The following is a 71,162-nucleotide window of genomic DNA, read 5'->3' as shown; positions in this document are numbered from 1 at the left end:
GATATATGATGCTGTTTCCCCATGGCAACCCCATATGGTGTATCCACGCAGCATTCCGTTGCACAGTAAGTGATCATACACTGTATCCTTCTTTTGTAGCATCCTGTTAACACAATTGAGACATGGACATCGAATCTTCGCATCGGGCTTCTTCTCCCTATATGCAAACTTGAGAAAACCTTCTACCCCAGCTATATAGTCATCACTTGGTCTTTCAGAAAGCAACAACTTCTTAATTTCTCTTAAGTCCATAAGCTCTGCTTCTGAAATTTCACAGCCTGAAATTATTATGAAGCACTGAATTTCCATTTGTAATAGTGATTTCCGATTTGAGGCACTAATTAATTTAGAGATCCAAGAGTTAACATTTACATGCTTCACGTTTCTCGTATGCAGGGAAAAACCGAAGAATGGAAAATTACTACTAGAATCATCAACTACAAAACATTACTATTGAGTCAGTGGAGTATGAATTCCTGATCTAGACTACGTCTCAAGTAGTATGAATATGATTAGGATACTTTCCCCTAACTTACATGGTAGTAAATAATCAGCAGATGTGCTTATCAACATTTTAAAACTAGTAAAAATTTTATTCTCACTTGTATTTAATTGTGCATGTGTGTCAGATGGTGAACAATCCACAAGTAACATGAAACAAGTACTTGAATTATGCCGCAGTAAAAAGTAGCTGAGTCTGAACCAGATAACAAGATCAACTTGAGTCTTCTATTATATCCAGTCTAATGTAGTACTTCTACTATGCACATTTTGCAAAAGAAATCAAGAAAAGAAAAAATGCATCTAGTGTTACCTTACTTTTTGTGGAGAGACATGCAAATAGCGATGAGCAGTAAATATTAGGTAAGACTAAAGCGATAACAAGACCGATGACAGGACATTCAAGGAATTTTGAACAGGCATTACATGAAAGGTTCACTCTCGCATTTCAAAGAGAATGGTGTATTATCTTCGTCGATGAATTGAGTAGATCTACTATTTGGTTAAGATATTGTGCTTACAGTGAACGATCCGTCGGCCTGTGACTGGGAGCCTGGGATACGGGGACGCCGGTGCTGGGGCTCGGCGCGGCAGCTACTCGGGGCAGGGGCGAGCGGCGCGAGTGGGGACCCGGGATGGCGGCGGGCGGCGGGCGGCGCGCGGCGCGAGCAGCTCCTCGGGGCAGGGGCGAGCGGCGGCACTGCTTCAACCTGCGGTCGCGTGATATCGGACGTCCAACAGGGATCCTACGATGCTCCCAGATTGGCTCGCCATGTGCTCCCAAGTCTATCTAGCTCGGCTCTCCTGCCTAAGGCTCGGCTCGGGCCACAGGAGAAGGAAACGCGCGATTGGGGCGAACACGACCGGGAGTCCCCGCCGGCCGCCGCACGCCGGACTCTCGCCGCCGGATTCCTCGCCGCCCAGCCTCATCCCTCGTTCCCTGTCGCAGCCGCTCCATCTCCTCCACGAGGACCGCCGCGGTGGCCTGGCACGCACCCCGCCAGAGGCGGCGTCGCGGACAGCAGGCCGCCCAGTGGGCGCAGCCGCGTGGGCACCTCCGGCGGCTGCGCAGACGGCGGGGTGCCCAGTGCCAGCAGCAGCGTTGGCCCCCTACAGCAGAGGCGCGGCCGGCCGGCTGCCCAGCGCAAGCACGTATGGCCACCGGCGGCGCGGCAAGAGGGCGAGAACATTCAGATACTGTGATTGTGCAGTCTTCTGTATTTCCTTGCTACGCACCATGTTAGTAACATAGAATTTAGTCTCCATGTCAAACTTGGATGGATATCTGAAGTGATTCGCCGAATACTGTGCTGTTCTTTCAATATGTCGTCAGAATATTCAGTTTTCAGATAACTGTGGTTCTTTTCCTGCACGTAGCTGAATTTTAAAGTCTTGTCTGATCAAATGATTTGCAAACAATTTTTTATAATTTTGCTGAACAATCAGCCCAGCTGCTTGTTTGCAAAGCGAGCAACATTGGAAGGTTGTCTAAATGCCACTAATGCTAAATTCATGCAAGGTGGCTTTGATTAGCATTAATGTACCTGTTGTTTTGCCACTCACTCATGCGTTGGTTTTGTACTCATGACTTCGAAATATTAAAGAAACTGACGGCATTTTAGTCCACATGAATCGGGTGTCAAATGATGCAAAGATCAATTTCAGTATGAAACCTAAACATTTTTAGCAGATAACACCCCTGAAAAATGGCATATGCTAGTACAGTTGCAAAGACAGCAACAGGACGTTATTTTCTCATGTAGAAAAAAAGAATTTTGTTTTCCAACGAACCTGGCACTACCCCTGAAAATGATTGCAATTAAACGAGACCAATAATAAAGGAGACAATGGCTAACTTTAGTTTTGAGCATAGCACACTATCAAATAGGACACAAAAGCTGTACATACAAGGTAGCAAATGACAGCATGAAGGGGAAATCCTTTCACCAGGAAATCAAATGCAGGGCACTTATTTATGGTCGGACAGCATGCAAAGATAAAATCTGTAATTCCAGAAGGGTATACTTGAGGTAATTCCCACAAATGGGTACATGAAACCTGATCAACATCTCCCACCAGCTTATGTTCTGAATTCAGACATGTAGAATCCAGGAACGAACATCAGAGTTACAAGCCTGAACAAGAACCAAATAAACCAAACAAAATGATTGCCATTTGACACAAAAGAGTGAAATGAAAACTGTATGTCCATACAATTAGAAATCAGCAATAACATCATCTGTGTCATCTGTGATTGCCCCCTGCAAAATAAACAATGCAAAATAAACTTGGTCAAAAGTCGACCTGATTTCTAGCTCCCCATCCAGCCCAAACTCTGAACCTGGGAACGGAATGGACTCATCCATTCAGTTTCGTCAGAACCTTCCAATTTCAGCCTGATGCTCCAACTTGATCCTTATTTTAACCATTTAAATCTAATTTATTCTACTCAACCACCACTGTATCTTGTTAACCATATAACAAGGATTCCATTTTGCATATATAAACCCCTCTCCTACATGTAGATTCTTCCAAAAATTTCAGACTAAAGGTGACCATTTCACCCTGTTCTTAAAACTGAATTGGCAATTGCCATTCAGTATTGTCAGTTAAACTGACAGTGCCGAACTCAACTATGATCTTCCAGAAACTTAAAATTTTCTCTCCTTCCTGTCAAACCACTTGACCATGATAGTTCATATAGATTAAAGTTTACTCACACTCCCAAATCTCCCAAAGGTTACATAAGAAATCTTTTCTCAAAGACCAAGTTAGAAAATTGATCCTTCAACTTTGTCCGTCAGAGTTTCAGACTTTCATTTCTTAATCGTCAACTTCAATAATTTAATTGAGAGGCTTATAAGCTAGGATTGCTTCCAAACTTGGTGCCACTAAGTTTCAAATGCTTCAAACCGAACATCTCATATTCTGTTCAAACTTTTCCAAATTCAAAGATCCACATTTGACTTTTGGTCAACTTCCATCCAAATTGCAAGTGTTTCCCACGGCCTATGGAAAAATAGAGAAAAAAAAAGAAAATCACCAAAAAGAAAAAATAATATTACCATCACTAGTCACATTAGTACTATTATGAAGTTTCTTACACTACCTTGTATTTTTCTAGAATCATTGTTTTTTTGGCTCACAGATTTCTTTTCCATCCAGTTATCCTTGATTCAATTAGTTCCCCGCCAATTTTTTTGGCAGGATTAGTTTGCCGCATTTTTTTTAGCCCGTGACTGGTTTCCCACCAAAATTTCCCACCCCTACCGTGAACACAGCCCACCTCGCAACAATTTGACCCGCAAACTGGGCAGTTCAGTTATATCTCCCCTTCGACCCCCACCCTCCCTTCTACTCCCAGCTCGCCTCCATCTCCAGGATTCCTCCAAGATTATCCTCACTCAAACCTCCTCCATTCGGTAGTTTCAGTACAGGCACTGTCTCTTCCCGCGCTTCTGACCCTACTGCTCCAGATCGGCTCGATTTTGGTACATCTTGGTCTGGAATTAAGTAGGCGATTCATTGATTTTGGGAGTTACTTTGGTATCCTTGCACAATGCACCTTTAGTTGCCTTCTGAATCTAACATTGTTGATGATATCTGATTCTGAAATTATGGTCAGCATCACCTAATCTTATTTTGATACTAAATCTGAAGGACTTTTGCTGCCAATGTTTAGTGTATACTGATTATGATGGTGACATTGAATTGGAGATGCAACATGTGTCGTTTATTTTGGATGCCTACGGTTACAAATAGGCCACTCATTATTAAATAATTTAGGTCTGAATCATGGGATCTTGATTTTTTTTCCCAGTTAGCGAGCATTGCATTTTACCCACCTATAACTCAGTATATATCTCAAAAGGTACCAAGTGATTGAACCCTTGCTGACCATATATATTTTCTCTTGGTGCTCAATTTTAATAAGATTGTGCTGCCATGGCTGAGGATATTTGGACCCTAAATCTGGTATGCGAGGGGGCAGCTCCAGGACAGGAAAATGTACAAACGGAAATGGACAGAGATGAGATATGCTTCTTCAACTTGATTGAGCTGATCGAGGAATATGGGTACACATCAATTGACTATCTATACTACAAGAAAAAAGATAATTTGGTTGCACTACAAGGGGATACAGATGTGATGAAAATGCTTGAAGAAAACGAGAGCAAGAAGAATGTTAGCTTGTTTGTGACAAGGCAGAGAATAGCCACCATAGCACCGACCAAGTCCAACAAAGAACCATCCAAATCTGCAGCGAATAAAGCTAAAGGTACCATGAAGTCACAATTCGCTCTTTTCTGTATATGTTTCAGCATCCAGGAAAATTTTATATATTGTCCGAATAGTAGTTATATCAATAAATCATCCAAGAGAAGTTACATCTCATCTGTTCATAGGCATTATATGACTCTGAATATGTTTCTACTTTTCCAACATCTGTTCATAGAGAAAAGTGGCAGAAAGAAAAAGCAGCAGCTGAATATAATTCAATCCAAAGAACAATATGCCAATGAGGCTGACCACCAGCTTGATGATGATGACGTCCAAGAAACACCAGGTACAGATTTGTTTGGAATACTAATCAAATATAGATGTATCTGGGAGTATTAATGTAACCCTGTTTTCAAAGGTGATGATAATAAAGTAACCAAGCGAAAGGGAACCGTTTTGGCGCATGTTTGGGATTTACCAGAGGAAAACCGAATATTAGTGAAATGTAACCAGCTTGGGCAACCTATTGGGAAAGAAGGTGGTCTATTAGGGCAATTTTTAGGCACTATATCACGAAACGGTGGTTATTGTCCTTTACATATCAAAGATTGGAGAAAGGTAAAGAATGATAATGCTGAAACCATATTTCAATGCATTCAGGTATGCTAAGTTTTTAAAGATATTATGATATGATGAGCTCCAAGTACAGTCACTACCAGCCAAATAATTAAATTTACTCAATACCTCTATGGCTCCGTTTGGATGCAGACATTGGAAGCCTTGGTATTGAATTGAGCTCAATACCAAATAAGACCAGCTTTGGTATTGGGCCGAATACCAAAGCTATTGTTTGGATGGAGATGAAATTGTAAGATGGAATTCGATGAGATAGCAAATACCAATTCGTGTTTGGATGTCCATACCGTCAAATTGAGAATTGGTACATCATTCTCCTCCGTGTGCAGCCGATGTGCCCCTTCCTGCTCCGCGCAGCCGTTGCCTCGAGCGCCCCATTCTCCTGTGTCGACGAGGAGAGGACGCCGGCCATGGAGAGGGGAGCGGCGCGGCCATTGGAAGGGGAGCTGCACCCAGAGGGAGGGGTCCAGAGGAGGAGGAAGGGAGGTGGGCGACGCGGCTCTCCAGCGGAGAGCGAGGGAAGGTGGCGCGCGCAGCTATCCAGCGGAGAGGGAGGGGAGGAGGCGGCGCGGCTCTCCATGGAGGAGGCAGGGGAGGGTAGGGGTGGCACAGTTCGCCGGCGGAGGAGGCGGAAGAGAGGAGGGGTGGCACAGTTCGCCGGTGGAGGGGGAAAAGGAGGGGGTGGCGCGGTTCGCCGGCGGAGGAGGTCGGGGAGAGGAGGGGGTGGCGCAGTTCACCAGCGGAGGAGCGGAGGATGCAGGGGAGAGACGGCGTGGTTTGCCGGCGGAGAAGGCAGGGGAGAGGAGGGACAACGCGGTTCGCCGGTGGAGGAGGCAGGGGAGAGGAGGGGCGGCGCGATTCACCGGGGGAGGGGGAGGGGAGGGGCGGCGCGGGTGACAGGGGTCGGGCCGCCACCGCATCTGACGGAGGGAGCGAGGGAGTTGAGCCCGCGAGTGGGGAATCGCGGAAGAGACCGATTCAGCGCAAAACCGAGGGGAGTGGCTCGGTATTGAGATGAAGGGGATGCAGGTGCAGTGAATACCGCTTGGTATTGATGTCGAATTCCAATGCTAATTCCAGGACCAGCCAAACAACTGATATTGGATGAACTCAATGCCAATTCCGAATTCCAGGCTTCAATATCTACATCCAAACAATGCCTATCTGATTTTAGACCAAGTTCTTGTATCCACGCTCATGTGAGAAGTGGATACTGAAGTCAATCGGTAGAGATTGGAGAAAGTACAAGGCAACACTAAAAAGTAAGCTATATAATCAAAAGAAGAAAAGGACAGCTTTGTACAAGCTCTGTCCAGATGATATTGATGAAGATCAATGGAAAGCCCTAGTAAAATATTGGAAGTCAGCAGAAGGAAAGGTCAGTAATATGCATCAATATTTCTACCATTCTCTTTTGTTTAGAAACCCAAAGAATATCTATTAATTTGTTGTATGTACTATAGGCCCTTAGTGAGAGGAACAAATTAAGTCGTGAAATGAAGAAGACAACACATACAGCGGGTACAAAGAGTTATGCGCGTTGGTCCGAGGACTTGGTGAGCCCCTTTTTCCAATAAAGCTATTAGTTTGAGGCCTTCGTTTGAGAAAAATGTGTCATCTATTTTTTTCTCATCATTCTGGTATTGGAATTTTGTCTAGAGACAAGCTGATCCTGCAAAAAGGAAACCACATAGAGCAATGGTTTACTTAGCAATTCACAGGAAAATGGCGAAGGAAACAAATCAGCCTACGGTATGATATATACACACAATGAAGTGAATATCAGGTCTGTAAACATCCTGTTCTTACTTTACTTATCATTAGTTTTGTTCTTTTTCTATTATAGGTTCAGTTGGAAAATCTAATTGAAAAGCAACCAGAATTAGCACAGAATAGTGAGGGAAGAGTTGCATGGGAAGGAGATGCATTGCATCAAGTATTGGGAGAGGAGAAACCTGGACAAGTACATGGAATGGGATTGCTTCCAATTCCTAAACAAGTTTATGGCGGAACAACACGTCATTTCAAGGATATTAATATAGCTACACTGCATGGTTCATCATCTGATGTAGAGACTCATATGTTGGAGGAAATAAAGCAACTCAAGGAGCGTTCAAGAAGACAAGATAAAGTAATTGATGAACTTATAAACAAGAATATGCACCATGAAAGGGAAGAATCGACAAAGGTACAAATGTCTTTTACTGACACTATGCTTCAAAATTTATCTCAAATTTACTTTGTGAATTGGTTGATCATTTTCAGGATGACCATAACAAATTTCAGAATCAGGTAGTTTCTTCCAACAGAAAGGTACTTTTTTTTATTTTCAAGTTTGAACATAAATGTATCTCTGGGCTATAATGTTGTTTTGAAATTGCAGAGAGTTCAATGTGCAGAACCACACAATGTAGATATTGTCTCTCAACAGAGGGATGAATTGGTAACTAAATATCACTCCTAATGCAAATACCTTTCATCTTTTCTACATACGTGTACATACATGAATTGGTGATCCAGTTGTGTAAAAAAATGGTTATCAAGTTGTTGCTTGTCACTTAGCAACACCTTGTTAGCAACAATCCTGTGCGTTCATGAAACTGTCCAGGTTTAGAGTCTAAGAGCTGAGTCTTTAGTAGCTGATTCCCAGCTGCTAGTTAGTGAGAATAATAGCCAAATCAAAGTAGTAATGGCTGTAGCTATTAGATGATTGTCCTAGGCTAAGTGTACTGCTGGGATCAAATAGGAGGATAATAAGTCAGAAAAGGCAGCAAGCATTTGTAGCACCAAAACCAGTGTGTACGTGTGTGTTCTTTATGTGTGAGATCATGTGCTACATGTGAGCCTTCTTCGCTTTCACGCCTAGTATTAGCTGATTATATTTTGAAATTTTTATCTAGTGTCTTAAATTCATATGTGTTTTTGTTGGATCCAGTGTCAAGGTGATGCAAATCACATAGAGTTCTCAGATCAGGAAGCACATCCATCATCCCCACAATGCTCTACTAATGATTTTAGACAAAAAGAGGTATGCTATTCAGGCCAAATCATTTATATGTGTTATATTAGCTAGGCAATGTTACATCCATTCAATAATATTATTGCACTCCGTAACTTTATGTAAATATAAAAATGTTCACTTTGATTTCAGGTTGGTGTGCGTACACATCCTTCAAGTGATGGTAGAATAAATAGGAAAAGAAAGGTACATAAGAATTACACTTCTTTATGAGTTATCCATGCAAAATATGTATCCAAAACTTGGCATGATTCTGTACCTAATATCAAATGATAAAGGACCAGCAAGGAGCACTCGAAGATAAACCTACAGGACAGAAGTGTTCCAAATATACACGACCTCAGAGAATTAAGGTAAACAAACATAATGTTCATTCTGATTGGATTATCTTTATCTTTACTCAACTAATGATTATTGATGACTACGTCAATTCAATTTAGGATGGAACCACAGTAATACTTAAGTCTGCGAGTTATCCAAATAAGGCAATTGTGGCTTATGCAACCATTTTGAGCTCTAATCCAAAAGCAAATGTTGGTGGAGTTGAGATAGGAAAGCAATTCTACAAAGTGCGTATCAATCATCCTATTATACAAGATGAGCCATTAGTAAGGCCCACAAGTGGATACAAGAAAATTGGTGATGCTCATGCCAAAGGAGCACCGATTGCTTGGCCTTTGATTTGTGTATGTTGCAACTAGCTTTCTACATATATAATTTCTCTCTGAAGCTTGTAATGATCATTTGTACAACACTCATTCTCTATGCAGGTTGAAATGATCAATGGATGAATATATGTACTTGGATATACACACACGCATGGACCGTGAAGACAAGAATTTCAAGAATATTGTTTATTTTTTGCATTTCATTTGCTGTAGCGCACATTTGTAAACATTTTCTCTTCTTAATCATATCATTGTGTAAATATACTTTACATTATGTGAACAAAGACTATGTTACATTCCTACAATCAATGCAACTTTCTGTTGCTACTGAAATTCATGATTTGAGTGATTGTGCAGTGTGTTATGTTCCCTCCAAAATATATATTTAGGCTATAGTTAGTTTGCATATGAATAATTGTTATTTAATTGAAATTTTAAATGTGTTACAATAGGTAAAGCATGTGTTACAAACCACGTGTTCCTAAAATTCCAAACGGTATCCTCATAGTGTGATACTAGCACAACGAAAAGTGTTACTACAGATAAAAAAATATGTTACAGTACATAATTATTGTAACACTAACAAATGTTCCAATAGATAACAAATTATGTTACAAAGTAGTAACACTTTTCTAGATATAAAAGAACACATGTTTTGTGTTCCAATAGATCAGATAGTAGTAACATTGGATATTGTAACACTAATAGGATATGTTACTAGGAGATCTAGTAACACATTAATTGAGCTATAGTAACACAAGTCGGTGTTACTAAAACTCTGTTTCTGTAGTAGTGATTATGACTAGATCCATGTCTGTGCGTTGCTACGGGCAGCAAATATTTTATAATGTATAATATAGAGTATCATATAAGACAATAATTCAATGATATAGTTTCATTGTAATCACTACTACAGAACAGACCTTTGATCCAAGCCATTTGTCCCGGCTGCTTTTGGGCCCGGGACCAAAGGTGTCTTTTATCCCGGGTCCAACGGCTAGTCAGGCGAGCGGGGGTGGGGACAGGGGCCTTTGGTTCCGGTTGGAGGCACCAACCGGGATCAAAGGCCCACCCTTTTGTCTCAGTTGGTGGCTCCAACCGGGACAACGTCCCCTCGGCCCATTGGTCCCAGTTGGAGCCACCAACCGGGACAAAAGGGGGTCCTTTGGTCCGGGTTTGTGCCTCCAACCGGGACAAATGTCCTTGGCCCCCTTATCCCATTCCCCCTCCTCCCGCCCGAGCCATTCAGCTCACTTGTTCTTGCTGTTCTTGGGTCGGGCGAGGGGAGTTCTTGCTCATTTACTGACCACATTTGTGAAGATCTTTGATTCCCCCGTCCATCCATCAACGCTAAAGGTTTGGGGCTTGTTTCTCTCTTCTTTCATTGCTTGGGTAGCTCATTTCATGCTTTAGAAATAGAGAAAATGTGTAGTTCATTTCTTGCTCATTTAGATTGCATATGTAGGTGTGATTTACTTGTTTTAGTTGATCCAAAGGAGTGTAATATACTTGTTTTAGTTGATCAAAAGAGTTGATGTGATTTTACTCTTATTAATGGCTATATATTATAAATGAGTGTAGTATATTTTTTATTTTTAGATTGAGATGAGTATGCGGATAGTAGAAATTTTTAGAATGAGTGTAGACAGTTCATGTGGTTTACTTGTATATATGATCGTATTGTGGATAGTGTTGACAGCCATTATATCACATTTTGATTGTCAACTTCTCGGAAATAAATTGAATTTTTGTACCATGTTCCATATATATTTTATTTAATTCTAATAAGTTCCACAAGTTTTGGATGAGTTGTGCTTGCAGAAGTCCACTGCCCAAATATGGTCGAAATCAGAGAAAATCTTGGCCGCCCGGCACATTCCGTGCCAACCGGCCGGACACCTCCACATACATGGGTCCAATATTCTTATTGGAGCAATGTGACACATTCATAAGGTTCCAGAACAAGGCGAACATCTCATATCCTATCGGTAGACCCGGAAGGCACAAGGTTCAACCCAAAGGCTCACATGCCAATGCCAAGATCGTCAAATTGAGAAACCACCCATTCCAGAGGCAATGTGGAGTGTTTATGTGCAACATCGGCGAAACTAAGGGCCGAGGGGCTCTGGAGGCAGGCCGCCCGGCCCAAGAAGGAAGCATATGAGGAAACCACCTAAAGAACCGACGTCCAGGAGAGATCTGGAGCTGTCCACGGGAGGTCAGTGGCCAGATGGCACACCCCTAGGCTGGCCGGCCTAGGGAGGGCCGCTCAGCCCCACCTTGCAGAAACTCATCTCCCGGCTTCGCGTGGAAGTTAAGCACCGCCTCTACAGTTGCGTACATCGGGCGCTACCTAAATTACAGGCCCTTCTACCGACCTTGGAAGCCTATAAATAGCACTCTCCCCCTCACTTGTAGACACACACTCAAAGGAGCAATTCTCTCTTCTCAAGACTAGAGTAGGTTAGTAGTTGGGAGTTAGAGTCGAGTCGAGCTTGTCTCGGGGATCCGGAGTCATCATCGGAGCTCGGTATAAGCTCTTGTATCTTTTCCTTTGACTATTTTAATATAAGTAATCTTCTTTATTTACTTGAGTCGGCTTTACTTCCCGCAAGTTATTTATCTTTCCAAATACTAGTATATGTCTGACTCAGTGCTAGCTAGGAAGTGTGTTCCACCCCATGGCACCGCAGTAGTAGGCGGCAAGCGGTGATAGCCTTGTCTGTCCCTCGTAGTCCACCACGTTTGGGTGTTTTCATAGAAGTAGTTGCCGAAGGACGTCGGGCTCCCCTCTCATCCCTATCTGAGCCCTTCTCTTAGGCCACCGAAGTAAGCCCCTGGTTCCGACATCAAGATAGAAGCTTAGATTAGTTCTAGTGAGGCTAGATCAGTAGTTTAGAAGTGTTTCAGGAGTCCTTTCTCACTCGTTGTCTTCCCAGCTGCTACCTCTCTAAAGCATAGAATCTCCTGTGTGTCAAACGGTCATAGACTGGCCATTTATCCTACCCGTTATCTGGCTTACCCCTGCTGAATTAGTCGGTTGATAAACTCATTAAAGGTTGCCACTACAATTTATGATACACTTTACCATAGTGCTTCCCTGAGGATTTCATGATACCCCGGAATACTCCAAGGTGAAGTTCTACATCGGTGAATTCTGTGCGCTTGCAGAATACCTATTCAGATTGAGCATAAGAGACACCAACAAGTATTTCTGGCGCCGTTGCCGGGGAAGCAATTGGCTAAAGTTATCATATAATTGAATGAAAAACTTTACTGTTTTATCACCACATGGGATGCCTACTCCAATGCATTCCTGACGAAATACTTCCCGGTGGGCAAGACCAATGCCCTCCGGAGCAAAATCTCTGGATTTCAGCAGCTGCCGGATGAAGCTATTCCAAAAGCTTGGGAGAGATTCCAAGAGTACATTGTAGCATGCCCCCACCACGGCATGGAAGAATGGCTGATCATACAGAGATTCTTCCATGGCCTGAACATGCCAGCCCAGAACCACATCGAATATAGAGATCCTTTCGCTCAGCGTCAACGCAGCAAAAGCGCTGGTAGAGAAGATTGCTTCCAACCATAGTTGGAAAGGTGAAAGGCAGCAACAGCCCAGCAAGGGAATTCATCATATCGACAGTGTTGATATGCTTGCTGCCAAGATGGACCTTCTCATGAAGAAGCTGGAGTCTCCGCACCAGGAGGCCAACCAGGTTACGGATTCTCGCATGACATGCGAGACTTGTGGAGAAACTGGACACACGGGAAACTCTTTCCCGATTACTCTGGAGGAAGCTCACTTCGTTGGAGCGAACAACTCCAACAACTCTGGCTTCCGTCCTCAGCAGGGTTGGAATTCCAAGCCCAACCTCCTCTGCAGTCAACAGCAAGGTAAGAACTTTAATAACAATTTTCAAGCTACTCTAAAGGACCTAGTTTATGGCCAAAAACAGATTAATGATAACATTAGTAAGAAATTTCTTGCTAATGATAAAATCTTGGAATCTTTGGCCGGACAACTAGAGGGCATAAATTTTGTTATTAAAAACCAGTTGAGCTTCAATAAAATGATAGAAACTCAGGTTGCTCAACTAGCCTCATCTTGTCCTAACAATAACTCGGGAAAACTTCCTAGGCAACCAGAAGTTTCTCCTAAGGAGAATGCTAGTGCGGTAACTACGCGGACAGGTAAGTCCATGCAAGAACCACCATATTCTAAAGATGCAGGATCTAAGCGGAAAGTCGTACCTGCCAGCAATACCTCTACTGCAGACGAAGATCAGGAGGAGGCCGAAGAGTCCAACACAACTGCTGCCCAGGAGGAAACCGTGGAACCCCCCAGAACTTCACGGGAGTTTCATGACACTACTGCCTTATCGTTTCCGGAACGGATAAGGAAGCCGGTGGCCGACAAGCATATTGGCAAGTTCGTCGAGGTAATAAAGAAGTTATATGTCAATATACTACTTCTTTATGCTATTCAGGTCCCAACCTATGCCAAGTACATCAAGGATATACTTGGTAACAAGAGAAACTTGCCCACCACCGAGGTCGTGCAACTCACAGAGGAGTGTAGCGCAGCTATACTCAATCCTCTCCTGGAGAAGAAGAAAGATCCAGGGTGCCCCACAATTACATGTTCAATCGGGAGCCAACACTTTTCTCATGCTCTTTGCGATCTGGGAGCAAGCGTCAGTGTCATGCCTAAGGTAGTTTACGATAAACTAAATTATCATGAGCTTGCCCCTACTGCTATGTGCTTGCAGCTAGCGGACCAAACGGTTCGTTACCCCGCGGGAATTGCAGAGAACATCCCGGTAAAAATCCGGAACTTTTTTATTCCCGTTGATTTCGTCGTCCTCGACATGGAAGTCGACGCCAAGATGCCTCTCATTCTGTGAAGACCGTTCTTGAGTACCGCAAATGCACACATTGATTTTGGAGCCGGTGAAATTCAGCTCAATATCAATGGGCAAACGGAGAAGTTCGCCTTCAGACCGAAGGTCGAACAATGTTCTCAGGTCAAAGCTTTCAACCGGAAGAAATCTGAGAAAGAGCAGGAGAAGCCATCAACCCTCACAATCGATATCCTTGCCGAGCTCTTGGAATGACTGAGAATCGACAAGGAGATTAGAGTGCACAACAACAGGAACGCAAGACGACGAATCCTTCGCAGAGAATTTGAGGAATCGGAGGCGAAAGCGATCAAAACAAAACCCGCCACAAAGAAGGAATATCGGAGAAAAGTGTCTTCGTCTGGAACTCCATCCGGCGATGACAACCAAACCCAAAGTATGGAGAGTCCTGCTCCGGACTTGAAATCCATGCTATCGCCATGAGAACCATGGTACGTATCCATTCTTGCATTTGCATATAGGATAGTTTAATTTTCTTGCATAACCTTTCTTTCTTTTCAAGTCATGGCATGTTTAAATTTTCTTGAATCAAAATTTAAATTTTTTGTTTGCATCAAATATCATTGCATATAAAAAAAATGATCGAATTGTAGGCCGACCGGCCCCACCTAGGCTGGACAGCCCCACTCTCTCATTTGATTAGGGGGCAGCCGGAACCAGGGACATGAGTGCTCGTGGGAGCAAAGAAAAGTGGCCGCACTCATCATGCAGAGGGGTGCAGGCCGGCCGGCCTCATCATGGCCGCCCAGCGCCTCTCCACCACTCCTGTGGTGTCATCACGAACCGGAGCATGAGCACCTGCAGGTCTAGCACCTAGGCATTGACGTGGAGGAATGGAGGCCGAGGGAGGTGCCGCCCGACACACCATAGGCCGGCCGGCCCTGCCCCTGTGCGCCTCTATAAAAGCCACCATGTCATCATCGTTCATCGCACCGTCGCTCTGAGAACGCAGGTCACTCTCCTGAGCACACATTCCCTCTTGCTTTCTCTGAGTTTTCTTGCTTAATGAAGCTTTAAGGAGCTAATTAAGTAAGGTAACTCAAGTGCTAGCCCCACAAAAATAGTAGTAGTGCTGAGATTAGCTCAACACTAATCCAATAAAATTAGTAGTAACCCTCTCTTAAAATGAAAATCACAAAAATATTTCCCATTGAATAAATCAAGGTCTGAACGAAGAACGGTTTGTGGTGGATTGATCCCCACAAGAACGACTAACCACTAACCCCTCCGATTTATTTTTCCCTGTATTTTCTTGGCACTAATCTTTTGCAAGAGTCATGTCGCTCTGGGGGAATATCAAGGGCAAGGTGAAGAAGCTGGGCTCGTCATCCCGATCCCAGAGTTCGCGAGCGTCATCGGCCTCTCAGGATGACATGTTGGTGGACTCTATCCGCCGACCGTCACGATCTGTAACACCCGGAATCCGAAGTATGAAAATACGCTTTACAAGTTCGAATACATATTTTATTAAATGGTTGACCAGGTATTTGAAGAGAGCTCAAAAGGTTGACTTTTTGATTCGTTGGTCGGATGAATAATCCGAGACCACGGATGCGAAGATCTCGCCGAATGCAATCCGTTTGACTACTCATATGCATCGTTTGAAACTAGGATCAAAGAGTTAATTTTTATGCATTTGAAGCAGATCGCAATCTTATGGTTGCGATAGTACCGGTACACATCGTGCGTTGCCCGAGGAGGGGTGCGATGTAAAAGAAGTCATGGCATTTGCATTCATGAAAGTTGTCACAATATTATATGTTATAGTTGACTTGATCGTTGGAGTATTTATACGTGAGAAGCAAACATTAAGATCTGTTGATGCTTGACCTACTTGTGATCTAAATAACTTTTCAAAATAAATTGCTTGCTGAGATTTCAAAATCTCACCCTTGCTTTACTCCTTCCAGGTTTTTGAAGCATTTCATGAAGGGGATGGGGAGTAGCAGCACATTCCACTATTCACATTTCCACTTGTTTTATTTGTGCTGTAAAAGTTAAATGTTGAGTTTTGTTAGAGATATTTTTTTCTTCTTGTTTAAACATTATTCTATCTGCTTCCGCATCGCTTTAATTTTAAGTTGTTGCTGTTCAACTCTCTTGCTAGATTCAGCCGTTAGTTAGAAAGTTTAGTGGCATCCTAGGAATCGGTGGCCTAGGGTGTTACAGTTGATATAAGAGCTTTTGGTTTTAGACCCTTGGCTTAATAGTGGTTGTTAAAATTTTACTCAATAAAATGTGACACACTTGCACATGTAGGTTTGGTATGGGTTTGCATATATTATGTTGGTTTTTCATTTCGAATTTTTTGATTATGATTTCAATTACATGAATTTGATGTGTTTGCCTATTTGATTGTTGGTGGTTGTAGTTATGCCTCCTGTTATGCGTAGTCGTGGTCGTGGACGTGGTCGTGGTCGTTCTGGAGCTAGTGGGCAGCCGGCAGATGCTAATCCCACTCCTGAACAGGTGCCACAGGCTGATCCTAGTCCAGCACAGTTGCTAGCCATGATGCAGGCAATGCAGAATGAGATACAGAACTTGAGGCAGGGTGCTCCGGCTAATGGTGCTGCTCCAACTAATGATGCTCCCACTGCTAGTGGCCCAATTGCTGGGGTTGGTGCTGCTCCGGCAAATGTTGGTGCTCCTGAGATGCCTATTCCTGTTAGTGCCATATCCTTGATGCAGTGGATGGGTATGAATCTAGACACTTTTGATGGCAGTGGTACCCCAGTCCAGGCAGCGGATTGGCTAACTTATGTTGAGGACAAGATGGATGTGTTTGAGGTGGTTTATCAAGACCGTGTTCGCTTCTGTACACAGCTGCTAAAGGGGAAGCTCAAATTTGGTGGAAAGGTGTGCAGGTAGCCCACCCAGCTATGTATGGTTCAATGTCATGGCATGCCTTTGTGAGGCAGTTTGAGCGGAGATTCTATCCTGCCACTTTTCTTGATAAGATGAAGATGGACTTGCATAATTATGTGCAGGATAAAAAGACAGTGACTGAGTATGAAGTGGGCTTCAACCAGATAGTTCGCTTTGTTCCACATGTGGCCTATAATGATATGGAGAAGGCAATACAGTTTCGCCAGGGTCTTAGGCCATCTATCAGACACATGCTGGGAGCTTTTCCACTCATTGACTTCCGTACTATTGAGGAGCAGGCTTTGGGTTTGGAATTGCAGCATTTAGTCACTACTGAGATGCATAAGTCATCAGGTGGGGAGCAATCCCACAGCCAAAGTGACAAGAAGGGACAGTCTGGTGGTCCTATACACAAGAAAGGGAAGTTCCAGCATCACCAGCCATACCATGGAAAGTCTTCTCAGTCCAGTATTTCAGATAAGAATGCAACTCACTACCGAGCTGTTGCGAAGCCTGGCATGGGGCTTGTGTGCTTCCGTTGTGGTGATGCCCATCGCCGTTCAGAGTGCCGATGGACCGGCAAATGTTCTATTTGTGGTATGGACCATAGGGATGTGGTTTGTAGGAGGAATCCCAATGGGAAAGTGCATTGGGAGGTAGTGCCTTCTTCAACTTCAGCTTCTAGTGGTGGCAGCAACACCCTCTGCACAGCAGCAACTTCCCATGCTACCCACTCAGCAGTACCTGCCAGCACCAGTGTATCCTCAGTACTTGATGGCGCCTCCGACTATGTCGAGTACTCCTCCGTTGCCGCAGTCTGGGGCTTTTCGACAGCCTCAGGCTACTGTTCCCCCAGTTCCTCTTATGCCTTGGGGTACACCTAGTGGCCATACTCCAGGTTCTTCCTCTACGGGTGTTCCGAGGATGTATTATATGCCCTCTATTGATGACAGGGATCGTGGAGATGTGGTGACAGGTATTATTTCAGTTGATTCATTTGATGCAAGTGTTCTTTTCGACTCTGGCACTAGCTTCTCATTTGTCTCAGAGGGTTTTGTAGTTCGTGCTAGTCTATCTATGCAGAAGATTAGTCAGCCTGTTCTTGTTAGTTCAGCTAGAGGTCCTATATCAAGTTATTCTGTTTGCCCTTGTTGTTCTATTGTTCTTGCTGGTGAGGTCTTTGTTGCTAATTTGGTGGTGATTCCTTTAGAGCCATTTGATGTTATTCTGGGTATGGATTGGCTTTCTCAGTATCAAGCAATTATCTCCTATTTCTGGAAAATGATTTCTTTACAAGCACCTTCGGGTAGGGAGGTGATCTTTCAGGGGAGTGCTATGAAGTACTCTCTGTCATTGTTGTCCCAAATGTTCCCAGATCGCTGGACAAGGAAGTCAGGTATTCTTTTGGCTATGGTGGATGGTAGTGAGGTTGCCTTACAAGTGGAAAATATCCCAGTGGTGTGTCATTATTCGGATGTTTTTCCTGATGATCTTCCAGGCATACCTCCTGAGCGTGATGCTGTTTTTGAGATTAAATTAGTTCCTGGCATAGAACCTATCTATAGGACACCATATAAGATGGCTCCAATAGAGCATGTGGAGTTGAAGAAGCAGCTAGATGATCTTCTTGCTAAGGGATTCATAAGACCTAGTAAGTCGCCTTGGGCATTTCCAGTGTTGTTTGTTGAGAAGAAGGATGGCACTAAAAGGCTAAGCGTTGACTGTCGCGGTCTTAATCAAGTGACCATCAAGAATAAGTACCCTCTACCTCGTATTGATGCTCTCTTTGATCAATTGAGGGGTGCTAAGGTCTTCTCTAAGATCGATTTGCAATCTGGTTATCATCAGATAAGCATTAAGGAGGAAGATATTGAGAAGACAGCTTTTAGCACAAGGTACGGGCATTTTGAGTATGTTGTTATGTCTTTTGGACTAACGAATGCTCCTGCTGTGTTTATGGAAGTGATGAATAGGATGCTGCATGAGTACTTGGATGACTTTGTTGTTGTGTTTATTGATGATATATTGATCTACTCCAAGTCAGAGGAAGAACATGAGCATCATCTTAGTCTTGTCTTGGATGCTCTTCGAAAGAATAAGTTTTATGCCAAACTAAAGAAGTGTGCTTTCTGGCTTTCTGAAGTGAGTTTATTGGTCATGTCATCAATCAACATGGTATTACTGTAGACCCGAAGAATGTTGCTTTTCTTTCAACTCCTGGACATTAAGTTTCTGGAGGTTCTTCTTTTGCCAATTTGATAAATCGAATAAGCATCTCGGTCATACTTCAATTTTGGACAACGGCAGTTCCTTCTTGACTTTTGTCCATTTGAACTTATTTTGTTCAGATTTGACACTAGAAATATCAGCACTCAATTTTCCCTTTCCTTTCCATCAATAGCCGAAGTCCTCAACACAACAATAGGCTTCTTACTAATTCAATTCAGATCTGAACTTATACTTTTGCAGCCATCATTTTTCACCACGTAAACCTGCTTGACAACCTTTTTCTTCTCAAGAACTCTAGACCGATTCTTTGACTCAAAATGGTCATTTTCAACATATGGTTTCCTTGCATATGATGGCTCTCTTGGTGAGCGGCTCTCGTACCCACCCCTACAAACCACCATTTTTAGCAGCGAAAAGCAGGGGCGGTTGCGCCATCCGCCCCTAGAAATGGATTTTGGCCTGCCCCTACAAACCTTTTCAATGGATGGAGCTACCAGAAAGTGTCATCTTACTTTAGTTCAACTTCAAGATGAACTACAGTTGACCTTCAGTATAGGTTATATATATACTGAGCTTGTCTATAGTTTCACATAACAAGTTGACTTGCTGGTGAGTCGTCATGCACACAAGGAGTTAAGGAGTTCTAGAATTTTAAGTATAATCTGTCATATGATGTTCTCTCTAGATCTAAGAAGATGTATATTTAGTAGAGAACTCAAAGGTGGTAACAGAAACATACGATTATGTATGTACAAGTTGTAAACAATATGTATATGAAATCCTACAAATTGGATTTTATGTAATCATATATGTGGACCTGCGTGTGTATATTATTTTCTTATCTTTTTTGGCTGGTTTAAGAAGTTGTAATCATGCAGATCTATGTTTGTAAATATATTATTTGTTTACCTCTTTTAGCTCTCTGCCAAGCGTCATTGCAAAGGCATCGGGCAAAGATTTGAATCATTGTCGAGTGCCTTGATTCAGGCACATGGCAAACCCTCTGTTACCGTTATTTGGCCATCCCCCTAACTTTTTTTGCCGAGAGCCAACTGAGCACTTGGCAAAGCTTTGCCGAGTGCCCGAGAAATAGCACTCGGCAAAGGCGGCTTTGCTGAGTCTTTGGTTGCCGTGTGACGTATGTCGTGTGTGGCACTCGGTAAAGTCTTTGCCGAGTACATTTAGGGCTTTTGCCGTGTGCCTTAGGCACTCGGCAAACAGGCAGAATCCGGTAGTGGACTACGTTGGTGTGAGCTACCCAACTCTTCATTCGCTGTGCTGTGCGTCTAGTGGTAACCATCTATATATGCTCATCTGTTTTCCTAACAAATTACAGATTGGCTATTCAAGATATACTATATATTTAGCCATAATGTATATCAATATCTATGTGCATACTAAAAGCTATGTATTTTATTAGATAAACCAGGATTTATAGTTTGGAACAGAGAGAGTATTATCTTTCAGTATTTTCTTCTAAGATAATAATAGGCGGAGGAAATTGTCACATACCAAAAACGATTGTTCTTTTGAGGTGAAAAAGAGAAAATTCATTGTTCTTTAATTTGTATTGAAATTATTACTACAGACCATGTTCTTCCACGCATATTCATATTGTTCCCAACTTTTTATATATAAAGTACACAGTACATTATTTTCAACACAGTCTCACATGCTACATATATACTGATCACAAGATCCATTTATTGGCCAAGTGGAGGAACCGTAAAACCTGAAAAAAAAACATACGAAATCAATCTTACATATACTTCATAAAAAGCATATATAGTTATAAGTATATATGTGCAGAGTAGTGTTTCACTTACTCCCGCACTTGTAGCCAGGCTTGAAGGGCCTCTTGCAGTAGTTGGAGACGTAGAGGACCTTCTCCATGCACCACACCTTCTCTACTTCCTTGGTGACCCTTTTGCAGAGGCACGGGATGTCCGCCTTCTGCCACACAGCGCAGCACGCTGCCGACGGCGGTATCTTGGGCTCAGCCGGGAACATCTCGTACTTCTTGCACTCCCGGATCATGTCCTCCCGGTCCCCGTCGCAGCCCCCGGCCAACGTTGTCCCTGCAACAGCAAGGACAAGCATAAAACCCAGAAGCAGTTTCACCATGGATATATAGCTTGTTGTATTTGTGTGGTACACGAGATGTGTGCTCCTTCTGTGAGTTCTTTTGGTGGGATCGTTGGGCTTATATAGGCTCGGATCAGTCGGGGGATGCCCTTAATCGTAATGTTGACGTAGATGTGTATACTATATCTGCTTTAGATGTGCACCTATATCATACAAAGAGATATCGAATTCTATCCACAAGGAACCCCAACAAATATTTAACTATATCATATTGACATACTGTTCATATTGTATAGATTTAAAAAGAATTGCATGTCTGCTGGAGATGTATAACCACATATCAAACCCAGTCATCGAACAAGTGTCCACAAGAGGATACATACATTCCATACATTCCTATTCCATGGATTAGAAATTAGAAGAAGAATAAATAGCATGTCTGTTGGAGATATTGCGACGCCATACATTTAGAGATTACTACAAAACATGGAAACTGTAACACACTCGTGTAACACATTCATCATTGTGTTACAGAGAAGTTTAATAGTAACACAAAACTATATGTTACAGATAACTGGTGTAACACATTGCACATGTTCTATAAAAATGTGATACAGAAAATATTTGTAGTAATACAAAAGTAATGTTACACCTAAAGTGTTACAAGGATAGTAGTATTTAGTAACACATACAAAATAATGTTACAATTTAAGTGTTACAAAGAAGCCCTGCGTATTGTTTCCCTTTCACGAAGTGCCATGAATGTGGCACCAGATATCATCACGAGTAGGCAATTGGGAATGTAGAAGAAATCACAAAAAGACTCATTTGTTGACATCAAGATACAACTATATTTAACATGAGGTCAGCTCGATAGATAATGATAAGGCAAGGAGTACATGTACAAACAAAACTTTGAAAATATGACAATAAAGTATATTGTACTAGTTTTTATTACAAATCTAGCTTTTGCACTGTGATGAAAACAAACTATGATATATCTGCAACTCATAGCTATCTCCAAGTTTTATAATTCTGCAATAAAAAGAGAAAAATTAGTAACTCCAAGTGTCACACATGAGGGAAACTTGGTGGAGGAATATGAGTTGTAGCATATATGAACTATAAACTTTGCAAAATCTATAAAACATGAACATTGGCTTAAAAAAATCTACATTATTAGTAGAGATAACTAGCTAGTAAAAATTCATAGTGGAATTTCACATTTATTTTATACAAATTACTTTTTACGTTTATATTTACATGATCATTTGATTTCTGTATGAAATTAAATTCTAGAGATACTAATATTTTTAAATAATGTAGCTATATTTAGATCTTTTAAAATAATGAGATAACTTCAATAATGAAATAAAGAGGACAAATTATAGAAACACAAACCGTTGAAGAAACAATCTATGATTGGTCATTCAATCCACTAGTGCTAATATCCACTGTTGTTCCCTCAATGTCTGTTCTAACCCATTGATGTCTGATCTTTGCATTATTAAACATCTCTCCGAGGTGTGTGACATGTGACATGGAATGGTTCAGTTTCGATATCATCTTCCCATTCGTCACAACCAGCATCATATATATCTCTTTGGTTCATCTTCATGACCACAGATCACCCAGGATTTAATTTATCTTCAACATAAAACACCTGGTCAGCTTGGTTAGGAAAAATGAAAGGTTCATGCCCAATCTTTTCCCCAGTATGTATCAGGTGTGAGAAGTTGACAAGTGTGTAGCCATATTTGTCCTTTTGTATTCCTCTTCCAGATAGAACATCAACCCATTCACATTTGAAAAGAACCACCGAAAATTTTCTAGAGTAGTTCAACTCAATAATATCAATTATCCTCCCATAGTATGTCACATCGCCTAAAACTGGTCTATCATCACTTGCACTGGCATAACTAGAAGTTTTAGCAGTCAGCACTACTCCACTATTTTGTGTCACCCCATCCAACCGTTTGGGCCTAAATCGAAAACCTCGTCTGTTGAAAGCATGGTACCTTTTTGCTGCTTCAACAGGAACACGGGCTAGCCATCTGATGTCATCTTTCATACCATCAATGCCATTTTCCCTCTTGATCTGCATAATCTGAACAACCATAAAAGTTTAGTTTTGCACTTGAGTTCTAGATGTAAAGGATGTGAGATATGACACTTACATGGCCTCTAAACCATAGATGGAACTTCTCATTTTGTATTTTCTCGACATCTCTATGGCTCGCTCGACGGCCATTATGCCTAGCCGTGATTTGTTCAGCATGAGCCCTGTAAGTACCTTGTAAGGAAACTTGTGTCATGAAAAAAATTGAATTTATATTTCTGAGTTTGAGATATATATATTACCTAAGGTATGGATTGACATTAGAACAATTAAATAGCACATATCTATGTGCTTGTAGTTTTGCCAAACCTCTTATAACATAGCTACTTGGCTTTCCTAGTGCCGTGCCAGCATAAGAAAAAAGAGTTGATGCCTGGATAGTATCACATCCCTGTGTTTCATCATAATCATCATTCCTTGAGACCTTATTAAGCAAGCTTTCAAAACCATCAATAAATCCTGAACAAAGTGCCATAGCCTCTTTTGCTAAAACTGATTCAGCAATGCATCCCTCTGGACGAGCTTTATTCCTCACAGTTGACTTCAACTCACCAAGGTATCTACATAGGCCAACATTGTAAAAATAAAACGTTAAATAATAATGCACAACAAAAAATAAAAAAATGATCCTCTAAAAATATAAAGAACAGCATACCTCTCCACAAAATACATTGATCGCTAGCAAACAGGACCACTAATTTTTGCCTCTGATGCTAAGTGAAAGACAAGATGAACAACAACAACAACAACAACAACAACGTAGCCTTTTTTCCTAAGCAAGTTGGGGTAGGCTAGAGATGAAACCCGAAAGAAATAAGTTCAAGGTTCAGGCACATTGATAGCTAGTCTCCATGCGCTCCTATCCAAAGCTATCTCTTTAGAGATATTCCAATCCTTAAGGTCTCTCTTAACCGACTCATACCACGTCAGTTTAGGTCTACCTCTACCCCTTTTTACATTATCGACCCACTCAAGAACCCCATTACGCACCGGCGTCTCAGGAGGCCTTCGTTGGACATGTCCAAACCATCTCAGCCGATGCTGGGTAAGTTTCTCCTCAATTGGTGCCACCCCGACCCTATCCCGAATAACTTCGTTCTGGATTCTATCCCTCCTTGTGTGCCCGCAAAACCACCGCAACATATGTATCTCTGCTACATTCAGTTCCTGGACATGTCGCCTTTTTGTAGGCCAACATTCAGCATCGTATAACATCGCCGGACGAATTGTTGTTCTATAGAATTTAACTTTTAGCTTTTGTGGCACCCTCTTGTCACAAAGGATGCCAGAAGCTTGCTGCCATTTCAACCAGCCAGTTGAAATTTTATGCCTAACATCTTCATCAATGTCGCCATCCTTTTGTAGCACCGATCCTAAATACCGAAAAGTATCCTTCTGGACCACCACTTGACCATCTAGACTAATGTCTCCCCCCTCATGCCTAGTCGCGCTGAAATCGCACATCATGTACTCGGTCTTGGTCCTACTAAGTCTAAACCCTTTCGACTCTAACGTGCGTCTCCACAGCTCTAACTTCCTATTAACCCCTGCCCTACTCTCGTCAACTGGCACCACATCATCAGCAAAGAGCATACACCAAGGATCTCACCTTGTATATCCCTTGTGACCTCATGCATCACTAAAGCATATAAATAAGGGCTCAATGCTGACCCCTGGTGTAGGCCTATATTAATAGGAAAGTCAGTGGTGTTGCCATCACATGTCCGGACAAACGTCGTCGCATCCTTGTACATATCCTTAATGAGGGTAATGTACTTAGTTGGGATTTTGTGCTTCTCCAAGGCCCACCACATGACATTTCTCGGTACTTTGTCATATGCCTTCTCAAAATCAATGAAGACCATGTGCAAGTACTTCTTCTGCTCCCTATATCTCTCCATCAATTGTCGTATTAAGAAAATCGCCTCCATGGCTGATCTTCCAGGCATTAACCCAAATTAGTTTTGGGTCACACTTGTCACTCTTCTTAGGCGATGCTCGATAACCCTCTCCCAAAGCTTCATCGTATGGCTCATCAGCTCAATCCCACGGTAGTTAGTACAACTTTGAACATGTCCCTTGTTTTTGAAGATAGGTACTAATATACTTCTCCTCCATTCTTCCGGCATCTTGTTTGACCGAAAAATGAGATTAAAAAGCTTAGTTAACCATACTATTGTTCTATCTCCTAAGCATCTCCACACCTCAATGGGGATACCATCATGGCCCATCGCTGTACCTCCCTTCATCCTCTTCAAAGCCTCCCCGATCTCTACCTCCTGAATTCTCCTCACAAAACATCTGTTGGTATCGTCAAAAGAGTCATCTAACTTAAGGGTAGGGCCCTCACTCTCCCCATTAAACAACTTGTCGAAGTACTATCTCCATCTATCCATGATCTCCTCATCCTTCACTAGCAGTCGATCTGTCCCATCCTTAATGCATTTGATTTGGTTGATGTCCCTTGTCTTCCGCTCGCGGATCCTAGCCATCCTATAAATGTCCTTCTCCCCTTCTTTCGTGCCTAGCCGCTGATACAGGTCATCATACGCCTTACCATTTGCTACACTCATAGCTCGCTTTGCAACCCTCTTCGCTAATTTATAGGCCTCGACAAGATGAACCATCATAGTAAAAAAATCTAGGTGGAAATATCATCTCCATTCGACATAATGTCATTACAATTCTATCTTCTAACTTCTCAAGTTCATCTTTGTAGAGCACTTTTGCATTTAATTCTCTAAAATATCCGTATAGATCAAATAAGGCAGATGTAACATCATCGGGGAGAAGACCTCGCAAAGCAACAAGCATAAGTTGTTGCATTAGTATATGACAATCATGACTTTTTAGGCCTGTAATTTTTGCTTGAGCAACATTTACACATCTAGAGATGTTACTAGAATAACCATCTGGAACTTTTATATCATGAAGGACCTTACAGAACTGTTGCTTCTCCTCTTTAGACATGTTATACAAAGCTGGAGGCAAGTAGTACTTATCATTAGCCCTTCTTTGTGGGTGTAGATCTGGACGGATGTTCATTTCTTGCAAGTCTTTTCGTGCCTGTAGATTGTCCTTTGATTTTCCCTCTATTTCTAAAAGTGTGCCATATGTATTTTCACAAACATTCTTCTCAATATGCATAAAGTCAAGGTTGTGCCGAAGCAAATTATACTTCCAGTAAGACAAACAAAAAAGGCCACCAACACCCTTCCATGTTTTTGACTTTTCAAAGTCAGAAATTGATTTTATCTTTTCCAAAATAGCTTCTCCAGAATAGGGTACTGGTTTTGATCTATGCTCTTCAGTTCCATCAAAAGAATCCGCATCATATCGAAACTCATGGCCATCAGGCAAGAATCGTCGATGCCCCCATGTAACATTGCTTGTACTTCAACCATTTGTAACTTGTTTCTTCTTCACAAGAAAGGCAACCCAACTGGCTATTGGTACTAAACTGTGCCAATATCCCAGCCCCAGGATAGTCACTCACTGTATATAATAATACAGCATGAAGTTGGAACACCTCATCTCGATATGCATCATATGTAGGCATACCATATTCAAAAAGCTCATTTAGGTCATCATAAACTGGTTGCATAAATGTATGAAAGTCCTTTCCAGGGTAACCAGGAATTGTTAACGTAAGCATGAGAGAAGAAGCTTTCATGCATAACCATGGAGGAAAGTTATAGGGCACCAAGACAATAGGCCAACAACTGTGGGTTGAATTACACTTCCCAAATGGGTTAAACCCATCACTAGCTATTGCAAATCTCATGTTCTGAGAATCTAATGCAAAGTCAGGATATTGAGTATCAATAGCTTTCCAAACATCTGAATCAGCAGGATGGCGCAATGCCCCATCCTTTGTACGCTCCTCATCATGCCATCTAGTTAACCTAGCTGTTTCTTTGTGCATAAAAAGCCTTTTAAGCCTAGGTTTGATTGGAAAGTAGCGCAGTACCTTATTTGGGATTGCCTTTCTTCTTTCCTTCTTTGTTAAGGCTGTGTTGTCTGCTTTATTTTTCCACCTTGAAGCCCCACATTTTGAACAGAAATCATGATCTTTCTTATCCTTTCGGTAAAGCTGACAATTATTTGGGCACACAAGAATTTTCTCATACCTAAGACCAAGCTTTGCAATGATCTTCCGAGCCTCTGCAAATGTTTTTGGTATATTAGCACCATTTGGTAGAGCAAGCTGTAAAATTCCAAGCAAATCATCTAATGATTTATTGCTCCACTTGTTGATGGACTTCACATGGAACAAGAGGACTAAGAAAGTTAGTTTTGATAATTCACAACCTTCCCATAAAGGTTGATCAGCATCTGTAAGCAAATCAAAGAAAGCTTGTGAATCTGCATCTAGTCCAGCTTTAGAAGAACATGCAACATCATGTTCATTTGTGTTTAGTCCATGGTCAACATATCCAAATGCTTCCTGGAGTACCTGGCGCATATTATGGTTTAGATTTGGAAGTTGTGACTCTGAATCTTTGTTTGCAGAGATATATGATGCTGTTTCCCCATGGCAACCCCATATGCTGTATCCACGCAGCATTCCGTTGCACAGTAAGTGATCATACACTGTATCCTTCTTTTGTAGCATCCTGTTAACACAATTGAGACATGGACATCGAATCTTCGCATCGGGCTTCTTCTCCCTATATGCAAACTTGAGAAAACCTTCTACCCCAGCTATATAGTCATCACTTGGTCTTTCAGAAAGCAACAACTTCTTAATTTCTCTTAAGTCCGTAAGCTCTGCTTCTGAAATTTCACAGCCTGAAATTATTATGAAGCACTGAATTTCCATTTGTAATAGTGATTTCCGATTTGAGGCACTAATTAATTTAGAGATCCAAGAGTTAACATTTACATGCTTCACGATTCTCGTATGCAGGGAAAACCGAAGAATGGAAAATTACTACTAGAATCATCAACTACAAAACATTACTATTGAGTCAGTGGAGTATGAATTCCTGATCTCGACTACGTCTCAAGTAGTATGAATATGATTAGGATACTTACCCCTAACTTACATGGTAGTAAATAATCAGCAGATGTGCTTATCAACATTTTAAAACTAGTAAAAGTTTTATTCTCACTTGTATTTAATTTGTGCATGTGTGTCAGATGGTGAACAATCCACAAGTGACATGAAACAAGTACTTGAATTATGCTGCAGTAAAAAGTAGCTGAGTCTGAACCAGATAACAAGATCAACTTGAGTCTTCTATTATATCCAGTCTAATGTAGTACTTCTACTATGCACATTTTGCAAAAGAAATCAAGAAAAGAAAAAATGCATCTAGTGTTACCTTACTTTTTGTGGAGAGACATGCAAATAGCGATGAGCAGTAAATAATTAGGTAAGACTAAAGCGATAACAAGACCGATGACAGGACATTCAAGGAATTTTGAACAGGCATTACATGAAAGGTTCACTCTCGCATTTCAAAGAGAATGGTGTATTATCTTCGTCGATGAATTGAGTAGATCTACTATTTGGTTAAGATATTGTGCTTACAGTGAACGATCCGTCGGCCTGTGACTGGGAGCCTGGGATACGGGGACGCCGGTGCTGGGGCTCGGCGCGGCAGCTACTCGGGGCAGGGGCGAGCGGCGCGAGTGGGGACCCGGGATGGCGGCGGGCGGCGGGCGGCGGGCGGCGCGCGGCGCGAGCAGCTCCTCGGGGCAGGGGCGAGCGGCGGCACTGCTTCAACCTGCGGTCGCGTGATATCGGACGTCCAACAGGGATCCTACGATGCTCCCAGATTGGCTCGCCATGTGCTCCCAAGTCTATCTAGCTCGGCTCTCCTGCCTAAGGCTCGGCTCGGGCCACAGGAGAAGGAAACGCGCGATTGGGGCGAACACGACCGGGAGTCCCCGCCGGCCGCCGCACGCCGGACTCTCGCCGCCGGATTCCTCGCCGCCCAGCCTCATCCCTCGTTCCCTGTCGCAGCCGCTCCATCTCCTCCACGAGGACCGCCGCGGTGGCCTGGCACGCACCCCGCCAGAGGCGGCGTCGCGGACAGCAGGCCGCCCAGTGGCGCAGCCGCGTGGGCACCTCCGGCGGCTGCGCGGACGGCGGGGTGCCCAGTGCCAGCAGCAGCGTTGGCCCCCTACAGCAGAGGCGCGGCCGGCCGGCTGCCCAGCGCAAGCACGTATGGCCACCGGAGGCGCGGCAAGAGGGCGAGAACATTCAGATACTGTGATTGTGCAGTCTTCTGTATTTCCTTGCTACGCACCATGGAGCTTTTTGCCAAAATAGCACTTCAAATATTTGGCTTCGCCGATTTACCATCTCAAACAACTGACTCGCAGATTTACCATTCCAATCGTGGGTACCTTGACAATTCTACCACTTAGACATTTCTACCACTTAGACATTTCTACCCATGGTCCCACTTGTCATAATCTTCATCTCCCCTCTCCTGCATCCTCCCCCACGCCTCCCACTCGCCCGACGGTGGCGTCTGGATCCCAAGCTCCGGCTTGGCCGCGTGGTAGAACCCGGGAGCGGTCGGCGAGCAGCGTGCCGCAGGAGATGGCGTGGGCAGCGAGGGAGAAGCTGGGAGGACATGCGCGAGGGCCGGCGCCACGCGCTGCGCGTCCTGGCGGTGGCGGGCGCGGCGCCGGCAGCGGAGATCGGCACCCACCGCAGCGACGGGGCAGCGGGCGCTACGGACGCGGCGCTGGAGGAGTTCCTAGACGACGTGGGCGTGGTGCGGAGGCCCCAGTCGAAGGTCGAGGCCTGGAGCCTGTGTTGCACGGCGCACCAGATAGGCAGGCTGCGGTGGAGCGGGCAGAGGGCGGCGCGCGCGGTCAAGCACGCGGCGGCGCTCGAGGTAGAGGGCGGTAGAGGGCGCGTAGGGCGGCGGTTTTCACCGGCGGGCAGTCGTGGAGTGCGCAGAGGGCGTCGTGCTCGGGTGGCTCCTCTCGATGTGCTGAGGAAGATGGAGAGGTGGAGAAGAAAGATCTGACATGTGGGGTCAGGGGTAAGATGGTCTTAGTGTTGAGATAGTCAAAGGAGCAGCGTTTCGGATGGCTAGGGATGAAAACGGTCGGGAAAATCCTTTAACCATTTCCGCAACCATATTTTTTGTCGGGAACGGAAACGGAAACGGGAACGCTGGACGGGAATACGAAACCGATATTACGGGATATCGGGAACGGAATAATTCGATCAGGAATAAGCCGGTTACGATCGGGAATCGAAAACTCAAAACGGAAACACCACCACATGTTACCATTTCAAACATTTAGCTCAACAAAGTAGTTACAACCGTGTATAACTTATACATGAAAAAAATAAAAGGAATGAATTGTATAAGAAGATAAAAAAGGAAAAGAAAAGAAATAAAATTGATGAAATCTGCTGCTCTGTCCTCTGTGCTCCTTCGTCGCTTCGTGAATGCTTGGGCCATCGTGGGCCGCGTCCTTAGTTAGCCCCTTGCGTGGAGGGCGGCAGCAATCCAGCAAGCCAGCAACGCAAGAGCTTTAGTACCACCTCGCGAAACTGACATAGAAAGGTGTATGCTGGTGCACTATAAAACGGGACCGAAAGGCGTGGGGACAAACAGAGAATGTGTTCCACGCTCCTCAGTTGATGGGCCGGACTAAAATATTTAGGAGCTTTGCTTATTGGGTCTGAGAAGAAAACATAAACGGGATTCTTGACGGGAATTTCCCGTATTAATACGGGATCCGTGGGGAATTTCCCGTATTAATACGGGATCCGTGGAATCGGTCAGGAAAGTGCCTCACCTGAATTCGATCCCGCTCCTGTCTGTTTTACCGTAACTTTTTCCTGTTTCCGTTTTCCCCGGAAATACAATATATGATCGGTATATATGGGATACGGTGTCGGTCGGTACGGAATCTTCCCGTTCCTGCTTTCATCCCTACGGATGGCAAATGGGCCAATCTAATGTTTACGGGGGTAAATAGGCGAAGCCGCTTCTTTGAAATGGCAAATCGGCAAAAATCTCCGCACCATGTTAGTAACATAGAATTTAGTCTCCATGTCAAACTTGGATGGATATCTGAAGTGATTCGCCGAATACTGTGCTGTTCTTTCAATATGTCGTCAGAATATTCAGTTTTCAGATAACTGTGGTTCTTTTCCTGCACGTAGCTGAATTTTAAAGTCTTGTCTGATCAAATGATTTGCAAACAATTTTTTATAATTTTCCTGAACAATCAGCCCAGCTGCTTGTTTGCAAAGCGAGCAACATTGGAAGGTTGTCTAAATGCCACTAATGCTAAATGCATGCAAGGTGGCTTTGATTAGCATTAATGTACCTGTTGTTTTGCCACTCACTCATGCGTTGGTTTTGTACTCATGACTTCGAAATATTAAAGAAACTGACGGCATTTTAGTCCACATGAATCGGGTGTCAAATGATGCAAAGATCAATTTCAGTATGAAACCTAAACATTTTTGGCAGATAACACCCCTGAAAATGGCATATGCTAGTACAGTTGCAAAGACAGCAACAGGACGTTATTTTCTCTTGTAGAAAAAAAGAATTTTGTTTTCCAAAGAACCTGGCACTACCCCTGAAAATGATTGCAATTAAACGAGACCAATAATAAAGGAGACAATGGCTAACTTTAGTTTTGAGCATAGCACACTATCAAATAGGACACAAAAGCTGTACATACAAGGTAGCAAATGACAGCATGAAGGGGAAATCCTTTCACCAGGAAATCAAATGCAGGGCAGTTCAGTTATATCTCCCCTTCGACCCCCACCCTCCCTTCTACTCCCAGCTCGCCTCCATCTCCAGGATTCCTCCAAGATTATCCTCACTCAAACCTCCTCCATTCGGTAGTTTCAGTACAGGCACTGTCTCTTCAACTTGATTGAGCTGATCGAGGAATATGGGTACACATCAATTGACTATCTATACTACAAGAAAAAAGATAATTTGGTTGCACTACAAGGGGATACAGATGTGATGAAAATGCTTGAAGAAAACGAGAGCAAGAAGAATGTTAGCTTGTTTGTGACAAGGCATAGAATAGCCACCATAGCACCGACCAAGTCCAACAAAGAACCATCCAAATCTGCAGCGAATAAAGCTAAAGGTACTATGAAGTCACAATTCGCTCTTTTCTGTATATGTTTCAGCATCCAGGAAAATTTTATATATTGTCCGAATAGTAGTTATATCAATAAATCACCCAAGAGAAGTTACATCTCATCTGTTCATAGGCATTATATGACTCTGAATATGTTTCTACTTTTCCAACATCTGTTCATAGAGAAAAGTGGCAGAAAGAAAAAGCAGCAGCTGAATATAATTCAATCCAAAGAACAATATGCCAATGAGGCTGACCACCAGCTTGATGATGATGACGTCCAAGAAACACCAGGTACAGATTTGTTTCAATGCATTCAGGTATGCTAAGTTTTTAAAGATAATGCTGAAACCATATTTCAATGCATTCAGGTATGCTAAGTTTTTAAAGATATTATGATATGATGAGCTCCAAGTACAGTCACTACCAGCCAAATAATTAAATTTACTCAATACCTCTATCTGATTTTAGACCAAGTTCTTGTATCCACGCTCATGTGAGAAGTGGATACTGAAGTCAATCGGTAGAGATTGGAGAAAGTACAAGGCAACACTAAAAAGTAAGCTATATAATCAAAAGAAGAAAAGGACAGCTTTGCACAAGCTCTGTCTAGATGATATTGATGAAGATCAATGGAAAGCCCTAGTAAAATATTGGAAGTCAGCAGAAGAAAAGGTCAGTAATATGCATCAATATTTCTACCATTCTCTTTTGTTTAGAAACCCAAAGAATATCTATTAATTTGTTGTATGTACTATAGGCCCTTAGTGAGAGGAACAAATTAAGTCGTGAAATGAAGAAGACAACACATACAGCGGGTACAAAGAGTTATGCGCGTTGGTCCGAGGACTTGGTGAGCCCCTTTTTCCAATAAAGCTATTAGTTTGAGGCCTTTGTTTGAGAAAAATGTGTCATCTATTTTTTTCTCATCATTCTGGTATTGGAATTTCGTCTAGAGACAAGCTGATCCTGCAAAAAGGAAACCACATAGAGCAATGGTTTACTTAAAAACTCACAGGAAAATGGCGAAGGAAACAAATCAGCCTACGGTATGATATATACACACAATGAAGTGAATATCAGGTCTGTAAACATCCTGTTCTTACTTTACTTATCATTAGATTTGTTCTTTTTCTATTATAGGTTCAGTTGGAAAATCTAATTGAAAAGCAACCAGAATTAGCACAGAATAGTGAGGGAAGAGTTGCATGGGAAGGAGATGCATTGCATCAAGTATTGGGAGAGGAGAAACCTGGACAAGTACATGGAATGGGATTGCTTCCAATTCCTAAACAAGTTTATGGCGGAACAACACGTCATTTCAAGGATATTAATATAGCTACACTGCATGGTTCATCATCTGATGTAGAGACTCATATGTTGGAGGAAATAAAGCAACTCAAGGAGCGTTCAAGAAGACAAGATAAAGTAATTGATGAACTTATAAACAAGAATATGCACCATGAAAGGGAAGAATCGACAAAGGTACAAATGTCTTTTACTGACACTATGCTTCAAAATTTATCTCAAATTTACTTTGTGAATTGGTTGATCATTTTCAGGATGACCATAACAAATTTCAGAATCAGGTAGTTTCTTCCAACAGAAAGGTACTTTTTTTTATTTTCATGTTTGAACATAAATGTATCTCTGGGCTATAATGTTGTTTTGAAATTGCAGAGAGTTCAATGTGCAGAACCACACAATGTAGATATTGTCTCTCAATAGAGGGATGAATTGGTAACTAAATATCACTCCTAATGCAAATACCTTTCATCTTTTCTACATACGTGTACATACATGAATTGGTGATCCAGTTGTGTAAAAAAATGGTTATCAAGTTGTTGCTTGTCACTTAGCAACACCTTGTTAGCAACAATCTTGTGCGTTCATGAAACTGTCCAGGTTTAGAGTCTAAGAGCTGAGTCTTTAGTAGCTGATTCCCAGCTGCTAGTTAGTGAGAATAATAGCCAAATCAAAGTAGTAATGGCTGTAGCTATTAGATGATTGTCCTAGGCTAAGTGTACTGCTGGGATCAAATAGGAGGAAAATAAGTCAGAAAAGGCAGCAAGCATTTGTAGCACCAAAACCAGTGTGTACGTGTGTGTTCTTTATGTGTGAGATCATGTGCTACATGTGAGACTTCTTCGCTTTCACGCCTAGTATTAGCTGATTATATTTTGAAATTTTTATCTAGTGTCTTAAATTCATATGTGTTTTTGTTGGATCCAGTGTCAAGGTGATGCAAATCACATAGAGTTCTCAGATCAGGAAGCACATCCATCATCCCCACAATGCTCTACTAATGATTTTAGACAAAAAGAGGTATGCTATTCAGGCCAAATCATTTATATGTGTTATATTAGCTAGGCAATGTTACATCCATTCAATAATATTATTGCACTCCGTAACTTTATGTAAATATAAAAATGTTCACTTTGATTTCAGGTTGGTGTGCGTACACATCCTTCAAGTGATGGTAGAATAAATAGGAAAAGAAAGGTCATAAGAATTACACTTCTTTATGAGTTATCCATGCAAAATATGTATCCAAAACTTGGCATGATTCTGTACCTAATATCAAATGATAAAGGACCAGCAAGGAGCACTCCAAGATAAACCTACAGGACAGAAGTGTTCCAAATATACACGACCTCAGCGAATTAAGGTAAACAAACATAATGTTCATTCTGATTGGATTATCTTTATCTTTACTCAACTAATGATTATTGATGACTACGTCAATTCAATTTAGGATGGAACCACAGTAATACTTAAGTCTGCGAGTTATCCAAATAAGGCAATCGTGGCTTATGCAACCATTTTGAGCTCTAGTCCAAAAGCAAATGTTGGTGGAGTTGAGATAGGAAAGCAATTCTACAAAGTGCGTAAGGCCCACAAGTGGATACCAGAAAATTGGTGATGCTCATGCCAAAGGAGCACCGATTGCTTGGCCTTTGATTTGTGTATGTTGCAACTAGCTTTCTACATATATAATTTCTCTCTGAAGCTTGTAATGATCATTTGTACAACACTCATTCTCTATGTAGGTTGAAATGATCAATGGATGAATATATGTACTTGGATATACACACACGCATGGACCGTGAAGACAAGAATTTCAAGAAAATTGTTTATTTTTTGCATTTCATTTGCTGTAGCGCACATTTGTAAACATTTTCTCTTCTTAATCATATCATTGTGTAAATATACTTTACATTATGTGAACAAAGACTATGTTGCATTCCTACAATCAATGCAACTTTCTGTTGCTACTGAAATTCATGATTTGAGTGATTGTGCAATGTGTTATGTTCCCTCCAAAATATATATTTAGGCCATAGTTAGTTTGCATATGAATCATTGTTATTGAATTGAAATTTTAAATGTGTTACAATAGGTAAAGCATGTGTTACAAACCAAGTGTTCCTAAAATTCCAAACGGTATCCTCATAATGTGATACTAGCACAACGAAAAGTGTTACTACAGATAAAAAAATATGTTACAGTACATAATTATTGTAACACTAACAAATGTTCCAATAGATAACAAATTATGTTACAAAGTAGTAACACTTTTCTAGATATAAAAGAACACATGTTTTGTGTTCCGATAGATCAGATAGTAGTAACATTGGATATTGTAACACTAATAGGATATGTTACTAGGAGATCTAGTAACACATTAATTGAGCTATAGTAACACAAGTCGGTGTTACTAAAACTCTGTTCTGTAGTAGTGATTATGACTAGATCCATGTCTGTGCGTTGCTACGGGCAGCAATTTTTTTATAATGTATAATATAGAGTATCATATAAGACAATAATTCAATGATATAGTTTCATTGTAATTACTACTACAGAACAGACCTTTGATCCAAGTCATTTGTCCCGGCTGCTTTTGGCCCGGGACCAAAGGTGTCTTTTATCCCGGGTCCAACGGCTAGCCAGGCGGGCGGGGGTGGGGACAGGGGCCTTTGGTTCCGGTTGGAGGCACTAACCGGGATCAAAGGCCCCCCCCCCCTTTTGTCCCAGTTGGTGGCTCCAACCGGGACAACGTCCCCTCGGCCCATTGGTCCCAGTTTGAGCCACCAACCGGGACAAAAGGGGGTCCTTTGGTCCGGGTTTGTGCCTCCAATCGGGACAAATGTCCTTGGCCCCCTTATCCCATTCCCCCTCCTCCCGCCCGAGCCATTCAGCCCACTTGTTCTTGCTGTTCTTGGGTTGGGCGAGGGGAGTTCTTGCTCATTTACTCACCACATTTGTGAAGATCTTTGATTCCCCCGTCCATCCATCAACGCTAAAGGTTTGGGGCTTGTTTCTCTCTTCTTTCATTGCTTGGGTAGCTCATTTCATGATTTAGAATTAGAGAAAATGTGTATTTCATTTCTTGCTCATTTAGATTGCATATGTAGGTGTGATTTACTTGTTTTAGTTGATCCAAAGGAGTGTAATATACTTGTTTTAGTTGATCAAAAGCGTTGATGTGATTTTACTCTTATTAATGGCTATATATTATAAATGAGTGTAGTATATTTTTTATTTTTAGATTGAGATGAGTATGTGGATAGTAGAAATTTTTAGAATGAGTGTAGACAGTTCATGTGGTTTACTTGTATATATGACCATATTGTGGATAGTGTTGACAGCCATTATATCACATTTTGATTGTCAACTTCTCGGAAATAAATTGAATTTTTGCACCATGTTCCATATATATTTTATTTAATTCTAATAAGTTCCACAAGTTTTGGATGAGTTGTGCTTGCAGGAGTCCACTGCCCAAATATGGTCTAAATCAGAGAAAATCTTGGCCGCCCGGCACATTCCGTGCCAACCGGCCTGACACCTCCACATACATGGGTCCAATATTCTTATTGGAGCAATGTGACACATTCATAAGGTTTCAGAACAAGGCGAACATCTCATATCCTATCGGTAGACCCGGAAGGCACAAGGTTCAACCCAAAGGCTCACATGCCAGTGCCAAGATCGTCAAATTGAGAAACCACCCATTCCAGAGGCAATGTGGAGTGTTTATGTGCAACATCGGCGAAACCCACCTTGGAGAGACTCATCTCCCGGCTTAGCGAGGAAGTTAAGCACCGTCTCTACAGTTGCGTACATCGGGCGCTACCTAAATTACGGGCCCTTCTACCGACCTTGGAAGCCTATAAATAGCACTCTCCCCCTCACTTGTAGACACACACTCAAAGGAGCAATTCCTCTTCTCAAGACTAGAGTAGGTTAGTAGTTGGGAGTTAGAGTCGAGTCGAGCTTGTCTCGGGGATCCGGAGTCGTCATCGGAGCTCGGTATAAGCTCTTGTATCTTTTCCTTTGACTATTTTAATATAAGTAATCTTCTTTATTTACTTGAGTCGGCTTTAGTTTCCGCAAGTTATTTATCTTACCAAATACTAGTATATGTCTGACTCAGTGCTAGCTAGGAAGTGTGTTCCACCCCACGGCACCGCAGTGGTAGGCGGCAAGTGGTGATAGCCTTGTCTGTCCCTCGTAGTCCACCACGTTCGGGTGTTTTCATTGCAGTAGTTGCCGAAGGACGTCGGACTCCCTTCTCATCCCTGTCTGAGCCCTTCTCTTAGGCCGCCGAAGTAAGCTCCTAGTTCCGACATCAAGATAGAAGCTTAGATTAGTTCTAGTGAGGCTAGATCAGTAGTTTAGAAGTGTTTCAGGAGTCCTTTCTCACTTGTTGTCCTCCCAGCTGCTACCTCTCTAAGGCATAGAATCTCCTGTGTGTCAAACGGTCATAGACTGGCCATTTATCCTACCCGTTATCTGGCTTACCCCAGCTGAATTAGTCGGTTGATAAACTCAGTAAAGGTTGCCACTACAATTTACTATACACTTTACCATAGTGCTTCCCTGAGGATTTCACGATACCCCGGAATACTCCAAGGTGAAGTTCTACAACGGTGAATTCTGTGCGCTTGCAGAATACCTATTCAGATTGAGCATAAGAGACACCAACAAGTATTTCTGGCGCCGTTGCCGGGGAAGCAATTGGCTGAAGTTATCATATAATTGAGTGAAAAACTTTACTGTTTTATCACCACATGGGATGCCTGCTCCAATGCATTCCTGACGAAATACTTCCCGGTGGGCAAAACCAACGCCCTCCGGAGCAAAATCTCTGGATTTCAGCAGCTATCGGATGAAGCTATTCCGAAAGCTTGGGAGATATTCCAAGAGTACATTGCAGCATGCCCCCACCACGGCATGGAAGAATGGCTGATCATACAAAGATTCTTCCATGGCCTAAACATGCCAGCCCAGAACCACATTGAATACAGAGATCCTTTCGCTCAGCGTCAACGCAGCAAAAGCGCTGGTAGAGAAGATTGCTTCCAACCATAGTTGGAAAGGTGAAAGGCAGCAACAGCCCCGCAAGGGAATTCATCATATCGACAGTGTTGATATGCTTGGTGCCAAGATGTTCCTTCTCATGAAGAAGCTGGTGTCTCCGCACCAGGAGGCCAACCAGGTTACGGATTCTCGCATGACATGCGAGACTTGTGGAGAAACTGGACACACGGGAAACTCTTTCCCGATTACTCTGGAGGAAGCTCACTTCGTTGGAGCGAACAACTCCAACAAATCTGGCTTCCGTCCTCAGCAGGGTTGGAATTCCAAGCCCAACCTCCTCTGCAGTCAACAGCAAGGTAAGAACTTTAATAACAATTTTCAGGCTACTCTAAAGGACCTAGTTTATGGCCAAAAGCAGATTAATGATGACATTAGTAAGAAATTTCTTGCTAATGATAAAATCTTGGAATCTTTGGCCGGACAACTAGAGGGCATACATTTTGTTATTAAAAACCAGTTGAGCTTCAATAAAATGATAGAAACTCAGGTTGCTCAACTAGCCTCATCTTGTCCTAACAATAACTCGGGAAAACTTCCTAGGCAACCAGAAGTTTCTCCTAAGGAGAATGTTAGTGCGGTAACTACGCGGACAGGTAAGTCCATGCAAGAACCACCATATTCTAAAGATGCAAGATCTCAGCGGAAAGTCGTACTCGCCAGCAATACCTCTGCTACAGATGAAGATCAGGAGGAGGCCGAAGAGTCCAACACAACTGCTGCCCAGGAGGAAATCGTGGAACCCCCCAGAACTTCACGGGAGTTTCATGACACTACTGCCTTATCGTTTCCGGAACGGATAAGGAAGCCGGTGGCCGACGAGCATATTGGCAAGTTCGTTGAGGTAATAAAGAAGTTGTATGTCAATATACTGCTTCTTGATGCTATTCAGGTCCCAACCTATGCCAAGTACATCAAGGATATACTTGGTAACAAGAGAAACCTGCCCACCACCGAGGTCGTGCAACTCACAGAGGAGTGTAGCGCAGCTATACTCGATCCTCTCCTGGAGAAGAAGAAAGATCCAGGATGCCCCACAATTACATGTTCAATCGGGAGCCAACACTTTTCTCATGCTCTTTGCGATCTGGGAGCAAGCGTCAGCATCATGCCTAAGGTAGTTTACGATAAACTAAATTATCATGAGCTTGCCCCTACTGCTATGTGCTTGCAGCTAGCGGACCAAACGGTTCGTTACCCTGCGGGAATTGCAGAGAACATCCCGGTAAAAATCCGGCACTTTTTTATTCCCGTTGATTTCGTCGTCCTCGACATGGAAATCGACGCCAAGACGCCTCTCATTCTGTGAAGACCGTTCTTGAGTACCACAAATGCACACATTGATTTTGGAGCCGGAGAAATTCAGCTCAATATCAATGGGCAAACGGAGAAGTTCGCCTTCAGATCGAAGGTCGAACAATGTTCTCAGGTCAAAGCTTTCAACCGGAAGAAATCCGAGAAAGAGCAGGAGAAGCCATCAACCCTCACAATCGATATGCTTGCCGAGCTCTTGGAACGACTGAGAATCAACAAGGAGATCAGAGTGCACAACTACAGGAACGCAAGACGACGAATCCTTCGCAGAGAATTTGAGGAATCGGAGGCGAAAGACATCAAAACAAAACCCGCCACAAAGAAGGAATAGCGAAGAAAAGTGTCTTCGTCTGGAACTCCATCCGGCGATGACAACCAAACCCAAAGTATGGAGAGTCGCGCTCTGGACTTGAAATCCAAGCTATCGCCATGAGAACCATGGTACGTATCCATTCTTGCATTTGCATATAGGATAGTTTAATTTTCTTGCATAACCTTTCTTTCTTTTCAAGTCATGGCATGTTTAAATTTTCTTGAATCAAAATTTAAATTTTTTGTTTGCATCAAATATCATTGCATATAAAAAATGATCGAATTGTAGGCCGGCCGGCCCCACCTAGGCTGGACGGCCCCACTCTCTCATTTGATTAGGGGGCAGCCGGAACCAGGGACATGAGTGCTTGTGGGAGCAAAGAAAAGTGGCCGCACTCATCATGCAGAGGGGGCAGGTCGGCCGGCCTCATCATGGCCGCCGAGCGCCTCTCCACCAGTCCTATGGCGTCGTCACCAACCGGAGCATGAGCACCTGCAGGTCTAGCACCTAGGCATCGACGTGGAGGAATGGAGGCCGAGGGAGGTGCCGCCCGGCACACCATAGGCCGGCCGGCCCTGCCCCTGTGCGCCTCTATAAAAGCCACCATGTCGTCATCGTTCGTCGCACCGTCGCTCTGAGAACGCAGGTCACTCTCCTGAGCACACTTTCCCTCTTCCTTTCTCTGAGTTTTCTTGCTAAATGAAGCTTTAAGGAGCTAATTAAGTAAGGTAACTCAAGTGCTAGCCCCACAAAAATAGTAGTAGTGCTGAGATTAGCTCAACACTAATCCAATAAAATTAGTAGTAACCCTCTCTTAAAATAAAAATCACAAAAATATTTCCCATTGAATAAATCAAGGTCTGAACGAATAACGGTTTGTGGTGGATTGATCCCCACAAGAACGACTAACCACTAACCCCTCCGATTATTTTTCCCTGTATTTTCATGGCACTAATCTTTTGCAGAAGTCATGTCGCTCTGGGGGAATATCAAGGGCAAGGTGAAGAAGCTAGGCTCGTCATCCCGATCCCTGAGTTCGCGAGCGTCATCGGCCTCTCGGGATGACATGTTGGTGGACTCTGTCCACGACCGTATGAAAATATGCTTTACAAGTTGGAATACGTATTTTATTAAATGGTTGACCAGGTATTTGAAGAGAGCTCAAAAGGTTGACTTTTTGATTGGTTGGTCGGATGAATAATCCGAGACCACGGATGCGAAGATCTCGCTGAATGCAATCCGTTTGACTACTCATATGCATCGTTTGAAACTAGGATCAAAGAGTTAATTTTTATGCATTTGAAGCAGATCGCAATCTTATGGTTGCGATAGTACCGGTACACATCGTGCGTTGCCCGAGGAGGGGTGCGATGTAAAAGATGTCATGGCATTTGCATTCATGAAAGTTATCACAATATTATATGTTATAGTTGGCTTAACCATTGGAGTATTTATACGTGAGAAGCAAACATTAAGATCTGTTGATGCTTGACCTACTTGTGATCTAAATAACTTGTCAAAATAAATTGCTTGCTGAGATTTCAAAACCTCACCCTTGCTTTACTCCTTCCAGGTTTTTGAAGCATTTCATGAAGGGGATGGGGAGTAGCAGCACATTCCACTATTCACATTTCCACTTGTTTTATTTGTGCTGTAAAAGTTAAATGTTGAGTTTTGTTAGAGATATTTTTTTCTTCTTGTTTAAACATTATTCTATCTGCTTCCGCATCGCTTTAATTTTAAGTTGTTGCTGTTCAACTCTCTTGCTAGATTCAGCCGTTAGATAGAAAGTTTAGTGGCATCCTAGGAATCAGTGGCCTAGGGTGTTACAGTTGATATCAGAGCTTTTGGTTTTAGACCCTTGGCTTAATGGTGGTTGTTAAAATTTTACTCAATAAAATGTGACAGTTGCACATGTAGGTTTGGTATGGGTTTGCATATATTATGTTGGTTTGATAAGATGAAGATGGACTTGCATAATTATGTGCAGGATAAAAAGACAGTGACTGAGTATGAAGTGGGCTTCAACCAGATAGTTGGCTTTGTTCCACATGTGGCCTATAATGATATGGAGAAGGCAAGACAGTTTCGCCAGGGTCTTAGGCCATCTATCAGACACATGTTGTGAGCTTTTCCACTCGTTGACTTCCGTACTACTATGGAGCAGGCTTTGGGTGTGGAATTGCAGCATTTAGTCACTACTGAGATGCATAAGTCATCAGGTGGGGAGCAATCCTGCAGCCAGAGTGACAAGAAGGGACAGTCTGGTGGTCCTATACACAAGAAAGGGAAGTTCCAGCGTCACCAGCCATACCATGGAAAGTCTTCTCAGTCCAGTATTTCAGATAAGAATGCAACTCACTACCGAGCTGTTGCGAAGCCTGGCATGGGGCTTGTGTGCTTCCGTTGTGGTGATGCCCATCGCCGTTCAGAGTGCCGATGGACCGGCAAATGTTCTATTTGTGGTATGGACCATAGGGATGTGGTTTGCAGGAGGAATCCCAATGGGAAAGTGCATTGGGAGGTAGTGCCTTCTTCAAATTCAGCTTTTAGTGGTACTATTCATATGATGGCAGCAACACCCTCTGCACAGCAGCAACTTCCCATGCTACCCAGTCAGCAGTACCTGCCAGCACCAGTGTATCCTCAGTACTTGATGGCGCCTCCGACTATGTCGAGTACTCCTCCGTTGCGGCAGTCTGGGGCTTTTCGACAGCCTCAGGCTACTGTTCCCCCAGTTCCTCTTATGCCTTGGGGTACACCTAGTGGCCATACTCCAGGTTCTTCCTCTACGGGTGTTCCGAGGATGTATTATATGCCCTCTATTGATGACAGGGATCGTGGAGATGTGGTGACATGTATTATTTCAGTTGATTCATTTTATGCAAGTGTTCTTTTCGACTCTGGCACTAGCTTCTCATTTGTCTCAGAGGGTTTTGTAGTTCGTGCTAGTCTATCTATGCAAAAGATTAGTCAGCCTGTTCTTGTTAGTTCGGCTAGAGGTCCTATATCAAGTTGTTCTGTTTGCCCTTGTTGTTCTATTGTTCTTGCTGATGAGGTCTTTGTTGCTAATTTGGTGGTGATTCCTTTAGAGCCATTTGATGTTATTCTGGGTATGGATTGGCTTTCTCAGTATCAAGCAATTATCTCCTATTTCTAGAAAATGATTTCTTTACAAGCACCTTCGGGTAGGGAGGTGATCTTTCGGGGGAGTGCTATGAAGTACTCTCTGTCATTGTTGTCCCAAATGTTCCCGGATCGCTGGACAAGGAAGTCAGGTATTCTTTTGGCTATGGTGGATGGTAGTGAGGTTGCCTTACAAGTGGAAAATATCCCAGTGGTGTGTCATTATTCGGATGTTTTTCCTGATGATCTTCCAGGCATACCTCCTGAGCGTGATGCTGTTTTTGAGATTAAATTAGTTCCTGGCACAGAACCTATCTATAGGACACCATATAAGATGGCTCCAATAGAGCATGTGGAGTTGAAGAAGCAGCTAGATGATCTTCTTGCTAAGGGATTCATAAGACCTAGCAAGTCACCTTGGGCGTTTCCAGTGTTGTTTGTTGAGAAGAAGGATGGCACTAAAAGGCTAAGCGTTGACTGTCGCGGTCTTAATCAAGTGACCATCAAGAATATGTACCCTCTACCTCATATTGATGCTCTCTTTGATCAATTGAGGGGTGCTAAGGTCTTCTCTAAGATCGATTTGCAATCTGGTTATCATCAGATAAGGATTAAGGAGGAAGATATTGAGAAGACAGCTTTTAGCACAACGTACGGGCATTTTGAGTATGTTGTTATGTCTTTTGGACTAACGAATGCTCCTGCTGTGTTTATGGAAGTGATGAATAGGATGCTGCATGAGTACTTGGATGACTTTGTTGTTGTGTTTATTGATGATATATTGATCTACTCCAAGTCAGAGGAAGAACATGAGCATCATCTTAGTCTTGTCTTGGATGCTCTTCGAAAGAATAAGTTTTATGCCAAACTAAAGAAGTGTGCTTTCTGGCTTTCTGAAGTGAGTTTTCTTGGTCATGTCATCAATCAACATGGTATTACTATAGACCCGAAGAATGTTGCTTTCTTTCAACTCCTGGACACTAAGTTTCTGGAGGTTCTTCTTTTGCCAATTTGATAAATCGAATAAGCATCTCGGTCATACTTCAATTTTGGACAACGGCAGTTCCTTCTTGACTTTTGTCCATTTGAACTTATTTTGTTCAGATTTGACACTAGAAATATCAGCACTCAATTTTCCCTTTCCTTTCCATCAATAGCCGAAGTCCTCAACACAACAATAGGCTTCTTACTAATTCAATTCAGATCTGAACTTATACTTTTGCAGCCATCATTTTTCACCACGTAAACCTGCTTGACAACCTTTTTCTTCTCAAGAACTCTAGACCGATTCTTTGACTCAAAATGGTCATTTTCAATATATGGTTTCCTTGCATATGATGGCTCTCTTGGTGAGCGGCTCTCGTACCCGCCCCTGCAAACCGCCATTTTTAGCAGCGAAAAGTAGGGGCGGTTGCGTCATCCGCCCCTAGAAATGGATTTTGGCCCGCCCCTACAAACCGTTTCAGTGGATGGAGCTACCAGAAAGTGTCATCTTACTTTAGTTCAACTTCAAGATGAACTACAATTAACCTTCAGTCTAGGTTATATATATACTGAGCTTGTCTACAGTTTCACATAACAAGTTGACTAGCTGGTGAGTCGTCATGCACACAAGGAGTTAAGGAGTTCTAGAATTTTAAGTATAATCTGTCATATGATGTTCTCTCTAGATCTAAGAAGATGTATATTTAGTAGAGAACTCATTTGTTCATTTTATTGCAATAGCTCAAAGGTGGTAACAGAATCATACGATTATGTATGTACAAGTTGTAAACAATATGTATATGAAACTATCCTACAAATTGGATTTTATGTAATCATATATGTGGACCTGCGTGTGTGTATATTATTTTCTTATCTTTTTTGGCTGGTTTAAGAAGTTGTAATCATGCAGATCTATATTTGTAAATATATTATTTGTTTACCTCTTTTAGCTCTCTGCGAAGCATCATTGCAAAGGCATCGGGCAAAGATTTGAATCATTGTCGAGTGCCTTGATTCGGGCACATGGCAAACCCTCTGTTACCGTTATTTGGCCATCCCCCTAACTTTTTTTTTTGCCGAGAGCCAACTCAGCACTTGGCAAAGCTTTGCCGAGTGCCCGAGAAACAGCACTCGGCAAAGGCGGCTTTGCTGAGTCTTTGGTTGCCGTGTGACGTATGTCGTGTGTGGCACTCGGTAAAGTCTTTGCCGAGTACATTTAGGGCTTTTGCCGTGTGCCTTAGGCACTCGGCAAACAGGCGGAATCCGGTAGTGGACTACGTTGGTGTGAGCTACCCCAACTCTTCATCTGCTGTGCTGTGCGTCTAGTGGTAACCATCTATATATGCTCATCTGTTTACATGAGATCTTTGATGAACGCAGTAGAATTATGAATTTATGCTGGCGTAACATTTCCTTTTCCTAACAAATTACAGATTGGCTATTCAAGATATACAATCTATACTATATATTTAGCCATAATGTATATCGATATCTATGTGCATACTAAAAGCTATGTATTTTATTAGATAAACCAGGATTTATAGTTTGGAACAGAGAGGGTATTATCTTTCAGTATTTTCTTTTAAGATAATAATAGCAGGAGGAAATTGTCACATACCAAAAACGATTGTTCTTTTGAGGTGAAAAAGAGAAAATTCATTGTTCTTTAATTTGTATTGAAATTATTACTACAGACCATGTTCTTCCACGCATATTCATATTGTTCCCAACTTTTTATATATAAAGTACACAGTACATTACTTTCAACACAGTCTCACATGTTACATATATACTGATCACAAGATCCATTTATTGGCCAAGTGGAGGAACCGTAAAACCTGAAAAAAAAACATACGAAATCAATCTTACATATACTTCAAAAAAAGCATATATAGTTATATGTATATATGTGCAGAGTAGTCTTTCACTTACTCCCGCACTTGTAGCCAGGCTTGAAGGGCCTCTTGCAGTAGTTGGAGACGTAGAGGACCTTCTCCATGCACCACACCTTCTCTACCTCCTTGGTGACCCTTTTGCAGAGGCACGGGATGTCCGCCTTCTGCCACACAGCGCAGCACGCTGCCGACGGCGGGATCTTGGGCTCCGCCAGGAACATCTCGTACTTCTTGCACTCCCGGATCATGTCCTCCCGGTCCCCGTCGCAGCCCCCGGCCAACGTTGTCCCTGCAACAGCAAGGACAAGCAGAAAACCCAGAAGTAGTTTCACCATGGATATATAGCTTGTTGTGTTTGTGTGGTACACGAGATGTGTGCTCCTTCTGTGAGTTCTTTTGGTGGGATCGTTGGGCTTATATAGGCTCGGATCAGTCGGGGGATGCCCTTAATCGTAATGTTGACGCAGATGTGTATACTATATCTGCTTTAGATGTGCACCTATATCATACAAAGAGATATCGAATTCTATCCACAAGGAACCCCAACAAATATTTAACTATATCATATTGACATACTGTTCATATTGTATAGATTTAAAAAGAATTGCATGTCTGCTGGAGATGTATAACCACATATCAAACCCAGACATCGAACAAGTGTCCACAAGAGGATACATACATTCCATACATCCCTATTCCATGGATTAGAAATTAGAAGATAAATAAATAGCATGTCTGTTGGAGATATTGCGACGCCATACATTTAGAGATTACTACAAAACATGGATACTGTAACACACTCTTGTAACACATTCATCATTGTGTTACAGAGAAGTTTAATAGTAACACAAAACTATATGTTACAGATAACTGTTGTAACACATTGCACATGTTCTATAAAAATGTGATACAGAAAATATTTGTTGTAATACAAAAGTAATGTTACACCTAAAGTGTTACAAGGATAGTAGTATTTAGTAACACATACAAAATAATGTTACAATTTAAGTGTTACAAAGAAGCCCTGCGTATTGTTTCCCTTTCACGAAGTGCCATGAATGTGGCACTAGATATCATCACGAGTAGGCAATTGGGAATGTAGAAGAAATCACAAAAAAGACTCATTTGTTGACATCAAGATACAACTATATTTAACATGAGGTCAGCTCGATAGATAATGATAAGGCAAGGAGTACATGTACAAACAAAACTTTGAAAATATGACAATAAAGTATATTGTACTAGTTTTTATTACAAATCTAGCTTTTGCACTGTGATGAAAACAAACTATGATATATCTGCAACTCATAGCTATCTCCAAGTTTTATAATTCTGCAATAAAAAGAGAAAAATTAGTAACTCCAAGTGTCACACATGAGGGAAACTTGGTGGAGGAATATGAGTTGTAGCATATATGAACTATAAACTTTGCAAAATCTATAAAACATGAACATTGGCTTAAAAAAATCTACATTATTAGTAGAGATAACTAGCTAGTAAAAATTCATAGTGGAATTTCACATTTATTTTATACAAATTACTTTTTACGTTTGTATTTACATGATCATTTGATTTTTGTTTGAAATTAAATTCTAGAGATACTAATATTTTTAAATAATGTAGCTATATTTAGATCTTTTAAAATAATGAGATAACTTCAATAATGAAATAAAGAGGACAAATTATAGAAACACAAACCGTTGAAGAAACAATCTATGATTGGTCATTCAATCCACTAGTGCTAATATCCACTGTTGTTCCCTCAATGTCCGTTCTAACCCATTGATGTCTGATCTTTGCATTATTAAACATCTCTCCGAGGTGTGTGACATGGAATGGTTCAGTTTCGATATCATCTTCCCATTCGTCACAAGCGGCATCATATATATCTCTTGGGTTCATCTTCATGACCACAGATCACCCAGGATTTAATTTATCTTCAACATAAAACACCTGGTCAGCTTGGTTAGGAAAAATGAAAGGTTCATGCCCAATCTTTTCTCCAGTATGTATCAGGTGTGAGAAGTTGGCAAGTGTGTAGCCATATTTGTCCTTTTGTATTCCTCTTCCAGATAGAACATCAACCCATTCACATTTGAAAAGAACCACCGAAAATTTTCTAGAGTAGTTCAACTCAATAATATCAATTATCCTCCCATAGTATGTCACATCGCCTAAAACTGGTCTATCATCACTTGCACTGGCATAACTAGAAGTTTTAGCAGTCAGCACTACTCAACTATTTTGTGTCACCCCATCCAACCGTTTGGGCCAAAATCGAAAACCTCGACTGTTGAAAGCACGGTACCTTTTTGCTGCTTCAACAGGACCACGGGCTAGCCATCTGATGTCATCTTTCATACCATCAATGCCATTTTCCCTCTCAATCTGCATAATCTGAACAACCATAAAAGTTTAGTTTTGCACTTGAGTTCTAGATGTAAAGGATGTGAGATATGACACTTACATGGCCTCTAAACCATAGATGGAACTTCTCATTTTGTATTTTCTCGACATCTCTATGGCTCGCTCGACGGCCATTATGCCTAGCCGTGATTTGTTCAGCATGAGCCCTGTAAGTACCTTGTAAGGAAACTTGTGTCATGAAAAAAATTGAATTTATATTTCTGAGTTTGAGATATATATATTACCTAAGGTATGGATTGACATTAGAACAATTAAATAGCACATATCTATGTGCTTGTAGTTTTGCCAAACCTCTTATAACATAGCTACTTGGCTTTCCAAGTGCCATGCCAGCATAAGAAAAAAGAGTTGATGCCTGGCTAGTATCACATCCCTGTGTTTCATCATAATCATCATTCCTTGAGACCTTATTAAGCAAGCTTTCAAAACCATCAATAAATCCTGAACAAAGTGCCATAACCTCTTTTGCTAAAACTGATTCAGCAATGCATCCCTCTGGACGAGCTTTATTCCTCACAGTTGACTTCAACTCACCAAGGTATCTACATAGGCCAACATTGTATAAATAAAATGTTAAATAATAATGCACAACAAAAAACAAAAAAATGATCCTCTAAAAATACAAAGAACAGCATACCTCTCCACAAAATACATTGATCGATAGCAAACAGGACCACCAATTTTTGCCTCTGATGCTATGTGAAGGACAAGATGAACCATAACAACAACAACAACAACAACAACAACAACAACAACAACAACAACAACAACAACAACAACAACAACAACAACAACATAGCCTTTTTTCCTAAGCAAGTTGGGGTAGGCTAGAGATGAAACCCGAAAGAAATAAGTTCAAGGTTCAGGCACATTGATAGCTAGTCTCCAATCGCTTCTATCCAAAGCTATCTCTTTAGAGATATTCCAATCCTTAAGGTCTCTCTTAACCGACTCATACCACGTCAGTTTAGGTCTACCTCTACCCCTCTTTACATTATCGACCCACTCAAGAACTCCATTACGCACCGGCGCCTCAGGAGGCCTTCGTTGGACATGTCCAAACCATCTCAGCCGATGTTGGGTAAGTTTCTCCTCAATTGGTGCCACCCGACCCTATCCCGAATAACTTCGTTCCGGACTCTATCCCTCCTTGTGTGCCCGCAAAATCACCGCAACATCCGCATCTCTGCTACACTCAGTTGCTAGACATGTCGCCTTTTTGTAGGCCAACATTCAGCATCGTATAACATCGCCGGACGAATTGATGTCCTATAGAATTTGCCTTTTAGCTTTTGTGGCACCCTCTTGTAAAGGATGCCAGAAGCTTGCCGCCATTTCAACCAGCCAACTGAAATTCTATGCCTAACATCTTCATCAATGTCGCCATCCTTTTATAGCACCGATCCTAAATACCGAAAAGTATCCTTCTGGACCACCACTTGCCCATCTAGACTAACGTCTCCCCCTCATGCCTAGTCGCGCTGAAATCGCACATCATGTACTCGGTCTTGGTCCTACTAAGTCTGAACCCTTTCGACTCTAACGTGCGTCTCCACAGCTCTAACTTCCTATTAACCCTTGCCCTACTCTCGTCAACTAGCACCGCATCATCAGCAAAGAGCATACACCAAGGGATCTCACCTTGTATATCCCTTGTGACCTCATCCATCACTAAAGCAAATAAATAAGGGCTCAATGCTGACCCCTGGTGTAGGCCTATATTAATAGAAAAGTCAGTGGTGTTGCCATCACATGTCCGGACAAACATCGTCGCATCCTTGTACATATCCTTAATGAGGGTAATGTACTTAGTTGGGACTTTGTGCTTCTCTAAGGCCCACCACATGACATTTCTCGGTACTTTGTCATATGCCTTCTCAAGGTCAATGAAGACCATGTGCAAGTCCTTCTGCTCCCTATATCTCTCCATCAATTGTCGTATTAAGAAAATCGCCTCCATGGTTGACCTTCCAGGCATGAACCCAAATTGGTTTTGGGTCACACTTGTCACTCTTCTTAGGTGATGCTCGATAACCCTCTCCCAAAGCTTCATCGTATGGCTCATCAGCTTAATCCCACGGTAGTTAGTACAACTTTGAACATCGCCCTTGTTTTTGAAGATAGGTACTAATATAATTCTCCTCCATTCTTTTGGCATCTTGTTTGACCGAAAAATGAGATTAAAAAGCTTAGTTAACCATACTATTGCTCTATCTCCTAAGCATCTCCACACCTCAATGGGGATACCATCAGGGCCCATCGCTTTACCTCCCTTCATCCTCTTCAAAGCCTCCCTGATCTCTACCTCCTGAATTCTCCTCACAAAACATATGTTGGTATCGTCAAAAGAGTCATCTAACTCAAGGGTAGGGCCCTCACTCTCCCCATTAAACAACTTGTCGAAGTACTCTCTCCATCTATCCATGATCTCCTCATCCTTCACTAGCAGTCGATCTGTCCCATTCTTAATGCATTTGATTTGGTTGATGTCCCTTGTCTTCCGCTCGCGGATCCTAGCCATCCTATAAATGTCCTTCTCCCCTTTTTTCGTGCCTAGTCGCTGATACATGTCATCATACGCCTTACCCTTTGCTACACTCATAGCTCGCTTTGCAACCCTCTTCGCTAATTTATAGCCCTCGACAAGATGAACCATCATAGTAAAAAATCCAGGTGGAAATATCATCTCCATTCGACATAATGTCATTACAATTCTATCTTCTAACTTCTCAAGTTCATCTTTGTAGAGCACTTTTGCATTTAATTCTCTAAAATATCCGCATAGATCAAATAAGGCGGATGTAACATCATCGGGGAGAAGACCTCGCAAAGCAACAAGCATAAGTTGTTGCATTAGTATATGACAATCATGACTTTTTAGGCCTGTAATTTTTGCTTGAGCAACATTTACACATCTAGAGATGTTACTAGAATAACCGTCTGGAACTTTTATATCATGAAGGACCTTACAGAACTGTTGCTTCTCCTCTTTAGACATGTTATACAAAGCTGGAGGCAAGTAGTACTTATCATTAGCCCTTCTTTGTGGGTGTAGATCTGGACGGATGTTCATTTCTTGCAAGTCTTTTCGTGCCTGTAGATTGTCCTTTGATTTTCCCTCTATTTCTAAAAGTGTGCCATATGTATTTTCACAAACATTCTTCTCAATATGCATAAAGTCAAGGTTGTGCCGAAGCAAATTATACTTCCAGTAAGACAAACAAAAAAGGCCACCAACACCCTTCCATGTTTTTGACTTTTCAAAGTCAGAAATTGATTTTATCTTTTCCAAAATAGCTTCTCCAGAATAGGGTACTGGTTTTGATCTATGCTCTTTAGTTCCATCAAAAGAATCCGCATCATATCGAAACTCATGGCCATCAGGCAAGAATCGTCGATGCCCCCATGTAACATTGCTTGTACTTCAACCGTTTGTAACTTGTTTCTTCTTCACAAGAAAGGCAACCCAACTGGCTATTGGTACTAAACTGTACCAATATCCCAGCCCCAGGATAGTCACTCACTGTATATAATAATACAGCATGAAGTTGGAACACCTCATCTCGATATGCATCATATGTAGGCATACCATATTCAAAAAGCTCATTTAGGTCATCATAAACTGGTTGCATAAATGTATGAAAGTCCTTTCCAGGGTAACCAGGAATTGTTAATGTAAGCATGAGAGAAGAAGCTTTCATGCATAACCATGGAGGAAAGTTATAGGGCACCAAGACAACAGGCCACACAACTGTGGGTTGAATTACACTTCCCAAATGGGTTAAACCCATCACTAGCTATTGCAAATCTCATGTTCCGAGAATCTAATGCAAAGTCAGGATATTGAGTATCAATAGCTTTCCAAACATCTGAATCAGCAGGATGGCGCAATGCCCCATCCTTTGTACGCTCCTCATCATGCCATCTAGTTAACCTAGCTGTTTCTTTGTGCATAAAAAGCCTTTTAAGCCTAGGTTTGATTGGAAAGTAGCGCAGTACCTTATTTGGGATTGCCTTTCTTCTTTCCTTCTTTGTTAAGGCTGTGTTGTCTGCTTTATTTTTCCACCTTGAAGCCCCACATTTTGAACAGAAATCATGATCTTTCTTATCCTTTCGGTAAAGCTGACAATTATTTGGGCACACAAGAATTTTCTCATACCTAAGACCAAGCTTTGCAATGATCTTCCGAGCCTCTGCAAATGTTTTTGGTATATTAGCACCATTTGGCAGAGCAAGCTGTAAAATTCCAAGCAAATCATCTAATGATTTATTGCTCCACTTGTTGATGGACTTCACATGGAACAAGAGGACTAAGAAAGTTAGTTTTGATAATTCACAACCTTCCCATAAAGGTTGATCAGCATCTGTAAGCAAATCAAAGAAAGCTTGTGAATCTGCATCTAGTCCAGCTTTAGAAGAACATGCAACATCATGTTCATTTGTGTTTAGTCCATGGTCAACATATCCAAATGCTTCCTGGAGTACCTGGCGCATATTATGGTTTAGATTTGGAAGTTGTGACTCTGAATCTTTGTTTGCAGAGATATATGATGCTGTTTCCCCATGGCAACCCCATATGGTGTATCCACGCAGCATTCCGTTGCACAGTAAGTGATCATACACTGTATCCTTCTTTTGTAGCATCCTGTTAACACAATTGAGACATGGACATCGAATCTTCGCATCGGGCTTCTTCTCCCTATATGCAAACTTGAGAAAACCTTCTACCCCAGCTATATAGTCATCACTTGGTCTTTCAGAAAGCAACAACTTCTTAATTTCTCTTAAGTCCATAAGCTCTGCTTCTGAAATTTCACAGCCTGAAATTATTATGAAGCACTGAATTTCCATTTGTAATAGTGATTTCCGATTTGAGGCACTAATTAATTTAGAGATCCAAGAGTTAACATTTACATGCTTCACGTTTCTCGTATGCAGGGAAAACCGAAGAATGGAAAATTACTACTAGAATCATCAACTACAAAACATTACTATTGAGTCAGTGGAGTATGAATTCCTGATCTAGACTACGTCTCAAGTAGTATGAATATGATTAGGATACTTTCCCCTAACTTACATGGTAGTAAATAATCAGCAGATGTGCTTATCAACATTTTAAAACTAGTAAAAATTTTATTCTCACTTGTATTTAATTTGTGCATGTGTGTCAGATGGTGAACAATCCACAAGTAACATGAAACAAGTACTTGAATTATGCCGCAGTAAAAAGTAGCTGAGTCTGAACCAGATAACAAGATCAACTTGAGTCTTCTATTATATCCAGTCTAATGTAGTACTTCTACTATGCACATTTTGCAAAAGAAATCAAGAAAAGAAAAAATGCATCTAGTGTTACCTTACTTTTTGTGGAGAGACATGCAAATAGCGATGAGCAGTAAATAATTAGGTAAGACTAAAGCGATAACAAGACCGATGACAGGACATTCAAGGAATTTTGAACAGGCATTACATGAAAGGTTCACTCTCGCATTTCAAAGAGAATGGTGTATTATCTTCGTCGATGAATTGAGTAGATCTACTATTTGGTTAAGATATTGTGCTTACAGTGAACGATCCGTCGGCCTGTGACTGGGAGCCTGGGATACGGGGACGCCGGTGCTGGGGCTCGGCGCGGCAGCTACTCGGGGCAGGGGCGAGCGGCGCGAGTGGGGACCCGGGATGGCGGCGGGCGGCGGGCGGCGCGCGGCGCGAGCAGCTCCTCGGGGCAGGGGCGAGCGGCGGCACTGCTTCAACCTGCGGTCGCGTGATATCGGACGTCCAACAGGGATCCTACGATGCTCCCAGATTGGCTCGCCATGTGCTCCCAAGTCTATCTAGCTCGGCTCTCCTGCCTAAGGCTCGGCTCGGGCCACAGGAGAAGGAAACGCGCGATTGGGGCGAACAGGACCGGGAGTCCCCGCCGGCCGCCGCACGCCGGACTCTCGCCGCCGGATTCCTCGCCGCCCAGCCTCATCCCTCGTTCCCTGTCGCAGCCGCTCCATCTCCTCCACGAGGACCGCCGCGGTGGCCTGGCACGCACCCCGCCAGAGGCGGCGTCGCGGACAGCAGGCCGCCCAGTGGGCGCAGCCGCGTGGGCACCTCCGGCGGCTGCGCGGACGGCGGGGTGCCCAGTGCCAGCAGCAGCGTTGGCCCCCTACAGCAGAGGCGCGGCCGGCCGGCTGCCCAGCGCAAGCACGTATGGCCACCGGCGGCGCGGCAAGAGGGCGAGAACATTCAGATACTGTGATTGTGCAGTCTTCTGTATTTCCTTGCTACGCACCATGTTAGTAACATAGAATTTAGTCTCCATGTCAAACTTGGATGGATATCTGAAGTGATTCGCCGAATACTGTGCTGTTCTTTCAATATGTCGTCAGAATATTCAGTTTTCAGATAACTGTGGTTCTTTTCCTGCACGTAGCTGAATTTTAAAGTCTTGTCTGATCAAATGATTTGCAAACAATTTTTTATAATTTTGCTGAACAATCAGCCCAGCTGCTTGTTTGCAAAGCGAGCAACATTGGAAGGTTGTCTAAATGCCACTAATGCTAAATTCATGCAAGGTGGCTTTGATTAGCATTAATGTACCTGTTGTTTTGCCACTCACTCATGCGTTGGTTTTGTACTCATGACTTCGAAATATTAAAGAAACTGACGGCATTTTAGTCCACATGAATCGGGTGTCAAATGATGCAAAGATCAATTTCAGTATGAAACCTAAACATTTTTAGCAGATAACACCCCTGAAAAATGGCATATGCTAGTACAGTTGCAAAGACAGCAACAGGACGTTATTTTCTCATGTAGAAAAAAAGAATTTTGTTTTCCAACGAACCTGGCACTACCCCTGAAAATGATTGCAATTAAACGAGACCAATAATAAAGGAGACAATGGCTAACTTTAGTTTTGAGCATAGCACACTATCAAATAGGACACAAAAGCTGTACATACAAGGTAGCAAATGACAGCATGAAGGGGAAATCCTTTCACCAGGAAATCAAATGCAGGGCACTTATTTATGGTCGGACAGCATGCAAAGATAAAATCTGTAATTCCAGAAGGGTATACTTGAGGTAATTCCCACAAATGGGTACATGAAACCTGATCAACATCTCCCACCAGCTTATGTTCTGAATTCAGACATGTAGAATCCAGGAACGAACATCAGAGTTACAAGCCTGAACAAGAACCAAATAAACCAAACAAAATGATTGCCATTTGACACAAAAGAGTGAAATGAAAACTGTATGTCCATACAATTAGAAATCAGCAATAACATCATCTGTGTCATCTGTGATTGCCCCCTGCAAAATAAACAATGCAAAATAAACTTGGTCAAAAGTCGACCTGATTTCTAGCTCCCCATCCAGCCCAAACTCTGAACCTGGGAACGGAATGGACTCATCCATTCAGTTTCGTCAGAACCTTCCAATTTCAGCCTGATGCTCCAACTTGATCCTTATTTTAACCATTTAAATCTAATTTATTCTACTCAACCACCACTGTATCTTGTTAACCATATAACAAGGATTCCATTTTGCATATATAAACCCCTCTCCTACATGTAGATTCTTCCAAAAATTTCAGACTAAAGGTGACCATTTCACCCTGTTCTTAAAACTGAATTGGCAATTGCCATTCAGTATTGTCAGTTAAACTGACAGTGCCGAACTCAACTATGATCTTCCAGAAACTTAAAATTTTCTCTCCTTCCTGTCAAACCACTTGACCATGATAGTTCATATAGATTAAAGTTTACTCACACTCCCAAATCTCCCAAAGGTTACATAAGAAATCTTTTCTCAAAGACCAAGTTAGAAAATTGATCCTTCAACTTTGTCCGTCAGAGTTTCAGACTTTCATTTCTTAATCGTCAACTTCAATAATTTAATTGAGAGGCTTATAAGCTAGGATTGCTTCCAAACTTGGTGCCACTAAGTTTCAAATGCTTCAAACCGAACATCTCATATTCTGTTCAAACTTTTCCAAATTCAAAGATCCACATTTGACTTTTGGTCAACTTCCATCCAAATTGCAAGTGTTTCCCACGGCCTATGGAAAAATAGAGAAAAAAAAGAAAATCACCAAAAAGAAAAAAATAATATTACCATCACTAGTCACATTAGTACTATTATGAAGTTTCTTACACTACCTTGTATTTTTCTAGAATCATTGTTTTTTTGGCTCACAGATTTCTTTTCCATCCAGTTATCCTTGATTCAATTAGTTCCCCGCCAATTTTTTTGGCAGGATTAGTTTGCCGCATTTTTTTTAGCCCGTGACTGGTTTCCCACCAAAATTTCCCACCCCTACCGTGAACACAGCCCACCTCGCAACAATTTGACCCGCAAACTGGGCAGTTCAGTTATATCTCCCCTTCGACCCCCACCCTCCCTTCTACTCCCAGCTCGCCTCCATTTCCAGGATTCCTCCAAGATTATCCTCACTCAAACCTCCTCCATTCGGTAGTTTCAGTACAGGCACTGTCTCTTCCCGCGCTTCTGACCCTACTGCTCCAGATCGGCTCGATTTTGGTACATCTTGGTCTGGAATTAAGTAGGCGATTCATTGATTTTGGGAGTTACTTTGGTATCCTTGCACAATGCACCTTTAGTTGCCTTCTGAATCTAACATTGTTGATGATATCTGATTCTGAAATTATGGTCAGCATCACCTAATCTTATTTTGATACTAAATCTGAAGGACTTTTGCTGCCAATGTTTAGTGTATACTGATTATGATGGTGACATTGAATTGGAGATGCAACATGTGTCGTTTATTTTGGATGCCTACGGTTACAAATAGGCCACTCATTATTAAATAATTTAGGTCTGAATCATGGGATCTTGATTTTTTTTCCCAGTTAGCGAGCATTGCATTTTACCCACCTATAACTCAGTATATATCTCAAAAGGTACCAAGTGATTGAACCCTTGCTGACCATATATATTTTCTCTTGGTGCTCAATTTTAATAAGATTGTGCTGCCATGGCTGAGGATATTTGGACCCTAAATCTGGTATGCGAGGGGGCAGCTCCAGGACAGGAAAATGTACAAAGGGAAATGGACAGAGATGAGATATGCTTCTTCAACTTGATTGAGTTGATCGAGGAATATGGGTATACATCAATTGACTATCTATACTACAAGAAAAAAGATAATTTGGTTGCACTACAAGGGGATACAGATGTGATGAAAATGCTTGAAGAAAACGAGAGCAAGAAGAATGTTAGCTTGTTTGTGACAAGGCAGAGAATAGCCACCATAGCACCGACCAAGTCCAACAAAGAACCATCCAAATCTGCAGCGAATAAAGCTAAAGGTACCATGAAGTCACAATTCGCTCTTTTCTGTATATGTTTCAGCATCCAGGAAAATTTTATATATTGTCCGAATAGTAGTTATATCAATAAATCATCCAAGAGAAGTTACATCTCATCTGTTCATAGGCATTATATGACTCTGAATATGTTTCTACTTTTCCAACATCTGTTCATAGAGAAAAGTGGCAGAAAGAAAAAGCAGCAGCTGAATATAATTCAATCCAAAGAACAATATGCCAATGAGGCTGACCACCAGCTTGATGATGATGACGTCCAAGAAACACCAGGTACAGATTTGTTTGGAATACTAATCAAATATAGATGTATCTGGGAGTATTAATGTAACCCTGTTTTCAAAGGTGATGATAATAAAGTAACCAAGCGAAAGGGAACCGTTTTGGCGCATGTTTGGGATTTACCAGAGGAAAACCGAATATTAGTGAAATGTAACCAGCTTGGGCAACCTATTGGGAAAGAAGGTGGTCTATTAGGGCAATTTTTAGGCACTATATCACGAAACGGTGGTTATTGTCCTTTACATATCAAAGATTGGAGAAAGGTAAAGAATGATAATGCTGAAACCATATTTCAATGCATTCAGGTATGCTAAGTTTTTAAAGATATTATGATATGATGAGCTCCAAGTACAGTCACTACCAGCCAAATAATTAAATTTACTCAATACCTCTATGGCTCCGTTTGGATGCAGACATTGGAAGCCTTGGTATTGAATTGAGCTCAATACCAAATAAGACCAGCTTTGGTATTGGGCCGAATACCAAAGCTATTGTTTGGATGGAGATGAAATTGTAAGATGGAATTCGATGAGATAGCAAATACCAATTCGTGTTTGGATGTCCATACCGTCAAATTGAGAATTGGTACATCATTCTCCTCCGTGTGCAGCCGATGTGCCCCTTCCTGCTCCGCGCAGCCGTTGCCTCGAGCGCCCCATTCTCCTGTGTTGAAGAGGAGAGGACGCCGGCCATGGAGAGGGGAGCGGCGCGGCCATTGGAAGGGGAGCTGCACCCAGAGGGAGGGGTCCAGAGGAGGAGGAAGGGAGGTGGGCGACGCGGCTCTCCAGCGGAGAGCGAGGGAAGGTGGCGCGCGCAGCTATCCAGCGGAGAGGGAGGGGAGGAGGCGGCGCGGCTCTCCATGGAGGAGGCAGGGGAGGGTAGGGGTGGCACAGTTCGCCGGCGGAGGAGGCGGAAGAGAGGAGGGGTGGCACAGTTCGCCGGTGGAGGGGGAAAAGGAGGGGGTGGCGCGGTTCGCCGGCGGAGGAGGTCGGGGAGAGGAGGGGTGGCGCAATTCACCAGCGGAGGAGCGGAGGATGCAGGGGAGAGACGGCGTGGTTTGCCGGCGGAGAAGGCAGGGGAGAGGAGGGACAACGCGGTTCGCCGGTGGAGGAGGCAGGGGAGAGGAGGGGCGGCGCGATTCACCGGGGGAGGGGGAGGGGAGGGGCGGCGCGGGTGACAGGGGTCGGGCCGCCACCGCATCTGATGGAGGGAGCGAGGGAGTTGAGCCCGCGAGTGGGGAATCGCGGAAGAGACCGATTCAGCGCAAAACCGAGGGGAGTGGCTCGGTATTGAGATGAAGGGGATGCAGGTGCAGTGAATACCGCTTGGTATTGATGTCGAATTCCAATGCTAATTCCAGGACCAGCCAAACAACTGATATTGGATGAACTCAATGCCAATTCCGAATTCCAGGCTTCAATATCTACATCCAAACAATGCCTATCTGATTTTAGACCAAGTTCTTGTATCCACGCTCATGTGAGAAGTGGATACTGAAGTCAATCGGTAGAGATTGGAGAAAGTACAAGGCAACACTAAAAAGTAAGCTATATAATCAAAAGAAGAAAAGGACAGCTTTGTACAAGCTCTGTCCAGATGATATTGATGAAGATCAATGGAAAGCCCTAGTAAAATATTGGAAGTCAGCAGAAGGAAAGGTCAGTAATATGCATCAATATTTCTACCATTCTCTTTTGTTTAGAAACCCAAAGAATATCTATTAATTTGTTGTATGTACTATAGGCCCTTAGTGAGAGGAACAAATTAAGTCGTGAAATGAAGAAGACAACACATACAGCGGGTACAAAGAGTTATGCGCGTTGGTCCGAGGACTTGGTGAGCCCCTTTTTCCAATAAAGCTATTAGTTTGAGGCCTTCGTTTGAGAAAAATGTGTCATCTATTTTTTTCTCATCATTCTGGTATTGGAATTTTGTCTAGAGACAAGCTGATCCTGCAAAAAGGAAACCACATAGAGCAATGGTTTACTTAGCAATTCACAGGAAAATGGCGAAGGAAACAAATCAGCCTACGGTATGATATATACACACAATGAAGTGAATATCAGGTCTGTAAACATCCTGTTCTTACTTTACTTATCATTAGTTTTGTTCTTTTTCTATTATAGGTTCAGTTGGAAAATCTAATTGAAAAGCAACCAGAATTAGCACAGAATAGTGAGGGAAGAGTTGCATGGGAAGGAGATGCATTGCATCAAGTATTGGGAGAGGAGAAACCTGGACAAGTACATGGAATGGGATTGCTTCCAATTCCTAAACAAGTTTATGGCGGAACAACACGTCATTTCAAGGATATTAATATAGCTACACTGCATGGTTCATCATCTGATGTAGAGACTCATATGTTGGAGGAAATAAAGCAACTCAAGGAGCGTTCAAGAAGACAAGATAAAGTAATTGATGAACTTATAAACAAGAATATGCACCATGAAAGGGAAGAATCGACAAAGGTACAAATGTCTTTTACTGACACTATGCTTCAAAATTTATCTCAAATTTACTTTGTGAATTGGTTGATCATTTTCAGGATGACCATAACAAATTTCAGAATCAGGTAGTTTCTTCCAACAGAAAGGTACTTTTTTTTATTTTCATGTTTGAACATAAATGTATCTCTGGGCTATAATGTTGTTTTGAAATTGCAGAGAGTTCAATGTGCAGAACCACACAATGTAGATATTGTCTCTCAACAGAGGGATGAATTGGTAACTAAATATCACTCCTAATGCAAATACCTTTCATCTTTTCTACATACGTGTACATACATGAATTGGTGATCCAGTTGTGTAAAAAAATGGTTATCAAGTTGTTGCTTGTCACTTAGCAACACCTTGTTAGCAACAATCCTGTGCGTTCATGAAACTGTCCAGGTTTAGAGTCTAAGAGCTGAGTCTTTAGTAGCTGATTCCCAGCTGCTAGTTAGTGAGAATAATAGCCAAATCAAAGTAGTAATGGCTGTAGCTATTAGATGATTGTCCTAGGCTAAGTGTACTGCTGGGATCAAATAGGAGGAAAATAAGTCAGAAAAGGCAGCAAGCATTTGTAGCACCAAAACCAGTGTGTACGTGTGTGTTCTTTATGTGTGAGATCATGTGCTACATGTGAGCCTTCTTCGCTTTCACGCCTAGTATTAGCTGATTATATTTTGAAATTTTTATCTAGTGTCTTAAATTCATATGTGTTTTTGTTGGATCCAGTGTCAAGGTGATGCAAATCACATAGAGTTCTCAGATCAGGAAGCACATCCATCATCCCCACAATGCTCTACTAATGATTTTAGACAAAAAGAGGTATGCTATTCAGGCCAAATCATTTATATGTGTTATATTAGCTAGGCAATGTTACATCCATTCAATAATATTATTGCACTCCGTAACTTTATGTAAATATACAAATGTTCACTTTGATTTCAGGTTGGTGTGCGTACACATCCTTCAAGTGATGGTAGAATAAATAGGAAAAGAAAGGTACATAAGAATTACACTTCTTTATGAGTTATCCATGCAAAATATGTATCCAAAACTTGGCATGATTCTGTACCTAATATCAAATGATAAAGGACCAGCAAGGAGCACTCCAAGATAAACCTACAGGACAGAAGTGTTCCAAATATACACGACCTCAGAGAATTAAGGTAAACAAACATAATGTTCATTCTGATTGGATTATCTTTATCTTTACTCAACTAATGATTATTGATGACTACGTCAATTCAATTTAGGATGGAACCACAGTAATACTTAAGTCTGCGAGTTATCCAAATAAGGCAATTGTGGCTTATGCAACCATTTTGAGCTCTAATCCAAAAGCAAATGTTGGTGGAGTTGAGATAGGAAAGCAATTCTACAAAGTGCGTATCAATCATCCTATTATACAAGATGAGCCATTAGTAAGGCCCACAAGTGGATACAAGAAAATTGGTGATGCTCATGCCAAAGGAGCACCGATTGCTTGGCCTTTGATTTGTGTATGTTGCAACTAGCTTTCTACATATATAATTTCTCTCTGAAGCTTGTAATGATCATTTGTACAACACTCATTCTCTATGCAGGTTGAAATGATCAATGGATGAATATATGTACTTGGATATACACACACGCATGGACCGTGAAGACAAGAATTTCAAGAATATTGTTTATTTTTTGCATTTCATTTGCTGTAGCGCACATTTGTAAACATTTTCTCTTCTTAATCATATCATTGTGTAAATATACTTTACATTATGTGAACAAAGACTATGTTACATTCCTACAATCAATGCAACTTTCTGTTGCTACTGAAATTCATGATTTGAGTGATTGTGCAGTGTGTTATGTTCCCTCCAAAATATATATTTAGGCTATAGTTAGTTTGCATATGAATAATTGTTATTTAATTGAAATTTTAAATGTGTTACAATAGGTAAAGCATGTGTTACAAACCACGTGTTCCTAAAATTCCAAACGGTATCCTCATAGTGTGATACTAGCACAACGAAAAGTGTTACTACAGATAAAAAAATATGTTACAATACATAATTATTGTAACACTAACAAATGTTCCAATAGATAACAAATTATGTTACAAAGTAGTAACACTTTTCTAGATATAAAAGAACACATGTTTTGTGTTCCAATAGATCAGATAGTAGTAACATTGGATATTGTAACACTAATAGGATATGTTACTAGGAGATCTAGTAACACATTAATTGAGCTATAGTAACACAAGTCGGTGTTACTAAAACTCTGTTTCTGTAGTAGTGATTATGACTAGATCCATGTCTGTCCGTTGCTACGGGCAGCAAATATTTTATAATGTATAATATAGAGTATCATATAAGACAATAATTCAATGATATAGTTTCATTGTAATCACTACTACAGAACAGACCTTTGATCCAAGCCATTTGTCCCGGCTGCTTTTGGGCCCGGGACCAAAGGTGTCTTTTATCCCGGGTCCAACGGCTAGTCAGGCGAGCGGGGGTGGGGACAGGGGCCTTTGGTTCCGGTTGGAGGCACCAACCGGGATCAAAGGCCCACCCTTTTGTCTCAGTTGGTGGCTCCAACCGGGACAACGTCCCCTCGGCCCATTGGTCCCAGTTGGAGCCACCAACCGGGACAAAAGGGGGTCCTTTGGTCCGGGTTTGTGCCTCCAACCGGGACAAATGTCCTTGGCCCCCTTATCCCATTGCCCCTCCTCCCGCCCGAGCCATTCAGCTCACTTGTTCTTGCTGTTCTTGGGTCGGGCGAGGGGAGTTCTTGCTCATTTACTGACCACATTTGTGAAGATCTTTGATTCCCCCGTCCATCCATCAACGCTAAAGGTTTGGGGCTTGTTTCTCTCTTCTTTCATTGCTTGGGTAGCTCATTTCATGCTTTAGAAATAGAGAAAATGTGTAGTTCATTTCTTGCTCATTTAGATTGCATATGTAGGTGTGATTTACTTGTTTTAGTTGATCCAAAGGAGTGTAATATACTTGTTTTAGTTGATCAAAAGAGTTGATGTGATTTTACTCTTATTAATGGCTATATATTATAAATGAGTGTAGTATATTTTTTATTTTTAGATTGAGATGAGTATGCGGATAGTAGAAATTTTTAGAATGAGTGTAGACAGTTCATGTGGTTTACTTGTATATATGACCGTATTGTGGATAGTGTTGACAGCCATTATATCACATTTTGATTGTCAACTTCTCGGAAATAAATTGAATTTTTGTACCATGTTCCATATATATTTTATTTAATTCTAATAAGTTCCACAAGTTTTGGATGAGTTGTGCTTGCAGGAGTCCACTGCCCAAATATGGTCGAAATCAGAGAAAATCTTGGCCGCCCGGCACATTCCGTGCCAACCGGCCTGACACCTCCACATACATGGGTCCAATATTCTTATTGGAGCAATGTGACACATTCATAAGGTTCCAAAACAAGGCGAACATCTCATATCCTATCGGTAGACCCGGAAGGCACAAGGTTCAACCCAAAGGCTCACATGCCAATGCCAAGATCGTCAAATTGAGAAACCACCCATTCCAGAGGCAATGTGGAGTGTTTATGTGCAACATCGGCGAAACTAAGGGCCGAGGGGCTCTGGAGGCAGGCCGCCCGGCCCAAGAAGGAAGCATATGAGGAAACCACCTAAAGAACCGACGTCCAGGAGAGATCTGGAGCTGTCCACGGGAGGTCGGTGGCCAGATGGCACACCCCTAGGCTGGCCGGCCTAGGGAGGGCCGCTCAGCCCCACCTTGCAGAGACTCATCTCCCGGCTTCGCGTGGAAGTTAAGCACCGCCTCTACAGTTGCGTACATCGGGCGCTACCTAAATTACGGGCCCTTCTACCGACCTTGGAAGCCTATAAATAGCACTCTCCCCCTCACTTGTAGACACACACTCAAAGGAGCAATTCTCTCTTCTCAAGACTAGAGTAGGTTAGTAGTTGGGAGTTAGAGTCGAGTCGAGCTTGTCTCGGGGATCCGGAGTCATCATCGGAGCTCGGTATAAGCTCTTGTATCTTTTCCTTTGACTATTTTAATATAAGTAATCTTCTTTATTTACTTGAGTCGGCTTTACTTCCCGCAAGTTATTTATCTTTCCAAATACTAGTATATGTCTGACTCAGTGCTAGCTAGGAAGTGTGTTCCACCCCACGGCACCGCAGTAGTAGGCGGCAAGCGGTGATAGCCTTGTATGTCCCTCGTAGTCCACCACGTTCGGGTGTTTTCATAGAAGTAGTTGCCGAAGGACGTCGGGCTCCCCTCTCATCCCTGTCTGAGCCCTTCTCTTAGGCCACCGAAGTAAGCCCCTGGTTCCGACATCAAGATAGAAGCTTAGATTAGTTCTAGTGAGGCTAGATCAGTAGTTTAGAAGTGTTTCAGGAGTCCTTTCTCACTCGTTGTCTTCCCAGCTGCTACCTCTCTAAAGCATAGAATCTCCTGTGTGTCAAACGGTCATAGACTGGCCATTTATCCTACCCGTTATCTGGCTTACCCCTGCTGAATTAGTCGGTTGATAAACTCATTAAAGGTTGCCACTACAATTTATGATACACTTTACCATAGTGCTTCCCTGAGGATTTCATGATACCCCGGAATACTCCAAGGTGAAGTTCTACATCGGTGAATTCTGTGCGCTTGCAGAATACCTATTCAGATTGAGTATAAGAGACACCAACAAGTATTTCTGGCGCCGTTGCCGGGGAAGCAATTGGCTAAAGTTATCATATAATTGAATGAAAAACTTTACTGTTTTATCACCACATGGGATGCCTGCTCCAATGCATTCCTGACGAAATACTTCCCGGTGGGCAAGACCAACGCCCTCCGGAGCAAAATCTCTGGATTTCAGCAGCTGCCGGATGAAGCTATTCCGAAAGCTTGGGAGAGATTCCAAGAGTACATTGTAGCATGCCCCCACCACGGCATGGAAGAATGGCTGATCATACAGAGATTCTTCCATGGCCTGAACATGCCAGCCCAGAACCACATCGAATACAGAGATCCTTTCGCTCAGCGTCAACGCAGCAAAAGCACTGGTAGAGAAGATTGCTTCCAACCATAGTTGGAAAGGTGAAAGGCAGCAACAGCCCAGCAAGGGAATTCATCATATCGACAGTGTTGATATGCTTGCTGCCAAGATGGACCTTCTCATGAAGAAGCTGGAGTCTCCGTACCAGGAGGCCAACCAGGTTACGGATTCTCGCATGACATGCGAGACTTGTGGAGAAACTGGACACACGGGAAACTCTTTCCCGATTACTCTGGAGGAAGCTCACTTCGTTGGAGCGAACAACTCCAACAACTCTGGCTTCCGTCCTCAGCAGGGTTGGAATTCCAAGCCCAACCTCCTCTGCAGTCAACAGCAAGGTAAGAACTTTAATAACAATTTTCAAGCTACTCTAAAGGACCTAGTTTATGGCCAAAAATAGATTAATGATAACATTAGTAAGAAATTTCTTGCTAATGATAAAATCTTGGAATCTTTGGCCGGACAACTAGAGGGCATAAATTTTGTTATTAAAAACCAGTTGAGCTTCAATAAAATGATAGAAACTCAGGTTGCTACACTGGCCTCATCTTGTCCTAACAATAACTCGGGAAAACTTCCTAGGCAACCAGAAGTTTCTCCTAAGGAGAATGCTAGTGCGGTAACTACGCGGACAGGTAAGTCCATGCAAGAACCACCATATTCTAAAGATGCAGGATCTCAGCGGAAAGTCGTACCTGCCAGCAATACCTCTACTGCAGACGAAGATCAGGAGGAGGCCGAAAGAGTCCAACACAACTGCTGCCCAGGAGGAAACCGTGGAACCCCCCAGAACTTCACGGGAGTTTCATGACACTACTGCCTTATCGTTTCCGGAACGGATAAGGAAGCCGGTGGCCGACAAGCATATTGGCAAGTTCGTCGAGGTAATAAAGAAGTTATATGTCAATATACTACTTCTTTATGCTATTCAGGTCCCAACCTATGCCAAGTACATCAAGGATATACTTGGTAACAAGAGAAACTTGCCCACCACCGAGGTCGTGCAACTCACAGAGGAGTGTAGCGCAGCTATACTCAATCCTCTCCTGGAGAAGAAGAAAGATCCAGGATGCCCCACAATTACATGTTCAATCGGGAGCCAACACTTTTCTCATGCTCTTTGCGATCTGGGAGCAAGCGTCAGTGTCATGCCTAAGGTAGTTTACGATAAACTAAATTATCATGAGCTTGCCCCTACTGCTATGTGCTTGCAGCTAGTGGACCAAACGGTTCGTTACCCCGCGGGAATTGCAGAGAACATCCCGGTAAAAATCCGGAACTTTTTTATTCCTGTTGATTTCGTCGTCCTCGACATGGAAGTCGACGCCAAGACGCCTCTCATTCTGTGAAGACCGTTCTTGAGTACCGCAAATGCACACATTGATTTTGGAGCCGGAGAAATTCAGCTCAATATCAATGGGCAAACGGAGAAGTTCGCCTTCAGACCGAAGGTCGAACAATGTTCTCAGGTCAAAGCTTTCAACCAGAAGAAATCTGAGAAAGAGCAGGAGAAGCCATCAACCCTCACAATCGATATCCTTGCCGAGCTCTTGGAATGACTGAGAATCGACAAGGAGATTAGAGTGCACAACAACAGGAACGCAAGACGACGAATCCTTCGCAGTGAATTTGAGGAATCGGAGGCGAAAGCGATCAAAACAAAACCTGCCACAAAGAAGGAATATCGGAGAAAGTGTCTTCGTCTGGAACTCCATCCGGCGATGACAACCAAACCCAAAGTATGGAGAGTCCCGCTCCGGACTTGAAATCCATGCTATCGCCATGAGAACCATGGTACGTATCCATTCTTGCATTTGCATATAGGATAGTTTAATTTTCTTGCATAACCTTTCTTTCTTTTCAAGTCATGGCATGTTTAAATTTTCTTGAATCAAAATTTAAATTTTTTGTTTGCATCAAATATCATTGCATATAAAAAAATGATCGAATTGTAGGCCGGCCGGCCCCACCTAGGCTGGACGGCCCCACTCTCTCATTTGATTAGGGGGCAGCCGGAACCAGGGACATGAGTGCTCGTGGGAGCAAAGAAAAGTGGCCGCACTCATCATGTAGAGGGGGGTAGGCCGGCCGGCCTCATCATGGCCGCCCAGCGCCTCTCCACCACTCCTGTGGTGTCATCACGAACCGGAGCATGAGCACCTGCAGGTCTAGCACCTAGGCATCGACGTGGAGGAATGGAGGCCGAGGGAGGTGCCGCCCGACACACCATAGGCCGGCCGGCCCTGCCCCTGTGCGCCTCTATAAAAGCCACCATGTCATCATCGTTCATCGCACCGTCGCTCTGAGAACGCAGGTCACTCTCCTGAGCACACATTCCCTCTTGCTTTCTCTGAGTTTTCTTGCTTAATGAAGCTTTAAGGAGCTAATTAAGTAAGGTAACTCAAGTGCTAGCCCCACAAAAATAGTAGTAGTGCTGAGATTAGCTCAACACTAATCCAATAAAATTAGTAGTAACCCTCTCTTAAAATGAAAATCACAAAAATATTTCCCATTGAATAAATCAAGGTCTGAACGAAGAACGGTTTGTGGTGGATTGATCCCCACAAGAACGACTAACCACTAACCCCTCCGATTTATTTTTCCCTGTATTTTCTTGGCACTAATCTTTTGCAAGAGTCATGTCGCTCTGGGGGAATATCAAGGGCAAGGTGAAGAAGCTGGGCTCGTCATCCCGATCCCAGAGTTCGCGAGCGTCATCGGCCTCTCAGGATGACATGTTGGTGGACTCTATCCGCCGACCGTCACGATCTGTAACACCCGGAATCCGAAGTATGAAAATACGCTTTACAAGTTCGAATACATATTTTATTAAATGGTTGACCAGGTATTTGAAGAGAGCTCAAAGGTTGACTTTTTGATTCGTTGGTCGGATGAATAATCCGAGACCACGGATGCGAAGATCTCGCCGAATGCAATCCGTTTGACTACTCATATGCATCGTTTGAAACTAGGATCAAAGAGTTAATTTTTATGCATTTGAAGCAGATCGCAATCTTATGGTTGCGATAGTACCGGTACACATCGTGCGTTGCCCGAGGAGGGGTGCGATGTAAAAGAAGTCATGGCATTTGCATTCATGAAAGTTGTCACAATATTATATGTTATAGTTGACTTGATCGTTGGAGTATTTATACGTGAGAAGCAAACATTAAGATCTGTTGATGCTTGACCTACTTGTGATCTAAATAACTTTTCAAAATAAATTGCTTGCTGAGATTTCAAATCTCACCCTTGCTTTACTCCTTCCAGGTTTTTGAATCATTTCATGAAGGGGATGGGGAGTAGCAGCACATTCCACTATTCACATTTCCACTTGTTTTATTTGTGCTGTAAAAGTTAAATGTTGAGTTTTGTTAGAGATATTTTTTTCTTCTTGTTTAAACATTATTCTATCTGCTTCCGCATCGCTTTAATTTTAAGTTGTTGCTGTTCAACTCTCTTGCTAGATTCAGCCGTTAGTTAGAAAGTTTAGTGGCATCCTAGGAATCGGTGGCCTAGGGTGTTACAGTTGATATAAGAGCTTTTGGTTTAGACCCTTGGCTTAATAGTGGTTGTTAAAATTTTACTCAATAAAATGTGACACACTTGCACATGTAGGTTTGGTATGGGTTTGCATATATTATGTTGGTTTTTCATTTCGAATTTTTTGATTATGATTTCAATTACATGAATTTGATGTGTTTGCCTATTTGATTGTTGGTGGTTGTAGTTATGCCTCCTGTTATGCGTAGTCGTGGTCGTGGACGTGGTCGTGGTCGTTCTGGAGCTAGTGGGCAGCCGGCAGATGCTAATCCCACTCCTGAACAGGTGCCACAGGCTGATCCTAGTCCAGCACAGTTGCTAGCCATGATGCAGGCAATGCAGAATGAGATACAGAACTTGAGGGCAGGGTGCTCCGGCTAATGGTGCTGCTCCACTAATGATGCTCCCACTGCTAGTGGCCCAATTGCTGGGGTTGGTGCTGCTTCGGCAAAATGTTGGTGCTCCTGAGATGCCTATTCCTGTTAGTGCCATATCCTTGATGCAGTGGATGGGTATGAATCTAGACACTTTTGATGGCAGTGGTACCCCAGTCCAGGCAGCGGATTGGCTAACTTATGTTGAGGACAAGATGGATGTGTTTGAGGTGGTTTATCAAGACCGTGTTCGCTTCTGTACACAGCTGCTAAAGGGGAAGCTCAAATTTGGTGGAAAGGTGTGCAGGTAGCCCACCCAGCTATGTATGGTTCATGTCATGGCAATGCCTTTGTGAGGCAGTTTGAGCGGAGATTCTATCCTGCCACTTTTCTTGATAAGATGAAGATGGACTTGCATAATTATGTGCAGGATAAAAAGACAGTGACTGAGTATGAAGTGGGCTTCAACCAGATAGTTCGCTTTGTTCCACATGTGGCCTATAATGATATGGAGAAGGCAATACAGTTTCGCCAGGGTTCTTAGGCCATCAATCAGACACATGCTGGGAGCTTTTCCACTCATTGACTTCCGTACTATTGAGGAGCAGGCTTTGGGTTTGGAATTGCAGCATTTAGTCACTACTGAGATGCATAAGTCATCAGGTGGGGAGCAATCCCACAGCCAAAGTGACAAGAAGGGACAGTCTGGTGGTCCTATACACAAGAAAGGGAAGTTCCCAGCATCACCAGCCATACCATGGAAAGTCTTCTCAGTCCAGTATTTCAGATAAGAATGCAACTCACTACCGAGCTTTGTTGCGAAGCCTGGCATGGGCTTGTGTGCTTCCGTTGTGGTGATGCCCATCGCCGTTCAGAGTGCCGATGGACCGGCAAATGTTCTATTTGTGGTATGGACCCATAGGGATTGTGGTTTGTAGGAGGAATCCCAATGGGAAAGTGCATTGGGAGGTAGTGCCTTCTTAAACTTCAGCTTCTAGTGGTGCAGCAACACCCTCGGCCAGCAGCAACTTCCCATGCTACCCACCAGCAGTACCTGCCAGCACCAGTGTATCCTCAGTACTTGATGGCGCCTCGACTATGTCGAGTACTCCTCCGTTGCCGCAGTCTGGGCTTTTCGACAGCCTCAGGCTACTGTTCCCCAGTTCCTCTTATGCCTTGGGGTACACCTAGTGGCCATACTCCAGGTTCTTCCTCTACGGGTGTCTGAGGATGTATTCTATGCCCTCTATTAATGACAGGGATCGTGGAGATGTGGTGACAGGTATTATTTCAGTTGA

At 42.5% G+C, this 71,162-nt stretch overlaps 5 protein-coding genes, 1 long non-coding RNA gene and 3 other non-coding genes across 10 annotated transcripts; 3 read left to right on the top strand and 6 right to left on the bottom strand.

The window, feature by feature from the left end:
- The first annotated feature begins 4,440 nt into the window (after positions 1–4,440).
- On the top strand, positions 4,441–8,614 carry LOC120684429. Its single transcript, XM_039966292.1, has 11 exons — positions 4,441–4,780; positions 4,958–5,068; positions 5,141–5,382; positions 6,533–6,736; positions 6,822–6,914; positions 7,018–7,110; positions 7,205–7,546; positions 7,624–7,671; positions 7,742–7,801; positions 8,294–8,386; positions 8,510–8,614. The coding sequence occupies exons 1-11, from the start codon at positions 4,447–4,449 to the stop codon at positions 8,588–8,590; spliced, it is 1,701 nt and encodes a 566-aa protein (XP_039822226.1). The 5' UTR covers positions 4,441–4,446; the 3' UTR covers positions 8,591–8,614.
- Positions 8,615–8,710: 96 nt separating this feature from the next.
- On the top strand, positions 8,711–9,378 carry LOC120684506. The gene is made up of 2 exons (XR_005679327.1): positions 8,711–9,063; positions 9,148–9,378. It is a non-coding gene; the product is annotated as an uncharacterized LOC120684506 (long non-coding RNA).
- A 3,016-nt stretch (positions 9,379–12,394) lies between these two features.
- On the bottom strand, positions 12,395–12,501 carry LOC120687007. Its single transcript, XR_005680512.1, has one exon. It is a non-coding gene; the product is annotated as a small nucleolar RNA R71 (small nucleolar RNA).
- Positions 12,502–20,638: 8,137 nt separating this feature from the next.
- On the bottom strand, positions 20,639–21,210 carry LOC120684580. Its single transcript, XM_039966436.1, has 2 exons — positions 20,888–21,210; positions 20,639–20,793 (listed from the first exon to the last, which is right to left on the bottom strand). Exons 1-2 carry the CDS (start codon positions 21,183–21,185, stop codon positions 20,765–20,767), a joined length of 327 nt encoding a protein of 108 aa, XP_039822370.1. The 5' UTR covers positions 21,186–21,210; the 3' UTR covers positions 20,639–20,764.
- Positions 21,211–26,617: 5,407 nt separating this feature from the next.
- On the bottom strand, positions 26,618–28,087 carry LOC120684877. Its single transcript, XM_039966744.1, has one exon. It carries the CDS (start codon positions 28,085–28,087, stop codon positions 26,618–26,620), a length of 1,470 nt encoding a protein of 489 aa, XP_039822678.1.
- Positions 28,088–38,493: 10,406 nt separating this feature from the next.
- LOC120687052 lies at positions 38,494–38,600 on the bottom strand. Its single transcript, XR_005680554.1, has one exon. It is a non-coding gene; the product is annotated as a small nucleolar RNA R71 (small nucleolar RNA).
- Positions 38,601–46,288: 7,688 nt separating this feature from the next.
- Positions 46,289–46,720, bottom strand: LOC120684543. The gene is made up of 2 exons (XM_039966400.1): positions 46,412–46,720; positions 46,289–46,317 (listed from the first exon to the last, which is right to left on the bottom strand). The coding sequence occupies exons 1-2, from the start codon at positions 46,707–46,709 to the stop codon at positions 46,289–46,291; spliced, it is 327 nt and encodes a 108-aa protein (XP_039822334.1). The 5' UTR covers positions 46,710–46,720.
- A 10,720-nt stretch (positions 46,721–57,440) lies between these two features.
- LOC120684412 lies at positions 57,441–62,721 on the top strand. 2 transcript variants are annotated; one of them, XM_039966279.1, is made up of 13 exons: positions 57,441–58,124; positions 58,302–58,412; positions 58,485–58,726; positions 59,876–60,079; positions 60,165–60,257; positions 60,361–60,453; positions 60,548–60,889; positions 60,967–61,014; positions 61,085–61,144; positions 61,637–61,729; positions 61,853–61,906; positions 62,005–62,406; positions 62,491–62,721. In XM_039966279.1, the coding sequence occupies exons 1-12, from the start codon at positions 57,791–57,793 to the stop codon at positions 62,158–62,160; spliced, it is 1,830 nt and encodes a 609-aa protein (XP_039822213.1). In that variant the 5' UTR covers positions 57,441–57,790; the 3' UTR covers positions 62,161–62,406; positions 62,491–62,721. The 2 variants fall into 2 exon arrangements, with proteins under 2 accessions (XP_039822213.1, XP_039822212.1); XM_039966278.1 differs by having other exon boundaries at positions 57,442–58,124; positions 61,999–62,406.
- A 3,016-nt stretch (positions 62,722–65,737) lies between these two features.
- On the bottom strand, positions 65,738–65,844 carry LOC120687015. Its single transcript, XR_005680519.1, has one exon. It is a non-coding gene; the product is annotated as a small nucleolar RNA R71 (small nucleolar RNA).
- Positions 65,845–71,162: the final 5,318 nt, after the last annotated feature.

This window comes from Panicum virgatum, chromosome 8N (genome assembly GCF_016808335.1).
Source record: "Panicum virgatum strain AP13 chromosome 8N, P.virgatum_v5, whole genome shotgun sequence".
Taxonomy (NCBI): domain Eukaryota; kingdom Viridiplantae; phylum Streptophyta; class Magnoliopsida; order Poales; family Poaceae; genus Panicum; species Panicum virgatum.
This window is presented reverse-complemented; position numbering and strand designations above follow the sequence as displayed.

Coding starts and splice junctions, on each gene's coding strand:
- LOC120684429 (XM_039966292.1), top strand. CDS start 4,447: ATGGCTGAGGATATTTGGACCCTAAATCTGGTATGCGAGGGGGCAGCT. Junction 6,737..6,821: donor GGAAGTCAGCAGAAGGAAAG/GTCAGTAATATG, acceptor TATGTACTATAG/GCCCTTAGTGAGAGGAACAA. Junction 7,111..7,204: donor AGGAAACAAATCAGCCTACG/GTATGATATATA, acceptor TTTCTATTATAG/GTTCAGTTGGAAAATCTAAT.
- LOC120684580 (XM_039966436.1), bottom strand. CDS start 21,185: ATGGTGAAACTGCTTCTGGGTTTTATGCTTGTCCTTGCTGTTGCAGGG. Junction 20,794..20,887: donor GCCTGGCTACAAGTGCGGGA/GTAAGTGAAACA, acceptor TTTTTTTTTCAG/GTTTTACGGTTCCTCCACTT.
- LOC120684877 (XM_039966744.1), bottom strand. CDS start 28,087: ATGGAAATTCAGTGCTTCATAATAATTTCAGGCTGTGAAATTTCAGAA.
- LOC120684543 (XM_039966400.1), bottom strand. CDS start 46,709: ATGGTGAAACTACTTCTGGGTTTTCTGCTTGTCCTTGCTGTTGCAGGG. Junction 46,318..46,411: donor GCCTGGCTACAAGTGCGGGA/GTAAGTGAAAGA, acceptor TTTTTTTTTCAG/GTTTTACGGTTCCTCCACTT.
- LOC120684412 (XM_039966278.1), top strand. CDS start 57,791: ATGGCTGAGGATATTTGGACCCTAAATCTGGTATGCGAGGGGGCAGCT. Junction 60,080..60,164: donor GGAAGTCAGCAGAAGGAAAG/GTCAGTAATATG, acceptor TATGTACTATAG/GCCCTTAGTGAGAGGAACAA. Junction 61,730..61,852: donor ATGATTTTAGACAAAAAGAG/GTATGCTATTCA, acceptor CTTTGATTTCAG/GTTGGTGTGCGTACACATCC.